Source organism: Alligator mississippiensis, chromosome 2 (genome assembly GCF_030867095.1).
Source record: "Alligator mississippiensis isolate rAllMis1 chromosome 2, rAllMis1, whole genome shotgun sequence".
In the NCBI taxonomy this organism is placed as follows: Eukaryota; Metazoa; Chordata; order Crocodylia; family Alligatoridae; genus Alligator; species Alligator mississippiensis.
Window position 1 is genome coordinate 62358277 of NC_081825.1, and position 72089 is coordinate 62430365.

The window sequence follows — 72089 nt, forward strand, 5'->3', positions numbered from 1 at the left end:
TTTAATGCTCGAGAACAGAGGTGGTCAGCCTGCAGCAGGCGTGCCACAAGTAGAGAGGGCAGCTTCTGTATATGGCATGTGACAGACAAGGGAAGAGACAGGCAACACCATGGCAGAGACAGCAGAGAACAGAAAGCAGGGCAGAAGATTAGGACGTGAGAACAGGGCAAGAAATAGAAAGCAGAGTAGAAGATTGGGCAGGGGAAGGGGATTGGGCTGGCATTTGGGGAGGGTACAGGGCTAACTTGTGGCATGCCAGCTACAAAGGTTGGGTTCCATTCCTCTACAGCAGTAATGAAGCACGCTGTTAGTGCCAATACTTATTTTAATATATAGGACTTTGCGATTATGGAATCTCAATCCTCCACTTCAGAATTAGAATGTTTTTTCCCCATGTTATTACTTAAACTTTTGACAAATCCACAACAGAATTAAAAACTATGCATTAATATTTTTTAAAAGTCTCTATTTTTAAAAACAGTATTTTCACATTTCTCACGTAAGCTCTTTAATTAATTATCAAGAGAACTAATGTGATTACAATATATTTCCTGAAACAAATCACTAGTTAAGTTGCCAACTCAAGAAACTGTATAGTGTCTCACCATGACTATGGGAATCAATCACAAGGATCTGCAAAATTGTTAAAATTACTAAATGTTTTGCTATGTAATGTATTAAGCTAGTTTTTGAGAAAAAAAATGTTAATATTTTTTAACAAAGTATTTACAAATACTGTAGTGCTCTTATGAACTATAGAAAGGGAACTTCTCAATGTAAATTATTTGGCATGATACTTCCTGAAAATATGAAAGGCTCTTTTTTATGAACTGCTGTGATTCATTTTACAGCAAATGTAAGTTCTGAATTTTTGTTTTCTTGAACACAATGTATCATCCATATTTTGAAAATCAAAGTAGGTCTAACAAAGGAGTGTTCAGTAAGGTCCTGTGAGAGAGAGTGCAGTTTACATCATGTCAGTTTCTTTATTGTAATAGATCTACAGCAAAGGAATAACCGTTAGATTATACCAGCAGTTGCAGCACTCAAGGGGTTAACCATAATGACATATCAATCACTTTCAAGGTAAGCTATAACTGTAGCTAACAAAATAGCAAGAATCAACCTTTCTAGGAGTGCTTAAAATTTGGAAGAATGCAAGTACACAGAGATGACAATATTTCCAGCTAATTTTACAGACTTGAAAATATAGTGCTTTTTCCAACTTTTTGCATCAATAAAGGCAGCATATGAACATACATATATAGGGAAAGAAAAAAGACCAGAGCAAGTCTAATTTCTTTTATTGCTTGTTGCTATACAGTTTTTATTCTTTTTTAGGAGCATCATGACAGTCTAGCTTCTTGGAATCCAAGAAACATGATTGCAAATGACAAGCACTAGAACAACAGCCGTAGTCAAAGAATAAGAAGCATTATGTAGCCTCCAGACTGAATAACTTACTTTTGCTTTCAAGAGAAAGGCATGCAGTCTAACCTCCTCACTGGGTGTGTTTACACATGCATTTGGTCTAGGATCAGTTTACTTGCAAGTAAAGTACTTGCAACTAAATGCTTCCAAGTAGGAAAGAACACATGCAGGGAAGCAGGAGCAGATTTTCTGTTAAAAGCAGCAAACTGCTCCTGTTTCCTGGGGCCCTGCAATAGGCTCCTGCCACCAGGTGGAGTTCTAGGCTTCTTCAAGTGCTGGCAGGGAGCACTGGGCCAGAAGAGAGTTGTCTCTTGGTCAGGGCTGAGACATTACAACCTGCCCCTGGGGGCTGCCTGCTACCAGGCTGGATACAATATCCCCCTGCCCCTGTAGCAGTGAGCTACTGCCCCTGGCTCCCCAATCAGGAGCAGGAGACTCAGAATGAGCTTCAGGGGAGGGGCAGGTCCCAGCCCCCTGTCCCAATCCACCAGTGGGGCAGCTAACAGCTTGCTCACTGCTAGTTACCACACTGACAGGTGGGGCAGAAGGCTAAGACCTACCCCACCCCTGCAGCTCTTTCCAAACCCTGTGGCTTGATCACCAACTGGAACACAGAGATAGGACTTACCCCTGATAGGACAGTTCCCAGCCCCTGTTCTGACATTGCAGGGCAGAGACTGGAGAGCCTGTTCCCAGCTCAGCTTCCCAGCCTGTTCCTTGCCAAGCTGTGTGCTCCTGGAGTTGGGTGAGGAACAGACTTCCCAGCCCCCTCCATCAGGGAGCTCCCAGCACCAGCTTTGCAACAGTGGAGCCAGTGCTGGAAGATCCTTATCTCCCGGTGCCAGCTCGGCAGTCATTGGGCCCCTATCTCCTGGTGCCAGCTTTGTGGTTGTGGGGCTGGCACTGGGAGATCCTTATCTCTCAGCCCAAGCTCTGCAGTCATGGGGCCAGTGCTGGGAGATAAGGGTCTCCCAGCCCAAGTCTCACAGCCACAGAGGTCAGGCTGGGAGATAAGGATATCCCAGCCCCGACTCTATGACTGCGGAGCTGGTGCTGGGAGATAAGGGTCTTCTAGCGCCCCACTCCCCAATCATGATGGTGAAGTTGGGGCTGGAAGATAAAGATGCAGTCTTTTGTCCCCTGGCGGCTGATTGACTGGGAGCAGATTTGCTCTGGGTCAGGCATCTACATGAGCATTATTGCACCATTACTAATCAAAAGTAAATTTGCTACTTGAATTTGCAGGTAGTAACTTTACTCTCAGTTTGCAAGGTTTACTGTGCATTAAGCATGTGCACATTTAGACACACATGCTTACTGTGCAATCAATTATGCCAGTGAGCCATAAAGTGTCTCATGTAGATGCACCCATTTATTACTACAGTAGATTCAACTTGCAACAAATTCAGTTATAAATTATTTGGGTATAAATAACTGCATAATCATATTATTTGGAATTATAAATATGTAGACAGACTAACACAGGCAGAGAGTACTGGGAGATAATCATTAAAAAGGAATAATGTTCTCTAATATACAGCCATGAGCATTTTTGTTTTAATCTGGTTTATTCCTTAAGGGCTCATGAACTAAGCTGTTAAACTAACCTAGTTTAATTGATTTTGGGCAACCCTGGATAAATCTATTTCTCAGTTCACATATTTACAAAATACAGACATATAGGACATACCTATCTAACTTACAGGGCTGAAGGAGATGTAATTGTTGAGTGTGAAGAGATTCTCAAATTAAAATATGCTATTACAATACTAAGTGTTACACAAATCCAAGAAGCAGATGAACCTTAACTAAGAAATTGACAGGAGAAGTGCTTCTAGTCACTTTTAAGGAATGACTATGAAATATATAACACAAAACAATTAAAAGATTTATTTATTTTTATCAGTTACAAAGGATTGGAATTCTTGTGTCTGCCTTCTCTAAATTTCTAGATGTCACTTGGACATCTGGCAGTCTATTGCTATAACTGCATCAGGACTTTTGAACTGAGAAATAGTCAAGGATGTCTTGTATACAAAATTTTCATAGAAAAAATGTTTATTTTAATTAACTTTACATTTTCTGGACAGGATAGCTGAAACACTGTTTTAAACTGTCATACTGAAACAGGTATTATCATCCAACCAATTTTTAATAAAAAAAATACAGATTTCACATTTTAATATTTCCAGTTTGAAACCAAGTTTCTGTAAAGTTTCACAGAGAAACCAGTCACTGTTGAGTTTTCATTGCACTTCATGATGGAAATAATGTTGATGTGTTAATTCCTGTAAAAGAGGTTAATTTTGAATCACTCTATTAGCTTCAATGATACTCATAAACAGATGATTATGGTTATTTAACTCCCAGTAGTATATTCACTAGGCAAGTACAAACAAGGCCCTATTCAAAAACAGTAAAATAGGAGAAACATGAGTCATAATCATAAAACCGCTTCTAAACCAAAATATCCAAACTATTCAAGTAGGAAGCAGCATTAGTAACTTCTAGCTGCAGTAAGCTTCAGCACTAACATATGAGGGCCACTCCTAGAGAGAGAGGAGGAAAAAATGTTTCCCCCTTTGAACATCTAGTTAGAAAAGATCCTGTAAATCCAAACTTTCCATTCTCACTTATAGGTAAGAAGCACCAGATTGATTATTGAAAAATATCTATCAAGTAAGACTTTTTAACACCAATTATTATTTTAAAACTGTCCCATAATATTTTTAGAAACAAACATGCTAAAAACCTTCCCACCCAGAAGGGATGCTTATTAAATGCTTATTTTTTTAGATGGTAAAAAATATTAACAGTTCTCATTTCTCCTCCTCTACTAATTAAAAACCCCAGAAGAAAAATATTTGGTAGGAAATGTCAATTAAACTAAACACTAGTGCTGATCCAAACCTGATAAATGTACCAGATAACATCAGAACTGACTTTCTGTTCAGTTTATTTATATTCCATTTCAGTTCCTCATGCTCCCAGTGCAGTAGGATGAATTGCACAATACAAAGTATTCTTGCTGCTTTCCCTTGTTGTTCAAAGGCTGTCACACATATCACTTCTCACGTCTCAGCACTTTACTTTCCTCTCACACTTCCTGTGACATAACAAGCACTATTGGTGAAAAACAATTGTCCTGGCTGAATACCATCAAAGCAGCCATTTCCTTACTTCAAGGCAACTATAACATAATCTGTACACAGTCTGCATAGTAGCATAACTAAAGTGGGGGGTGACCAGGACACCAGCTCTGGCACTGAAGTTACTTGATTAAAATCTAAAGATGCAGACCCAAAGGATCTGTCACATTTTAAATATGCTAAAATGCAAAGCCATATACAAGGCAAAAATTAATTATTTTCATTTTTCCTTTTGAAACAGTGGAGGGAGAGCAGTAAGTATATTCCCTAACCTTGACCTTATTAATATTAAACATAAAGCTGTTAAAATTCTCCTTCTCACAAAACCAAGCTGTTGGTAGGAAAAGATATTGTCTTATAATAATCCCATAGTGCTACATACTAGCTGTGTACTGTTGGACTATAACATGCCCTATGCACTCCTCTCCCACTTTTCAACATACTCCTAAATCAGAAGTTACCATGGCAGGAGACACCCCAGCCTCTTATCCTTTTTTTCAGCAGAGAATCAAAAGCAGAGAATTCAAGCAAAGAATCCAACCAGTTGCATAATTCTAACCCAAGAGATCGCATTCAGCCATGGCCCCAACTGCACCAGCTTTACATCAAGTATTAATTTAGCCTAGTAAAACTTAGGACTGAAAGTGGGTTTCAGAACTGGTCCTTGATGAAAGCATAGCCTTCATAGTTTCATAGAAGGTAGGGTCGGAAAGAAACTAAGCAGATCATCAAGTCTGACCCCCTGCCATGGGCAGGAAAGAATGCTGGGGTCAAACAACCCCAGCTAGGTGATTGTCTAGCCTCCTTTTGAAGACCCCCAGGGTAGGGGCAAGCACTACTTCCCTTGGAAGTTGGTTCCAGCTCCTAGCCACCCTGACTGTGAAGTAGTGCCTCCTGATGTCTAGCCTGAATCTACTCTCCGTCAATTTATGGCTGTTATTTGTTGTTACTCCCAGTTGTGCTCCGGGGAGCAGGGACTCTCCCATTGCCTGCTGGTCCCCCTTGGCAAGTTTATAGGCAGCCACCAGATCCCCCCTCAGCCTTCTTTTGTGGAGGCTGAACAGGTTCAGGTCCTGTAGCCTCTCCTCATAGGGCCGACCCTGCTGCCCCTTGATCATGGGAGTGGCCCTCCTCTGGACCCTCTCGATGCTATCCACATCCCTCCTGAAGTGCAGCACCCAGAACTGGACACAGTACTCCAACTGTGGCCTGACCAGTGTTGCATAGAGAGGGAGGATCACCTCCCTGGCCCTGCTCATGATGCATCTATGGATGCATGACAAGGTGCAGTTAGCCTTACTGACTGTGTCCCCACATTGGCAGCCCATGTTCATCTTGGAACCAAGATCCTTTTTTGCCGCCATGCTGACAGGGAGGGAGTTCCCCAGCCTGTAGGTATGCTGCTGGTTCTTCCTCCCCAGGTGCAATACCTTGCACTTGTCTGTGTTGAAACCGATCCTATTCTCATCTGCTCACCTCTGTAACCTGTCCAGATCTAGTTGTAGCCTGTCCCTCTCTTCTAGTGTGCTCACTTCTCTTCACATCTTAGTGTCATCTGTGAACTTGAACAAGGTGTTTTCACCTTGTACAAGTAATCCTGGTGTTAAACAACTACTCGACTGTGCCCAATTCTGAATAGAAGTATAAAACATGGCAGCGGGAGTAGATGGAGGAAGAAGAGGGTACAAAGAGCTCTGCCCACTCTACATCCCTGTTGAGATTGGATATGCTTGTGGTTCGAGCTGGTTGGGGATTCTTCAAAAGAAAAAAGAAAAAAACCCTATAAAATTAGTCATAACAGGGTGTGTCTACATGTGCGTCTGACTGTGCCATGTCATTTAGTACTTATTAAAGCCATTACTGCACATTCCTGGCAGTGCATGGGTTGTTTCTGACCTTATTGTGCAGTAGCAACAAGCTACTGCACATTAGCTCATTGCTACTGTGCAGTAGTGTCAGTGTCATAGTTTGTGCCTGCCGATGCTACTTGCCATAGTTCATCACTACAGTGACGTAGCATCTCATGTAGAAACTTTTTGTGGAAATGGGTAACATTTTAGTTCTCACTGGAGAAGTTTCAGAGCCAAGATGTAATTTCTGGTCAAAATCAAGAGCAAGAATAAGAGAGAGTGGTCCTATAATAAACAATTTCCTAATGGATTGTAAGACATCTTCTTCTTTGTTCCAATGAATAGGTATTTATTTGTGCAAAGTGAAACTGCTTCCCAAGTCCATATGAAGAAAGTAACACCCTCTAATAGCCAATAGCACACTGATTAGGCCACTCACCTGAGATATAGGACACAGTTGACTTCATTAATCAGGAAGAACCGGAACTTAACTGGATTTCTTGCATCCCTGGCAATTGCCTATATCATTGTGCTACTGGCTTTGTGACTGTGGAACAGAGCCTCTCTCATTTGTTCCAAATGTACTTTGACAAGTCCTTTGTCCTGATGCAGAGATATCCTTGTGATTCCTTGAGTACAAATAGTTTTCAGGCTTGCACACCTTCCTCAGAGAGGTTGGGAGTGAGGTAGAGGAGAGCTGTACCTCTGTCCATACAAGTCCAAAATGATGGAGGAACACATTTGTATCCTTACATGTGACACGGTGTAGTAGCGCTACCACTTCCTTCCTTTTCCTGGAACCATTTTACCTGCTTTAGACACAGCACCCACAAACACTCTCATCAGGGTGGTGCATAACAATAATCCTCTCCTACAGGCTGCAGGTTGGTTCTTAAATGAGCCGTGAAAGAGCAGCAGTCTAGCCACCACTGATTTCCTATGTGAATTTTATATGTGAAAAAAATCTAATATCTAAAAATAATAAGGCACATTTAAATTCAACAAAAATGAATGACATATTTTAGTATCTTAAAAAAACAATACCTAAAAGGAATAAATCCAGCAGACAGAAACAAAGCTATTGTGATAAAAAAAAATACCATGACATACACAACTGAAATATGGTACAGCTTTGTAAAAGAAGCTAATTGTAAATGCTACCAAACAAAACTTCACATGGGTGACTTTTTCAGAAATACTATTTTAATTTAAAATGAAGATGTTAACTTAAGCCTAAATATTGTTAATACTCAAGAACTGCAAACTGGAACACCCATTTGGTGTTCGATCGCCTGCAGCATAACAGTCCAGATCCTATGTCTTTTTCTTAACAACATAGCTATTGTTTTCCTATTCCTACTTATTAACCACTTTCAGTTTTGTTAAACAAAAATGAGTAAAACAAAAAGGAGGCTCCCAATTGCCTAAATTCAGGCAAACTTTTATTATAAAGTTGAAATATTGAATGTGGCTTGTACAAAAATCTTTTTTTCCCCCAGTGGAAAGTCATCAATTTTTCAGTTAAAAAAAAAAAAATCATTTAATTTTGTGTGTCAGCTTCTGGGAATATCGAGAAGATACATTCCCATTCTCCTCTATGGGTTAGGCTTTGTGGCGGGATTAGGGCTCCTGAGAGGCATTCTGGCAGCTCAGGGGGATAAAGAATGCCGAACCAAGCCTCAATCAAAATCCAAATGGAATTTTTTGGTGAATTTTCCCTTCTGCACAATATTTTGCTTTATCACCTTTTCTTCTTAACTGCAGGTAAGATTCAACTTCAGAATATTGCCTACAATATGGAAATTCAAAGTTTTAGCCAGCTTTAACTCATTATTATATTTTCTCTAGTGTAAAGTTAAAACTAGGCCATGAATTTAAGGAAGTAGGGTTGCTTTATAAATGGTCCAAGGGCAACCCGTTTCAAAAGGACCTGAGGGTTTATCTACAGAAGCTCACAAGTGGTGCTGAGAAGAAAGTCTTATTTGTTTACTTCTGGTCTGCAAGTGCCAAACCTCTGAAATGCAGCAACGCAGCTGTTTTAGCATAAGCCTGGAGCAGCTCTAAGGCTCTCTGCATACTGGCACATGGTCAGGGCTACTTGAAAGCAGCTATTGCTTCATTTCAGGGTTTACTTCTCAGTGGCACTCTTTGCTCAGGGATGAAGATGAGAGATAGAATAAGGAAGTTATGGATGCAGAGGGATAGGTACCACAAATACCACAGAATAGAAATACTAGTCATGAAAGGATGGAAGGATGGCCTTCTTATTAGGCTGCCTTTATGATCCCTGTTTTCTTATATCATGCCTTTGGAGGAGTTCTTCTGAAAGTTTCCTTTGCTTTGCCATTGGAACAGATACTTGAGAGAGAGAGAGAGAAAGTGGAAAATGCTGATGTTGCTTGTAGTATGAGCTTACAGAGGAACTGCACCTTTCCTCAGCTTCCTTCTGTTTGGATGGGCCAGAGGAGAGTCATGAGTAAAAAGGGTTGATTATGCACCCTTGAAGCCAAAGAGAAATGGATTAGATACTGATTCAGGATTTCATTATACCTGTAAAGCAGCAGGTATTTTGACTTCATGAAGTCTCCAATGACATGTTAGCTTATTCCAGTACTGATTTTCATGGGATGGCTATTGAAAATAGATTATTTAACTAAAGTATGAATATCTTTGCTGGAGGGGAAACACGGGGTAGCTAAAAGGACAGAAAATGTATAAAGGGAAATGGCAAAAATCCTGCTTCAGTAGATGGCAGCACCCTATGACTGGCATCACCTGAGAATATTTATGGTCGCTCTTTAGCTTAAAGGCAAATGCTAAAGTGGCTTGTAGACATATTGATCCTTGAAAAACAGATGGATGCATTAGGTGTGGAGATAATTACTCATCTTCAAGAATGCAATTTAAATACAGAAGCCTTCAGGGTCACACAGCTCTCATTTGTCAAATGCAGAAGATATGGTGAATAAGGGAAAAACAAAGTGGGCTGGATTGGTGTTTAGAGGAGAGATATTAATAGATATTCCTCTACAAACAAGATTTATGTTAACTAATGATAATATGTTTTATCTGTTGTCAGTAGATGGGATGAGTAAATTTTCTGTGTCCTTCATTCTATACTCAGTGCAACATCTGAATAGAGAAAGCAGCAGCATTATAGATTTGCAAGTTAGTTTACATTGGTTAGCATCATTTGCCATTCAAATGTATGTTAAAACTTTCTTAAGTGTACTTCCCACACCAAGGTTTCAAGTAGGTTTAAAAGAAAACAGCACTATTTGCCTAAGGCTAACTCTCATTTCTCACCATAGTGTGTTTTGATGACAACAGCATTTTAATAATCACCATTTCTACTTTTTTCTCCTGGGGTGCTCTCTTGCTATTTCCATTAGCTATTAACCCTGCTACCGTAAGAGCCCAGAGTAAAAAGTATTTGTTTTAAGAGTAGTACAATAATAACTGGTAAAAATGTGCCATTGTCTTCCCTGCTTTCAATTTTAGTGCAACAATGCAAAAAGGCACTGGAAACCATGCAGAATAGTCAGAGCCTTTGCTACCTAGGACACAACAATGATTATCCACAAGTGTGGGTGTGAGTAATTTTCTGACAGGTGAAAGAAAAAAGGCCTGTTGGAAGGTGATGTCTGCACCTATTTACTTTAACTCCAGATGAAAAATAAAGTGTGCATCCAGAAAAGGAAAAACAATAGTGTGGAACAACAAAAGGCATGTATAACATAATCTCTTGCTTAATCGTGTAGTTCTGATCCATGCTGTTTTCCTTCCCTCCTTTGCTACTTGTTGGGTGTCATATAGTGTAAATAGAATTTTGTGAACCATTCATTTTTTGGCAGAAGCAGAAAAGTAAAAAATATTGTCCCAGCCTGAAGCATTTTAAAAAGTCGCGCCACCCACCTTCCCACCACCACCTTTTTATATATAATCTATAATAAGGCAATTTTGAAACAAAAATTATTTAAAATTACAACAATATTTCAAGGCCATTTTGAACAGCTGTCCAAACAATAACAGCCTAACCAAACAAGTAAAGAACTAACTTATGAAAAACTAATAAATAACACAAAACATTTAGAAACAGCACACATATCAGAATGGATCTGAACATCCAACTCCAGATCAGCTGCACACAGAGGTGTAATGCGGCTGGGGGCCCAGGGCAGCTGCCACACAAGGTCCGGGGGGAAGTCCAGTGCCACTGTGCTGCCCGTGTGATCATGTGGTTGTGGTAGCAACTGTTTTTTTCCATTCTCCTTCCCAGGCCTCAAGTCAGCACCTGGAGCAGCTGTCCTGGCATCCAGCCCTTGTTACACCACTGGCTGTGCAAAACAGCATATGAAATGACTTTCACAGGTGTGAGTGAGAGGATTTGCCCCTACACATGCTATTATGCCTCATTCACTCTTGTGATAATATAACATCAAGGTATGGATCTTGTGTTTTGTGTCATATAGCAGGATTCCACGTTGCAGACACAGGTTATTACTTCAAGTGCGATAAAAATGACTTTGGATTCTCCTCCATTGCCACAATACTTATGTATAAATGGATAGATAAATATTTTTTCTTTTTTATTATAATGGAAAAGGCAAACTGTTCTTGTCAGACTTTTGGCATTTATTAGAGAAACTTCTTAACTTTTCTATTGATTTTTTTTTTTTTGAGGCCATAACTTTTTACTATCCTGAGTTATCTATATATCCCCAACCCTCATTATATCTCTGCTTTATCCTCAATAGCAGTATTCCTCACATAAAAAGTATTATCTATATTAATTTTTAAAACATATCCAGATACAAATCCCCCTTAGTCCTTCAGTGATGTTGATTCTTTATAGCATGCATTTGTGTTTTCCTGTATTGATTTAAGTAAATCCATGTTTTTGATTTCCTGGAACATCTAATGAACAAGATGCAAAAAATAGATTCTACTGTTAGGATTCTATACAAGATTAGTTAGCCCAAGTGCATTCCTTGATGGAGAAGGACAAGTACTGACTCCCAACTATGAGTGTTTTAAAATATTTACTTTATTTATTCAGATATTGCATGCCCAGAACACTTTTTACAACACCGATCATTTTTCACTTACCAAATCAAATACTTGCTCCCATTAACTTAGAAAAGGATCCAACCGAAAGGCAGCAAGATAATGTTCATTGTAATAGAGTCTTCTCTTTCTAACATCAGCTGTTACAGTGCCTCAGTTTCCCTCAGAGAGGCTAGTTCAATCTAGGGGTGGATCCAAGAAGGGTGCACTGGTGCAGTTGCATCTCCCCTTTATTTCCTTATCCACTGAAAATTTAAAACCAATTGTCTAGAAGTGATAACAGCATTTTTATCCAGGGAGAAGTGAGGGAGTTAATTGACTTCATGGCTCATTAAAATCTACCTGATTCCTTCTAAGATCTTAATTCCACAGGTGTTAATGACCCTCTCTCCTTTTTAATGGTCTTGATGTTCCACTAGTCAACTTATCCTTTCTTCTGCAATTCTAGCTGCTCTTGGTAATACAGCTCTTATTTCACAGCCTTGCAGACTGTAGTAGGTTCGTGGTCATGGGGGTGATGGAGGTGGCTTTGACACCCCCTGGTGGCTGTGTGGCCCCTGTCTGGCTCAGGCTTGACTGTAGTCCTTCCTTGATCTCAGTGAGCCAGAGCCTGTGTCAGTCACCACTGGGACGTTCCTGGGTCCGCTTAGTCACCGTCCTGCCCCCTCAGTCACCGTCCTGCCCCCTCAGGCTGTCTGTACCTCTGCTAGGTACCTGTAGCCTTAAGGGCAAATTAGATGGCTCTGTTCTTTTTCTACACCATGTCCCAAGCCTTATGGGAGTCATCAACCCTCATTTCACACTCTTCATCCATGTCTGGACCCTTAGACCTCCTGATCTCTTACTCAGTCTTTCCCTGAGCTCTCAAATGCCTGATCCCTTCTCCAGGCTCTTAGACCTCTGGTGCTATACACAGCTCCTCTCTGGGCCCACAGACCTTCTCAGTACAGTTCTCAGCCCCCACTCCTGGGTTTGGGGACTCTCTAGTCTGGTTCAGTTCCCTCAGGGCCTGTTGACCCTCTGGTCTGGGTCTCTACAATGGGCTTTGAGCCTGCCCTAGCAGGGCACAAGGCTAAACCCTGGTGCAAGTAAATCAAAGCATCTGCATCCTCTAGCAGGCACGCAAAACTTCTCTGGACTTAACCTAAAACCAAGACTACCTACCTAAAAATAGGTGCCCCTCTCTGCCCAGGTACCTTCCCGTGTCTCCTGGTCTGAAGAGGTTCTCATTCAGCTCCCAACAGTTCAGAAGTCCTGCTACTCTGGTGTCAGGAGTTCCCCCTTTCATAGCTGCCAGGGTGAGATCCCATAGCTGATGTAGGCTCTGTGGCTTTATAGCTCAAGCCTGAGCCCTCTTCTGGCCAGGTGAGTTTCTCACTATCCCTCTTTTGCCACCTGTAAGTAGCCTTTCTGACTGCTTGCTCCTTTAAATGAGCAGGCACACTCCAGTGCCTCACTATACAGACTGTTTTCAACTCATTCCAATAAAGTTATATTTGCTTTTGTTATCAATCAAACTGAATAATACAGCCCTAGGCCCCTAGCATATTAGTAAAGCTTCTAGTTTGTTTTTTTCCAGCAAAAAATGTGTTAAGTGTGATGATGTACCTCCCCATGTGCTCCCCTCTTTTCAAAATCCTAGATCTTCCCATGGCTTACTCATGTAGTACCAAGCCAAGAAGTCTTATTTAAGAGCAAATAAAGTAGAAATGAACTCCTTCAGCCCCCTACCAGGCTATGCCTTTCCCTTCTCTTGATTCATGGACCCTCCCAAGACCACAGTTTTTGCTTCTCTTGAAACAGAACTCCTGCAGTCATTTGCTGTCCCCAAGCAACATAGTTCGAAAGTCCTCAGCCTTTTCTAAGTCACATCTTTCATCCTTGTTGATGCATGCATTAGGCCTGAAGTCTGCCCACTATATTTTAGTCACCCTGGATTTTTCCTTTCCTTTTCCAGGAAACTTTACCTGTACGCTTTTCCTAGGGCCTTCACAGGGATCCTCTTCATCCATTTTCTAAGTAACATAGGTGCAACACTTAAAATGAGCTTTTGCTGGGTCTTTATTATAAAGCGAAGAAGAAATTTGATTTAAATACCCCAGGCATAAAGTTTCCTGAATTGTGCATCCCATCTGTACATCTGAACTACATTCCCCAGATTCATAGATTATAGAGTTGGAAGGGACCCAATGGATCGTGTCCGACCCCCTGCCCCTGGCAGGAAATAGGACTGAGGTCAAACGACCCCAGCCAAGTGATTCTCAAGCCACCTCTTGAAGACCTCCAAGTTAGGTGATAGGATCACCTCTCTTGGAAGCCCATTCCAGACTCTGGTCACCCTTACTGTAAAAAATTTCTTTCTAATATCTAACCTAAGTCTACTCTCCACTAGTTTGCACCCATTATTCCTAGGTACTCCTTGGGGTGCTCTGGTAAACAGTGCATCCCCAATTCCCTGCTGTCCTCCCCTGATAAATTTATAGGTGGCTACAAGGTCACCCCTCAGCCATCTTTTGTATAGGTTGAAGAGATCCAGATCTCTCAACCTCTCCTTGTAGGGTCTTTCACGGAGACCAATAATCATGCAAGTGGCCCTCCTCTGAACCCTCTCCAGATCCTCCGTGTCCCTCTTGAAGTGAACTCCAGAGTTCCCTGTAGTTAGTACTGAGCCCCACAATTGAAACAAACTTCATTTACAGGCCATTAGAAGAGTCAGTGATACTTCAACATCCATATTAGTATTATTATGGAGGGAATTCAGGGATACACTGGTAGATGATTCAGAGATATATAGGTAGGGGTCTACTGAACCCAGAAGGCAGCTGGCTGATTTTAGAGGCAGATCCAGGAGCTGGATGCTATTTTTGCAGGCTGAGCACAGTGAGCCCCACCATGCCTCTGATTGGCCAAGGGGCCCCGGCAGTCATGCCCCTCTCAGCAGATTGCCACATGGCACAAAACCATGGCTTAATTACCTTGATTAATTTTTGGGAAGCCAGTAAGCATGAATTAATTCTTCCTGCCTTCTCCCCCTCCACCCGCCAAGTCCCCTTTGCTTCCCCTGCCCCTCCACCCCCTCCTGTCATGCTTCAAGACTGCAGGACTCTGCTTGCCAATAAGTTTGTTTTAATTTTTTCCAGCAAACTTGCCAAAAAGTGTGGAGCCCATGCTTTTTTTCCCACAGCCTATGCAAAACCATGATTTCCTTGAAAATCATGCAATTGTGATTTGAGTAACAAAATGATTGGTGAAATGCACTAAAAAAAAAAAAAATCAAGGAGAAATCCTTGGGGCTTCAGCTTTATTACTGGAAAATATAAAATGCATACAGTAAGGTTGAAGTATGGGACCAGTAAAAGACTGTATTATTTTGCTATCTACAAAAAAACCCAAAAACCCCCATAAAAAATAGACATTAAACTACATCTGTTTAAGCCACCATAGTTACCCAAGGGAGCTGTAGTTTGGTTGTCTTACTTCCATTCTCTGTTTTGGTCAGGCTCCTCCTCTGGTTTATTTCTCCCCTAATTCACTCCTGTGATTTACCAGAGGGCCGACTGTGATGCATTAGGGGTGAAAACGTCTAGTCAGGGAGGTACTCCACAGGAAACAGTGGGACCATGAGGGACTACACTATACTCTATAACTTCCATGAGGGACCTCAGCAGCTCCATTAGATATCAAACAATGTCAAACTCATTCCATATTGCTAATGCTTACACTTTTGTCATGAGTCTATTATCATGTACTTGCCTTCAAGCCTACTTCTTATAATCCTGTGATTAGGTGAGAATCTCAGCTTTCTTTTTTGTTCTCTCTTATAAAATAAATCTCTTGCTCTCAAGATTGCATGATTGGAAAAGTGACCGGAATGGAAGCTAAATCCTCAAAAGCTGTTAGAAAGCAAATGAGAAGCATGTCAGTTTTCTTCTTAAAAGATAAAAACAAAAATCAATAAACACCAATTTTTTTCAGTGTCTGATTCTTGATTTTTAAACATTTAGATTCGACAGTAATTTTAACCCAAGCCAAAAATGAAACATCTCAACTTTTGTTAAAGAAAACAAAGTATTTTAATTTGTGCTTACTTTAATATTTTATTTAGATCAGGGGTTGTCAACTGGGGGTACGCATACCCCCAGGGGTACATGTGTGTGGGCGAAGATGGAGCACTGGCATGCACCATCCTGTGCTTGCATGCAGGGGCCACCTGTCCAGCCAGACGTGGGGGCAGGGGAAGATCCCATGTGATGGCTGCTGCCACTCCACATCCAGCTGTGTGCCACCCCTCCCCCTGCTCCATGTCTGGCCACTGGTGGTATACTACCCCCTTAATATCAATGAAAAAACAAGACAAAACAGTGTTGCACTTAGAAGCCACTAAAATGGATAAAGGAATGGCCTTCCTAACAACATTATATATACACATCTTTTAAAGCTTGTACAGTATTTTGAAATTTAATTGAATCGTGTGTGAAACATGTACCTATACGAGCAGATCATTTGAACAGTCAGCACCTCAGGTCCTATCTGTATAGTAAACTTACTATACCCAAAAGCAGTGTCTTCAAGAATGTTGATCTGTTTCCAGTGCATCTGTGTCCTTGAGGTGCTGTGAAAGAACTTATTAGCATAGGTCAGGCAAATTGGCACCATTACTGAATAGTATTAATTAGGCCACCCACAATATCAGGTGGACAAGGCTATACTGTTTCTGGTATAGAATGAAATGGGGAAAATGACAGACTATCATAGTTCTTTTCTAGCTAGAGATATCTGTACCACAGAATGAGCCTTATTTCTTACCCAATAAAAGTACATCCTCCTGGTTTGAGGTGACGTGTTGTGGCCAGCTGCCCCAGAGTGAAGAAGAGAGGGGATAGACCCTCTCAATTAGTGGAATACTCACATAGATAATCTTGACTTTTTCAAAATCATACTGAAGAGAGACCGAGTCATCTGGCCTTCTGGCCTTTTGCCAAATAGATATCTATTCTCCTTTAGGAGGAGAATCTGGTGATGCAGGGCCTAGTATTCCCTCCCCTCCCCCACAGTAATTACTTTCTTTCCAGAACATAAGAAAGTCTGTTTTTTGTTTTGTTTTGTTTTTTTTCTTAGTAGTAATAGTAAAAGAAAGTAAAATAAACAGCACACAGTCAACTTCCTGTCTTCAGGAAAAGCAGGTAAAGCACCTGATCACAGAAAAGTATTTTGAATATTACTGAGTGCATCTACACAAGACATTTACTGCACAGTAGACTAATTAGCTGCATAATAAATGTCATGCATTTAGATGTGCACCCCTATTAAACTGGAGTAAAATAATTAACTCCACAGCAGGATAGTACTTGTAAATACAGGATCATTTTTTACTCCATAGCAGTACACATGTATATCCTAGCCAGCTGGCTGGGCCATGAGGGTGCTTCAGTGAGGGGGTTGCCTGCTGGCTAGTCTCACATTGAAGCACTTGTGCCCCAGCCAAACTCTCTGCATCATGTTAAGCTGGAGGGATCAGCCTTGGGCTGGTAGGCTGACCCCCCAGAACCTCCTGCCAGATTGAGCTGCTTTGACCCAGCTCAACATGTTATGTGCACCAAGGATCATTCAAACGGCATGTCTGGGAGCAATAAACTCTGAAGCTATAAGCTCTAAAATTTATCGTTTCATATTTATTGCACATGTTGTCATGATTAGTGCACTTACTTTTGAGTTTCTGGGATCATAAACACAGTTATTTGAATCGAAATGTTCCGATTCTTTCCTTGTGAAATATGTCCAATGCAAGCAGTATTAGGGAACAGGGAAAGTGGGGTGTTCCCCCCAGACTTTGGCTATGCCACATGTGCAGTGAGCTCCGAGCAAGCCAGCTGATCAGGACAAGATCTGGCTGGAGCCCCCACTTCAGCATTGTTATAGAACCAAGGAGGTGAACACTAGGACTGTGCAAAACTTCAGCAGCCATTTCATTTTGGAGGTGTTTCGGCCTGTTTTGGTAGCTGAAACACTGAATCTGAAATGAAATGGAAGGCTGTGAAACATCTCTGAAACAAAATGAAACCTTCCGAAACGTTCTGAAAATGTTTTGGATGTTTCGGAGTGCCAGGAGGCTGGGGCCAGGCAAGGGATGAGGCCAGGCAGGGCAGCCATGGTGCCTCTTCCATAGCTCCCCCCACCCAGGGAGAGGCAGGAACAGCCAGAGGAGCCATGGGAGATGCCCTCATGGCAGCCCCACCCAGCCCCATCCCCACCCGGCCTCAGCCTCCCGATACTTGGGGAAAAAAAAAAAAAAGCCCCATACTCACCAACAGCAGCAGTGGCTATCAAGGCCTCTGAGGGCTTGTGGCAGAGCCCCCCTGCACAGCAAGGGGTAGCAGGGGGCAATGATGATCACCCCCCCTGCCTGGAACCCATGTGGCAGCTGCCTCATGGCATGGGTGCAGCATGACTCAGCAGGGCACTGTGTGCTGTCTGACAGCTGAGCACTGCCAGGTTCTGGCTGACAGGTGGAGCCACCCCAGCTCCCAGTCAGTGCATGACACTCTGACAAGCTATGCTGCACCCATGCGATGTGACAGCTGCTGCACAGGTGCCAAGTCGGGGGGGGGGGCAATACCACGGCCCCCCACAGCCCAGCACTGCATGTGGGGCTCTGCCACAAGCCCCCAGAGGCCTTGATCACCACCACTGCAGCTGGTGGGTGCGGGGTTTTCATTTTTGTTTGGTTTTTTTTAGTGCCGGGAGGCTGGGGCCAGATGGGGCTGGGCAGGACAGCCATGGGGGCTTCTCCCATGGCTCCTCCAGCTGTTCCTTCCTCTCCCCAGGTGGGGAGGAGCCACAGGAGAAGCACCTGTGGCTTCCCTACCCTGCCTGGCCCCAGCTTGCGGGGTGTCTGAGTGCACTGTTGCACCCTGTCTTGACTTGTGCCTGGATGCAGGAGAACTTGTGGGGGAAAATGGTGGGAAAGCATTGGAGGATTATCAGTAATCAAGTCATTTTGCCCGTCTCCTTATTGCAAGGTGGATGACTTTCAATCAGATCGATAAGGGAACCTCTGCTTTATTTCACCCACAGGTTGGGTAAGGTAGCCTAGGCTTACTATGCCTTCAAATGTGGGTCAAAGGTTGAATTGTAGGGAAGCTGTATTTAAAACCCAGATAACTTTTCAGTGAAGAAACACTGTGAACATAGCTGTATTTCCCTATTCCATTCCATTTCCAGACCTAAATGTTTAAACAAGTTTCATAGATTATTTTTTTCTGCTTAAAAAACCCCTAGGTTCTTTTTTTTAAGGTTTGCCCAGAAAGTGTACTACTTCCACACTGTTATACGAATGTCACCCTTAAAAGCTTTCTAGTGCTTTCCATAACTAAAGCAGACTACTATGAATTTAGTGAATACTGTAACTATGAAAATGACATCACCTACTTGAAATTTATTTGGAACATTTCCAGGGGCAGCCATGTTTCTGCAGATAAATTTTCACTCACTCCTAAATATTTGTGTCCTCATGCCCACTTTTAAGACTTTAATTGTAAAATGGTTAATAACTAGAATAAGGCTTGCTAGACAAATTGTCATGTGGTCACTGTCATGTGGTTTGTTTATGCATGCTATAAATTTATCATCCTTGATAGGTTGACATTTTCTAATACTGAAGCCTTAAAAAAACAACTTGAAAAATAATTCTTAATTTGATTTGAATTACCATGTGTAAAGCAATTCTATGTTTACTTTACAAAACACAGTATTTGTTCATGTCTAACATAAATAATAGATAGTTACATAGGGAAATGAATAAATAGAATATATTTTCCTTTTCAGCTATCAAATTTTAGGCTACCATGACAAGTAAATTGGCAAGAAGATGTATTATCGGTGAAAAGTTATCTTTTGCATTTGACAAAGGTATAGATAAGCTGAAAACATATTCATAATGAGTCTCTTTCTATTTTAAAGCAAAGTCTGTCTGGATGAATAAAAATATAAAGATAATGGCGAGTCTACATGTTGGCATGAAGTCATTTCAATGATATCTGTAACCTACTAGTCATTTTGTGTTGAGTTCCCTCTCATGGTAAACGTGTTTATCAAAAACCTCTCAAAATAATATTATTTGATGAGTAACACAAGCTCCCAAACTACTGCACAACAATGTAGAACAGATACATATTTTTACTTTCATAAATAATGTCAGCTATATTCAACATTTCTTTGTTCACAACTTCATTCATTATAGTAACATCTGGCTGTCAATTTAATATCATGGAGACAAAGTTTCACTTTTTATGTATTATCATTCAAACGTCAGAGTTCACTCACCTTGCTAATCAGTTTTCTGATGTCATAGATTTCACAGACATTAGGGCTGGAAGGGACCTTGGAAGATTGTCAAGTCCAGCCCTCTGCCCAAAGGGCAGGACGTCAGCAGGGATCATAGGATCCCAGCAAGATAGACATCCAAGTGTCTCTTGAAGGCATTCAAGGTAGGTGCTTGAACTATTCCAAACCTTGAGGTCTCAGACAGCAAAGTTCTTCCTTATTTCCAATATGAAATGGTCATGGAGGAGTTTGTGACCATTCAATCTTGTCGTCTCTTGGGGCGCTCTGGTGAACAGACATTCCTCCAGATCCTGGTGAGCACCCCTGATAAACTTATAGGTGGCCACCAGATCACCCCTGAGCCTGTGCTTTTCCAGGCTGAAGAGTCCCGTGGCTCTCAGCCTCTCACTGTAAGCTCTGTTTTCCTGACCTCTGATCATGCATGTGGCTCTCTTCTGGACTCTCTCAAGCTTCTCCACATCCTTTTTGAAATGTGGAGCCCAAAACTGGATGCAGTATTCCAGCTCCAGCCTCACCAAGGCCGAGTACAATGGGAGAATGACATCCTGGGATTTTCTTGAGAAGCATCTATGGATGCAAGCCAGCATTTTGCTTGCTTTACTAGCTGCAGCATCACATTGAAGGCTTATGCTCATCTTGTGGTCAATTATGACCCCCAAATCCCTTTTGTCAGAAGTGCTAGCCAGTGTAACACTGCCAAGCCAATAAGCATGCTGCGGGTTTTTCTTCCCAAGGTGGAGAACCTTGCATTTTTTGGTGTTAAACACCATCAGGTTCTCATCCACCCATTTCCTGAGCCTGTCCCTCCTGTCCTCTGGTGTGGACTCTTTACCCTAAAGTTTGGTGTCATTGGCATCAGAAGAGGACTGACCAAATTCGCCAATGTTCATATCATTAATGAAGATGTTGAACAATATAGGCTCGAGGACAGAGCCTTGAGGGACCCCACTGGTTACAGGGCACCATGATGATTGAATTCCATCAACCACTACTCTCTGGGTCTGACCACATAGCCAATTCCCTAGCCAATGGATTGTGGAGAAGTTGAGGAAACCGTTAGCCAGTTTTGCTAAGAGGTGATCATGGGATACCAGACCGAAGGCTTTTGTAAAGTCAAGATATATGACATCAATCTCTTCCGCTTTTGTCCAGGTGATAGGTCACCTGGTCATAAAAGGAAATAAGATTGGTCAAGCAAGACCTACCTGCAACAAACCCATGCTGGCTATCCCTCAGGATTTTGCCATTGGCCAGTCTGTTGAGAATGGTCTCTTTGATCATCTTTTCTAGGACCTTCCCTGGGATAGAGTTTAGGTTGATGGACCTGTAGTTTGCTGGATCCACTTTCTTCCCCTTCTTGAAGATAGGCACCACATTGGCCTTCTTCTAATCTTCAGGCACTTCACTGGAGCAACAGGAGTTCTTGAAGATCCATGCCAGGGGCTGAGCTATGATGCTTGCCAGCTCCTTGAGTACCCTGGGGTATAAAGCTGTCAGGGCTGGCTGACTTGAAGGTATCCAGCCTCTTGAGGTGTTCCTTCACAAGGTCAGCATTGATACAGGGTAAGGAATCTCCCTCACCCAGGCCTTCCTGTCCCATAATGGGCAGGGGTCCCTTGGGACTGGTAAAAGACCGATGCAAAGTACCCATTTAGCAAGTAGGCTTTTTCATGGGCATCAGTTGTCATTTGTCCCATCTGGTTTAGCAGGGGTCCAATGTTGCCCTTGCTTTTCCTCCAGCTGCCCACATATCTAAAAAAAGGACTTTTTATTGTCCTTGATACTTGTAGCTAGTTGGAATTCCATCGCAGCCTTGTCAACTATTACAAAAAAAAAAAACCACAAAAAAAAAAATCATTGCTGTGACCTCAAAACTCTCAATTTTGAGTCATACACCCTAGAGTGAGGAGAATACATTTCCATGTTCATCATGTTCACCTTTAGGCTGTTAATCACTGTCTTTATTTGCATAATCATAACCAAAAGTCTTGTTGGAGCCAGACCTTTTCCATTTCCTTTTCCGAGGACAAAAATTAGAAAGCATTGCTTTGTCATGTGTAAAAATTTCAGTTGTGAAATTCAACTAAAATCAGAATCTATACATTTGCCTATCATGAATAAAAATGTCTTTAAAAAGAGAAGTTTTGTATTTTGCTGTGCATGGCAGCTTACTCCCTATTGATCAGCTACTCTTGCAACCTTTTCCAGAGATCACATACTTGTTTATCTTTGAAAGATTTTCTGAGATTCTATCCTAAGGTAAAGATAAAAAAAGAGTGATAGCAAGCATACACAGTCCTGGGCCTCAGCATTCAGTAGCTAAGGCACTGCTCTGCCTTTTAAATTTTCTTTACCTACAAATCTAACACTAGTAAATCCCAATCAAATTTTTCAATTTAAAAGCCAGATAAACAAAGAAATTGCTGACAACAGGAGTAAGAAGCCACATCAAAACATTATCCAATAGACGAGGCAGTCTAATCATTAGTATCACCAATTAGATTTTGGGGGTCCTTGTGGACACCCCTATTTTATGTCATGATGATACCACAGCTTCCCCATCTGATAAAATGGTTATTTTCCATTGACCAAGATTTGACATTTTAATTTACTGCTACAGTGTAAAAAGTGTGAAAAGGGAATCAGTAAATAAAGTCTACTGGACTCCATTAACTAATTTGACACTTGAAGAAGTCAGCCAAGTGTAACCAACTACAGCAGAAACAATTTAGTTGGTCTCTGCAAGTAAAGTAAGCCTTCCATGAGGGGAAAAAAAAAGTGGTAGAGAAGAATATATGATGAAATGGACACTTTGGAATTGAGATTAATGAAATAAGAAACACTTATAGCACAATTATGTTAAGAGCACATTAAAGCAAACAGTCAGCTAAATTCACTTATAACCTTCATTACCACAATGTGGAGAGATGATCTATTTACCTGACAATTTCTTATTACAGCTGGTCTGAAACACAGCACACTTCCTTTTCACCAGCTTGTACCAAACAGCACAAAATATTAGTCTGTAAATACAGGGAGAAGTAGCCAGACATTGCCAACACAATCTAGAGTACTATTTCATATTCAAGGGAGACACCTCACATGACTGTGGCTAGATAATAGATCTGCATGAAGTGTATTCAACAAAGGCTCAACCCCCAGTGCACCTGGCCTCCCCCAGGTTTTTTGCCTACAAGCTCTAAGCTTGGTTTCCTCAGTGTTAGAATATCTGGAACAAACTCATGTCATTGAGGTTAATTTAGAAAGAAATCAGCAGTGCAGTACTTTGAAAGGTATTATTCTGCTCTTTAGTTTAGTATTGGTTTACAAATAAGAGATCCGCTTAGAATTCTCATAAGCTTCAGAAACTGACCGATATCCATGAAACAAACAAAAAACCACCTCCATATATTACAGTGTCCGATATATAATGGACATTTATGCAGCACAGAATTTAAGCCACACCAAAAATGCTTTATGAATGTGGGTAATATTGCAACTTCTAGCCATTTAACAGGTAGGGAAATAAACTAAAAATGAAGTTCAATGCCCAGTATCACACATCAAATTATATACCACTCCTTGCTATACATTTAGTCTATAACATGCACTTCTACTGTGTCTTCTGCCTAGCTTCAATGCTAGCTACCTCTCTTTGCTATCCATGTGTATAGCACTAGGCATAATGGAGCTTTGATCTGACTTGGCTTTGGGCATCTCTAAACATATCTGTAAGATAACTATAATTAGCCAACAGCACTGTTGCTTTTATTCCCAGGTCCTATGAAATGTAGTTCACATGTATTTTTGAGCTATGCACAATACTTGATATTTCATCACAAACTAAAAAAGGCAACAATATAAGCAATCTGTGGAACCTACACCAGACTATTAGCCTTTATAGGGAAGGCTGTTTTTGAACATGCCCTGGCCTCCTGTTCTCTTATATGCCCCAAACCCAGCATGCAGCCACTCACAAGCTCTCTGCAGACACAGAGAACTTGAGAGCAATTATGCCAGCCCCAAGAAATGAAACACTATCAGTAGCTTATCATTAATCACTGTCACTAACACAATTACTAAATCAGCCTCAAAATTCTGGATCTGAGACTGGCAGAACAATACTATTTGAAGAACTCAATATGATGACAGCCATATATGCTTATGTATAGATTAACATTTTCTCTTAAAAGCATCAGAACATGTTTCCCTGTAATTCATTGCGTTGTAATTAGGACTACATTAAACAATTAATATATTTCATCCTTGGAAAAATGAGTGTTATGTCATTTGAAGTATATCAAAAACAGAGTGTAGGAAGGGGAAAGATGCTTTTTAAAATTTAAGAACTACTTATCAGACAGACATCAAGAAAAGAACCTTAGATTCTTATGATGTAAAGTTTAAGACACTGGTCCCGATTCCTAAAGGTCACAACTGCAAATAAAGACTTCCAGACTTCCAGCAACCATAGCATCCTGATGATAAAAGAAATAAAGCAATTTATTTAGTGATACATCTCACAACAAGCCTTTGTCCACCGGTTATCCACCTAATTTCAAACGTGGACTTGTGGGACACCATTTTCATTTGCTCCTGTAGTGGAATTACCTCTAAGGCCATGTCTACATGTGGTGTGGATGTTTGGTTCCCTGGGGACAACTAGCAGTGGTGCACCTTGCACCGCTGCTACTTGTCCCTGGGGAACACCCATGCCATGCACACTTTGGCACTCAGTAAGTTTCCCCAGGGGCAGTAGGGGAGGCTGGAGCCAGCACTGGGCTAACCCCAAAAACCTTACTTGGGGGTCCTGGACCCAGGGGTCTAAAAAAACCCTCCACACTGTTCCACTGCAGCACAGAGAACAACTGAACATGCAGTATGTGGTGCTGCAGGTGTGTTTGCAGTGCCACATGGCAGGGTAGGGGGGCCCTCCTCCCTCTCTCTCCTTGGCTGCTTACTCCCTGGGACCCTGCCAAACTTGGTTGAGGGGTGGAGTCCCCCAAGCTCACAGGGAGGCTGGGTGTTGTAGCTGGGGTGCCAGGGGGGCCCAAGGAGGGAGGGGCTCTAGTGGCAGGGGCACCTCTTTCTCTAGTGGGACCTGTGGATGTCTTCCCTGCCTGGCCCATAGAGCACTAGTGACACAAATGCCCTGGGGTGTGGCACTAGAAGCATCACAAGTACCCAGCATATAAAAATCCCCTCACTCAGGCCCCCTGAAAGGGAATCATGAGGCATCCCTCGGCCTCCAGCTGCATTCCCACCACCAGCCAGATCATGATCTGGTGGCAGAAAGAGCGTACATGGCAGAGGCTGGGGTCTTAGCACCTCAGTGGGAGGGCCGCCATCAGGGAGATAACCCTACCCAGGGTTTGGAGCAGGGGGAGAAGGGTCCAGTTGGGAATATAGGGTGGGATGGAGCCAAGGACCACCCAGGTCCCCAGCTTTTCTAGGGGCTCAAGGGGGGCATATTTGCCTTCCACCATGAGCCCCATCTCCACTGCCTTCTGTGCAGCAGCCTCTGAGGCAAGGCAAAAAAATCCCCTTGCCATAAAAGCGGGAGGCCATCATGATCTTGGGGGCCCCCCACCACCTGACCCAGGGCCTGCACCCAGGTCTAAAAGTGCAGGTTCTCCTGCTCATGTTGTTGGCACTTTGCCCCATGCCTGCAGGTAAGTGCCAGACTGGGGGCCTCACCTCCTGAGCTGGAAGGGCTGGCAGTAGAGGGTCCAGGGCCTGCAGCTGCAGGTTGCCCCACAACCACCTGAGCATAGCTGTGACTCCCTCCGTGGTGGACTGTCTTGGTGGGGCCAAAGCTAGGGTCAGGGACAGGCTGAGTGGGTGTTCTGGCTGATGTAGTGCACCTGGTTCCCTCAGGTACCAGTGGTCTTGGTCTTGGGGGTGGGGCCCTTGCCTTTCCCACCCCCAGTTGTGGAGGAGGCCAAAGAGGAGCCCTTCCCATTGCCCTTGCCTTACATCGATGATGATTGGGTGGGGGGGGCAGTTGGGAGCCCCTCTGGGAGGAGGCCTGGCGGCAGGAGATCTCCTGGCCCCACTGGCACCGTATTAGAGTCCTGCTTGATCCTGAAGAGGGGTTAGAGGCTTGCCTACACCCCAGAGGGGGTCAATTGGACTCTGCCCCCAGGGTGGGAGCTGTAGGGGCATATACCCTCTCAGGGGCCTGGCTGGAATCTGCCCCTACCGCATGGGCTACAGAAAGTTCTGTGGGGGTCTGCCCCCCAGAAGGCTCCTGTCCAGCCATTGCTTAATATAAGGGAGAGTGATACCAAACACAAAAGTGCCAGTGAATCCAATAGGGGCAGGCTGGGGCTGTGGGAGGAGGGGAGAGAGTAAGGGGGCTGAAGCTCACAGAGCTATAACCCCACAGGAAACTGGGTAGGCTATGCCCAGGGAAGGTGAGGGAGAGGGACACAAACAAGGGCTGGGGAGACTTGATCTGGCTTATTCAGCCATACAACAAACACCAGAGCAGAGGGAGTGGACTGCAGGACTTACCACACAAGGGTAAAACATACAGGGGAGGCTGCTGAGGCAGAAGTAAAGGATGGCTGGAGTAGTGGAGGAGCTCCATTCATTGAAGATCATTCCAGGATCCCCTCAGGCCTCCAGCCAAGCACTTAGCAGCAGGGCATCAGGCAGGAAATAAGGCACAGGATCAGATGAAGTATGGCAGCTGTGAGGGAGTGCAGGAGCAAACAGTCAATTAAGAAGTAATCCTGTTCAGGTGCAGTGCAGAAAAGGGCCTGCAAAGCAGTGCATCAGGGAATTCCCCTCCCCACTCCACTGTCCTGAGGGGGGAGCAGTGGCACCACAGGAGGCAGCAGCAGCAGCAGCAGCAGCAGCAGCAGCAGCAGCAGCAGCAGCAGCAGCTATCCAGGGCAGCCACCTAAAGTGTGTTTCAGGTGAAGGTGAAGGCGAAGGCAGAGGGCTGGCCTGGCCTGTTGCGGCAGCTGGGGCAAGTGAGGCTCCCTTTGCCACTGGCAGTGGGGGTGGGCGAAGGGCCCACAGACAGTGCAGGCCCCCTTCCTCAGCTGTCTCCTAGCCATGGCCTGGTGGCAGGCTGGGCAGCTGGCCACAATGGGACTGTAGTAGCTGGGGTGCGGTGCTGGGGTGTGGTACAGTGCAGTGGGGATGTGGTAGGGCTCTATCAGACCTAGAGTCTGCACTGCATATTTTCATTTTTTCATTCCTAGCATGCCTTCTGCAGCATCTCAAACTGCACCAGGCATTTGCTTGATCAACTGGATGTGGTCTATATGATTGTCCATTGCCAAGTCTTGTGCCCATGCTCAGCTCTGAGGGACATGGAGCTTCGGAAGCTGATACAGGTATATGTACTTCTTGGATGATGTAAAATTTTTAGTTTCTGAAGCTTTGTTTTCAGTGGTTCTTGGAGAAAGATGTTCAGACACCAGGACAAGAAATATATGGGGACTACTATGACACCAAATAAATAAAGAGTAACTTGACAATACTACACATACTTAAGTAATTCATAGAAGTAGGGTTGGAAGGGACCTTGTAGATCATCAAGTCCGACCCCCTGCCCTGGGCAGGAGAGAAAAACTGGGGTCGTTTGAGCCTGGTTTTTCTCTCCTGCCCAGGGCAGGGGTCGGACTTGATGATCTACAAAGTTCCTTCCAACCCTACTCCTATGAATGATTTAAAATCAGTTCATATATGCCAGGTAGTCAGGACATGAAAGTAATTGCTACTTAGTTTTAAAAGAAACCTGGAAGACTCTTGCATTTAATATAGCTCATTATGAACTTAGTTTTATAATATTTAAGTGGATAAGTAGCAGATGTCTATTAAAGACAATACTGAGATTGCCAGAGCATATTCCAAAGGACTAAAGTCTTTCCTGCTTTTGGATTCTAGAGTTCTATTGTTATTTCATGCTTTACAGTTACTAGCCTTGTCGACGCATAGGGGGTGAATGCGGGTGCACGTGCATCCCTTGAGATTGGTGTTGCACCCCCTGACAGATGCACCACTGACACTGCTGGCAATGCCTGTGGGCAATCGCCACTCACCACGCCCCCTCCTCTTGCTGCTGACACCACCGCTGGTGTCTGCAGGTGGTCGCCGACCACTGGTCAGCACTCATCACCCCCTGCCCCGCTGCCATCACTGCCATTGCCACTTGTGGGAGTTCCATGCTCCCCACCACCACGCCCCTGCCACCACCTGTGGGTGGTCACCATGTCCCCCCAGCCTCCAGGGGCACATGTCGTTCATGGCTACTAGTGTAACTCAGGTAGTACGTGGTTGGTACCCGTTCTGCAATGGAAGGGATGTTTGGAGGTGTGTGTGTGTGTGCGCCATGAAAGCATAGCTGGTTAGCCTAGGCCAATTCACTGTACTCCCCTGCAGAGCAGAGCAGATAATGTGGTCACCCAGTAAGATTTAACTATTTACAGAACTTTATTTACAGGACCAATAAACTTAGTAAACATATGTTACTAAAGCAGTAAATCTTATTACTGATATACACGGGCAGAAACAAAGTGGATATGACAGACAAAGGTGCTTTATTGCCATAAACCTTGACTCCCAGTGATCTTATTAGGGTATAGCCCCTACATTCCCAGGCCCTGCAGGCACCAGATTAAGTAGTGGTTTACTAAATAGGACACAACGATAAATAAACAATGGTTAGCGCATGCATAAACAAGGTTACAACACAAACCCCCACATATGCATAGCAACCACTTGAATCCAAAGCAAAAATCACCAGGCTCTCCACAACATTTTAGCAGTGGACCAGTTAACAGAGAAAACAAAGCAATACATAAACATCTTATGATACAATATCAAATTAAATAAATTCACAGTGAAAATAAAACCTATGGCTTAGCCTGCATATATATGGACTCAGAGCAACCTTAAATGTTTACATGAACCTTAACAGTTACATCTGTCACCAACAATGCACAATAATCATGATGCAAAGAGAAGTAATACAATGGGGAAACAGGTAACCCCTAAAGGACAATATTAACCACTGCTAGTCCCAGTGACTAGGTAGACATTTGAGGCACGAAACCTCCCCTAGATACTGAGGCCCCTCCTCCCCTGTGGAGACCTTGGCCTGCCCCCTTTGTGGGGACCCCAAATCCCCCCTACCTGGGCACTCATGGCTCCTTAGCCCTCCAGTGGGCCTTGGCTCATCTCTGTCTTCTTTGAGGGTGGGGCTGGCCAAAGCTCCTCCCTTGTTGGGGCTGTGGCTTCATTCAGTTGCTGTTCACAGTGGAAAGACCCAAGCTGCCTCGTGCAGCTACCAGGGCCTGCCCACTCTCCCGGATCCTCTGTGCACCCTCCAGTGCCCTGGGGCCTCTGCCACTGGTGGAAACGTGGGCCTGTGCTGTCTCGTGCAGCAGCTGGGTTTTCTTCGGCTCTTTCCAAGCCCTGTGCACCAATCCATGCACCATGGGACTTCTGCCGCTTGCAGGGTCAGGGACCCACACTGCCTCGTGCAGCTGTGAAGCCCCTTCAGCTCTTCCTTGGCTCCATGCACCAATCCATGGGACCTCTGCTGCTCACAGGATCGGGGACCTGAGCTGCCTTGTGCAGTCCCAGGGTCCCTTCAGCTCTCCATCCCTGTGCACCAACCTGTGCCTCATGCAGGGTTGGGGACCCACATTGCCTTGTGCAGCTGCCGAGGTCCTGTCTGCTCCCTGACTCTCTGTACATTGATCAGTGCATTGGGAGCTCCTGCTGCTCACAGGGTCAGGGACCCAAGCTTCCTCATGCTGTCCTGGAATCCCTTCAACTCTCCCAGCCTCATGCACCACTCTATGCACCTAGGGGCCCCTGCCTCTGTCAGGGATGGGAACCCATGCTGCCTCATGGAGCTGTGGGTGTCCCTTCATTCTTCAGCCCTGTGCACTGAGGGGCTCCTGCCTTGTACCAAGGGGCTGCTGCCTTGTGCAGGGTTTGTGGACCCATGCTGCCTTGTGCAGCTGCCAAGGTCCCATCCACTCTCTGGACCCTCTCCAGCCCTGTGCACTGACCCGTGTAGTGAGGGTTCCTGCCTCATGCAGGGTTGGGGACCCGCACTGCCTCATGCAGCTGCTGAGGTCCTATCGGCTTCCCAAACCTGTGTGTGCCAATCTGTGCACTGACACAGCCACTCACTCCACAGCAAGACTGGGATGTAGCCACTTCCTGCTCCTGCTCAGCAGAAGCATCTTCTGGGTACTTCTGGGGCAACTGCACTGCCTGTGCTGGTCGGTTCCACCAGCTATTCTGCAGCCCTCTTTGTTGTCCCTCATTGAAGGTGCCCACGTGCTCAGCACATGGGCTTTTATTCTTTCTGGAGGCTTTGCCCCCAGATTGGGAATGGACCAATGGAAAGTCTGAAGGGTTAGTTCCCTCTTAGGTCCTTGCCAGGTCAGAGCAGGGCAAGCTTCTCTTTCTTCCTCTTCTGATTGGCAGGGAAGAGTATTCTCCCATCAATCAGCCTGATCCATCTGGCTCAAACTGGCAAGCTGGGCTGCCACCGGCAAGCCTGCCACACTAGTATGATGTATAATTCAATGCTTGAACAAAAACTTGATCTAGGGTCTTTTCCTCTGAGTGCCCTAATAAGACCTTTTCAGATTTTTAACATTTCCTCAGTTTCTCAAATCTAAACCAAAGAGAGGGGAAAAAGGCAGTGTTTAAGCACAGTTAATGACAAGTACAGTTTTAAAGATCTAGGCAAAAGTTTGGACTTCCTATAAGTAGACATAACTGTTAATGGGTTTCTATCTGAGATGAATTTCATCCATGAACTATATAGTGGTATTTGTTACACTAAGTTCTAATTCTTCTAGTTAGACTATAATTTTAATATATCTCAAGAGATGACATTATTGGGTCTTTCAGACTGGATAATTGGAAATCCATTTGAAAACCTTTCACAGTGTGCTCCCCACAATGGTATTTATTTTAGAGAGATGGACATTTACTGTATGAAATGTTTTGCAAAATTTTACATTAATTCGACTCCTAAATCTATACTATCGATAAGCTGTCTTTGTAACTGTAATTAACTTCTAGTGAGCATGCATGAAATAAACACTTTTGAATTCAAAGTTATTGGTTTTACTTGTTGGAGGGAAAACTGCAGTGATATTTATGATGGCCCTATATGGCTGTTTAAAAAAATGAAACTATTTTATATTCCACTAGAGGTTTCTTTTAACAAGTTGAAAAAACATTCATTTAAAAAAAGCCTGATATTTCATTCACCCTTAGTTTTTATGAAGCTGTACGTGAGTGATTTGAATTTATCTGGAATGTATCACTATGGAGGTGGAAAGGGAATGGGTGGTGGAAGGAAGAAAAATTAATATGATATTAGTAGGCTGGTGAACTAACTGGCCAACCAGCCAAGAGTTTGTATGTTTACTGAAGGGAAGGAGGAAATAGAGGAAGCCAAGTAATCTGGGGGAGAAGAGATTCCTTTTAAACACAGCATTCTTCAAACTGCGAATGTCTACAGAAGATGTTTACTGTCAAGGTAACTAATTAGCTACACAGTAAATGTCTTGCCATCTACACATGCAGAGCAATTCGATTGGAGTAAGCTAATAAACTCTGCAGCAGAGTAGTACTTGTAAATACAAGTGCTATCCTGCTGGGGTGTTTTTCACTTTGCAGCACTATACACGTAGACATTAACACAGCTGCCTGGGGCATGAGGGTGCTTCAGTGCAAGGGCTTTCTGCCAGTTAGCCCCACACTGAAGCACCCTTGTGCCGCAGCCAGACCCTCTGTTGCATGTTGCTGACCCCCTTGGGCCTCTTGCCAACTGGGGCTGCTGTGACCCAGCTCAATGTGTGGCAGTCCTGGGAGCAGTAAGCTCCAGAGTTTATTGTTTTGCATTAATTGAATATGTAGACTTGCCAACTATATATTTACTGAAGCAACTACTGAGCTGGAATCAACTAGTTGACAGGATCCTGAGCAACAGGAAAGGAAAGGAAAAATTGTGACATGGAAGGCAACCCTACTTCTATAGATGTGATGGGTTCTTTAACTCTGCAGAAAAAAGAAAAGGCATCTGGTTTCAAAGGTCACATCTGAGAAGGAATCTAAAACAAATTGCAAATATTTTACGTTGGTTGTCCAGCTATGAAAAGCTGTTTCTGTTTGTTTGATCTTAGAACCGTTCTCTTTTCTGGTGTGGGGAATAATAATAATAATAAATGGTATTTCTGGCTCTGGGTTACAACTGGAGATGCTGGGAGTTCAGTTTCCAGGACAGCCAGGCACTCAGGCAACTTTCACTGGAGCCCAAAACTGGGGTGTGTGTCTTTAGTAGTAAAGGTAATTTTTATTTGATAGATAAAAGCATGGGGATGTGCTATAATGGCTGCCAAAATAGCTGCTGCTTCTCTGTGACCCACCAATTAGAAGGGGAAGAGTCCAGTAATACCCACCTCACAGCTACTAAGAAATGAGCAGGAGCTATTGACTGAGTACTCTAGGTTGTGCTTGAAGTAGCAATTAAGCTGGCTCAAGGCAAGTGAATTGCTGCATACAGTAGTCCTGCTGTAGTCCTGCAGTCTTGATGAGGCTTGTGACTTGCAAACAGTACTTTATTATTTACAGGAATTTACATAAAGAACTATTAATAATAAAAAAGTAACTGTCTTGCTACTGTCCTTGGCAGGATTTGGGGCCTAAACTTGTTGCTATTCTGTCATGCCTAATTACTTCTGCTTCATCCAAATTGTCTCTTGGGATGCCACACTTTTTGGACACTCTCTGTTTCCAGAAAGACTTACTCTATGAGTCTAGAAAAAATATTTTTTCTACATTCTGTCTTCCAGAAATAAGGTGGATGTTTTATTTGCAGAATGTAATATGCAAGAATACATGGTACCTTATTTTATTAGATTTTTCTTAAGACTGCCAATCCACTTTATAGACTACATGAGTATCTATATTGAGGAATCATTTCAGCTGTTAGCAAATATATATAGCAAGAGAAGCAAATTTCATTGACTTAGCAAACATACTTATGCTTAGTGTTCTTACCTCCTTCCGAGCAACTAAGCAATCTGGACCACCTTTGGTAGGTACCTAGTAGGGCTGTGTGAAATGGCTGTGTTTTGATTTGGTTTTCGATTCAGCCATTTCAGAGGACAGTGATTCGTTTCAGTGTTTTGGATCACTGCCCTGTTTTGTTTCGACTGAATCTCCTCTGAATCTGTTTTGAATGGGCTGCAAGGGAAGCTTCACACAGCCCTACCCAGCCAGGTGGGGTTTAGGGCTGGGGGCTGCAGGGCCCCAGTGGGGAGCAGGATGGGGCCATGGGTGTCTTGTCTGGGGGAGAGCCGCTGCCCTGTGTGGAGGCAAGGAGACCCCTGCACAGATCTCTGATCCCTGTCACACCAGGTCACGGAGCAGAGAAGCAGTGCAGAGTGGCGAGCAAGCTTGCTGGTCCCTGCCACGTGTCCTGGCTCTGAAGGGAGCAGAGATCCAGGGCAGTGTGGGGTGGGCAGCAGCAGTGAGGACATCCCACTGCAGAACTCTGCTCCCTGTGGAGCCAGGTCACGCTGCAGGGATTGCCTAGCCCCCAGTTCACTTCTCCAGCCGCCAGTTCAATTGCCCAGCTCCCTGTTTGATACTCCAGCTCCTGGTTTGATTTCCCAGCTCTCTGATCATTCCTCCAGCTCTTCCCAGGGGTTGTGGGCCCCTGGATCTGCCTGCTGGGTTTGAGCAGGCTGCTGCTGCAGGCAGGGCCAGTGGCAGCACCGCAGTCTTCCTGGCACTTGGTGTGGGCTGCACTAAGCAGCTGCTGCTGGCCCCAGCCTGCAGTGGCAGCCTGCTGAAACCCCATGCACAGATGGGGGGGGGGGGGCTGTGCCCCCCAGGAAGAGCTGGGGAAATTATCAGAGAGCTGGGGGAAGCAATCAGCAAGCTGAGGAATTGAACTGGGAGCTAGATGTTAGTATCAGAGCAGTTCCTTTCTCCTCTTTCTTCTTAGTTTTTATTTCCCTGCAAGCCCAGCTCTGAAACTCCAAAATTCTCCAAACATTTCCAAAACGTTTTGGAGCCTTCTGATTAATTTTGGAGCTGTTTTGGAGCCTTCCGTTTTAATTTGGATTTGGTGTTTTGGGTGTCGAAACAGCTTGAAACACCTTTGAAATGAAACGGCTGCTGAAATTTTGCACAGCCCTAGTACCTAAGTCCTCCACACTCCTACACTCGGGGTGCATCTACAGATGTTTACTACTCAGTAGACTAATTATCTGCTTGGTAAATGTTTTGGCATTTACACTTGTGTCCCTATTAGGCTGGAATGAACTAATTTACTCCACAGCAGGATAGTACTTGTATTTACTATCAAGTACTGCCAGTAGCAGCTTTGCCCCTTGTCCTGTAAATACAAGTATTATCCTGCTGTGGAATAAAAAATTCCACAGCAGGACACATGTAAATGCTGCCCCAACTGATTGGGGCATGAGGATGCTTCAGTGCTAGCGTCATACTGGAGCACCTTCATGCCCCAGCCAGCCCCTCCACAGCAATTTGAGCCAGGGGGAGCAGCCCCAGACTGGCAGGCTGACCACCCCTGGTTCCCTGCCAGCTGTGGCTGCCCTGATTCAGTTCAATATGCTGGGGTCTCAGACACATGTTCAAATGGCAATAAACTCCAGAGTTTATTGTTTTGCATTAATTGTACTTGTAGAAATGCCCTCTATGTAGGTGCCTAGTCCTGCCAATATGTATCACTTTATTTAAGAAATGTTTCTATGTGAAAGTGGAGGCAACTTGGAGGTAGATTAGGATATGATCCTTAATTTGCTGTAGGGGCAAGGTTGCTGAGCAGTTGAAAATTCTCTACCTGGAATTCAGTTTAGAGGTACAAGTTCAAGCTTTTAGAATTAGAAGACAGATCAGGTCTTATGGTGAAAGCTGTAATTATTTGACTCAATATTAAATAGGTACCTGGTCCTGCTTTAACCACACTGTTTCAATGTGCCAGTTGACTCAGTACAAATATTTAATTTTTTCCCCCCTGATAGTTATGCTTCCCCAACACAATGGACTACCTAATCTCTTCTCTCCATATCATGTAATCTTTTCATGTAATAGTTTAGAAAGGTTTCAGGGAAACTTGCCATTGCGCTCATGAAAATAAGTGAATAGCACCTTTATCTTTAGCTAAAAGTAAGACAGTAATATCAGATCCTAAATAAGTTCTCTTTATATACTTCTGCCAACATGCCACAATCTGATGAGCTGCACATATATTCTCCTCTTAGAGCTCTCCAGGGTACCATTGGTCAATGATTTGGAATTACTGTATGCTTTTATCCTGGGGGAAAATGACTTATTTTCACTAATAATCTTTGGCTGTATCTTAAAAAAAAGTCTGAGTTTGAAAAAATAAGTTTACTTATTTTCCTCTGAGTTTTACTTCTGGTATGCACTCTAAAATAGTCATGACCTATTACTACAATATATTAACTCACATTCTGCAAGGCCTTGGATATCATCAAAAGGCAGTATGAGTAATAACTCTTCACAGTATAATTTTATGATGTTTTAGCCCAAAATATATCATTTGCTATTTAACAAACCTAGTAAACAGTTTTCTTTCCATTTTGAAAACTCTCATTTTCTGGTCACATTGCTGAACATCCATTAACAGTAATAATAGCTATGACAGAAAGACTTTAGCTTGTTCCTGTAGAATTATTTTTCCAAATATGCTTTCTTTTATAAAAGGTTATAATTGACTTTGGAGTATTCTTTCAGCTAGCAATTAATGCCTAGCCAGGTCATTAACAACTGAGCCAGGATATCAATAAAATATAAAGTAAACAGGAACACCCTTGAGGAAATTACTGCTTAATCACATATTATGTTACAATATATTCCTCTCATGTTTAAATACTATAATAATCTGATCATAGGTTGAAGTAAATTAGAAAAAAAGTAAATATATATATTTTGCATTGTCTTTTTATCTCTTGTCCTGATGGAAACAAGTTCATGAAACTCATTACATTAAAAGACTGTTTTATAATCCACAGCATGGTCAACCAGACATTAGTACAGTCTGCAAGAGCTATAAAAATGTATCAGAGTCCTATAAAATGTGGTTGAATTCTACCATTTAAATTGAATTACATTACTATGAAAATTACCAATACTCACAAAGTAGATTTTAATGTGTATTTTAGTAACAGCTATCATTTCAGCAGTTTAAAGCCACAATGCTTTTACATCTTTTATGTGATGAAACAGTATACTGCATTAACATCATACAACACTGCTTATATAGGTTTATCAGAAATAAAATCATTATGATATTGTAGATAAAGGTTTCATGTACTAATCTAAAGTAAGTAAGTAAAGCATTTTATGGGCTATTCATGGAACTTCTGTTTAGCTGAAATGTTTAGTGGCAAGTACTTTGAAAACTGATCTCATTTTGACTCTCTGATGATCTCAGTTTAGAACGACATTAGGTGCCATTGAAATTCACAATGTAAAAGGCTTCTGTGACTTACCATACTCCTGTGACCAGTTGTTTCCCCACTAATCTTTCATGTATCTGAGTGGGAAAATACAATGCACAAAGTACTCAAGCTAAGGATCTTCAAGACACACTGGTTTTTTCCATCTCTTAGGGTGATAGTGTAAACTTAAAAAAATGGTAAGGTAATCATTTGCCCATATAAAAAATGTAAATTGAAGTTATGCAAAATATTTTAACATCTTGCGGTTTGCTTAATGCATATGAATTACCTACTTTTTTGATCTCCAGAATATTTTTTTATATTTATCTAAGATTGAAGGGGGGAAGGGGGAGGGATATGGGTTGTGAATATGTCACATTTGATAAGCTGTAGAAGTCATCATCATGACCAGATCCTACGTACATGGAAGAGATCCAGTGCAGTGATGCAGCTGGTGATATTGGGCCACAGAGTTCAATCCCCACCATTCTCAGTGGTCCAAAGAGGTCACTATGATCCATCTCATACACTATAGCCACAAATAACCAAAATTCCTAAACTAGCTTTGCAAGCTGTACATGGGGTACACATTCTACAGACAGAAGTGTTTTTGCAGACCAAGGGGGTCAGGGATCAGTGATGTTTGCACAATGTGCTCTCTCCCCCATAGAAGTCTAGCTTCAGGGAGCCACCTGTTCTGGAAATGTCATGTGACCCCTTTGCCTACAGTTCTAGTTAGGAAGTTAAATCAAAACCACCAACCCCCTAATGGGCCCCAGCCCCCTAACCATTTTTGCTGCCCTTTACTGGACTCTTTCCAATTTGTCCACATCATTTCCTTAGTGAGAGGCCCCAAACTGGACACAGTACTCCAGGGATAAGTATAGACAGTCAAAAAGCCTGAGGCTAAATTGATTCAGCCTTTGCAGGTTTCTCAGTCTAGCTGCTGAGAAACAACTACACACACATTTACTTCTGATCCAGGAAAAACAGCCACATGCCTGCAGTGGCTCAGGCCAGAAGCCAGAGGGTGCTAAAGCATGCCTGTAGCCAGCATGGATTGTGGGTTTTCTTCCTCTTCCTGCTGCCCCTACAGTCTCTGGAATTTGCTGTCCAGAATCACATCACCAGGACTCTGGGATCTCTAGTCCACAGTCACAGCCAACAGTAAGTTTCAGTAAGTTTAGCAGCAGGGCAGCTCTGTACTCAGGGGAAGGTGGGTTTAACACCCCTCCATGGCCCTAGACCCTAGCCTGGGTTTGCCTTAGGGAGCGGGGGGTAGGAGTCCCTGCCTCCCTCTCCCCACGACCCTTCTCTGCTAGAGCAGACAGCATGGCCCAGCACAGGGATGGAAATCATGCTGGGATGCTGGGGGGCTGTGATTTAATTTAAACCAGGAAAGGGGCTGGGACAGAAGTTTCATAAACCGGTTTGACCCAAATCAGTTAAGTCTAATACTACCTTCAACCAAGTTTATCTTAAACCAGTTTCAGCTATTTTGAAACTGGATTATCTGCACTGAGCTTCTATTCTGTTACAGGTTTGAACCAGTTTCTGATGATTTAAACTGATTTATGTGTAACTTCTGTCCTTAGCCACTGGACACAGACAGAATTGCAGACTTAACTGATTTGGCTCAAACTAGTTTATGCAATGTATGTCCCAGACCCTTTGCTGCTTTAAAATAAACCAGACACCCCCAGCATACTCTCTGGGCTGGGCGGGGCTCTCTGCTCCCCTGTAGGGCTGGCCCCTCCTCTCTACTCCCTGGCTGGAGCTTGGCACAGACTTGCAGGCACAGAGCGTCTACCTGACTTCTTCCTGCTAAGCAAGGATTATTCCCCCCTCCCCTCTGCCTTATGCAGACACCTCAGCATTAGCTAGAAGACTACCTGGCTACAGTCTATGCTGTGGGAGAGGACAGAGGCAGATAGGCTTTTTGGAGCTAATCAACAGGTAACTTAATGTCATTCCTTGGAAGAGCTGTCTAAGAAGAGCTCCATTAGTTAGTCATTTTCTTAATGAGCTGATAAACACTGAGTTAGGAGTGATAAATATAGTCTGCTGGGTAGGTGGAGGGGGAGGGGTAGACTAATCAGAGGGTCCTGGCCACACCCTCCACCTCGGCTCTGCTCTGTGGAAGCAAAGGGAGGACTGTTCTAGTGCCCCCCGGCTTATAGCCTGAACCACTGCAGGCATGTCTCTGCATTTCTGGGATTTCTGTCTGGGTTAGAAACTGATTTAGTCTAGCCAGGTTAGGCTAACCTACAAAGATTGAATCAATTCAGGCTCAGGCTTTTTGGATGTCTGTCCCTAGCCAGTGACTTCACAGCTCATTATAACCTACCTTATTTCTACTAATCTCTCTTCATTTCACAGGTGTTGATGACTTTGCCCCTTTTTAAGAGTGTTGATCTTCCACAAATCACACCGTCCTTCCTTCTGCAATTTTCTTGTCTCTTAGGTACTCCTTGTAATGTCTCACTTGTCTTATTTCACAGCTCTTCAGGCTGTTTCAGCTGTAGCCACTTTTTCTTCAGACTTTGCAGAAGAATGATCTACATTAGAAACCTTGTCCATCTCAACCATCCACTTGATTTAATAAAAGATATAATCCTCAAAAAGTCTTGCCTCTCAAAATAAGAAAAAAACCCACAATTCTATTTGTAAAGGAGTTAGGGATAGAGGGGTTTACAGAATTGGAATGGAATTACAGAGCCACACTGAGGTTACAGAACAGGGCATTAGCATTAACCTGTTGTATGGTGCACAGTCTGGTACATCATTTATTTGGGAAACTCAATCTCAAACCCTGCTCTGCCTAATTTGGTTTAGGACTTGAATCTGTGTTGTCAGCATATAATCTCCCATCTATCTGGACTTTGTAAATTATAAGATGAATCAGAAAAAAATTATTTATGAGAAGTTCTGCTCAAGATACTTTTATAATCATTTAAAAGTCCTTTTCTTCATCCTTCTAAATAAGTACCAAGTTCAATATCAGAACAATAAATCCTTTCCACCTTACTGCCCTGGAGGCAAAAATTTCTCAAGAGAGCTTCCCAAAGATCTGTTACATCCACAGATTTTGGTTTTCATTCTAAACTCAAAAGCCCACTGACATAGGAGCAAAAGTTTTAGAATTTTTTTGCAACATATCTATCAAATAAATCCCTCACTTTACACCTCCAGAGATTTTTTCTTTTTATGTGAAAAGGCCCCGCAAAATTCAGGAATAAAAAATGTCAGAACAAGCATGAGTAGCACTGTTTAATAGATAGATATTAAGGTGAGTCACCTTTGGATAGTAATTTTAAATCCTGCCAGTTTAAATCTCATTTTATGATATAGAAGTTAGAACAAAACAGGGAAATTGCTTTCCAGTAATTCAGACTGTCAGTCTTAATATCACCTTCCTCCCCATCCCACTAGCAAAATATCACAATTTATGCTAATATGACTCCATTTAACATTAAGCAGGAGATAAGAGACCCAGAGTGTGTGTACACAGTTGTCAAAGGTGTGACTTGAGCTTAGACAAGCATACCCAAACTAACTTTAAACTAGCAAAGCTTGAGTATTGTTAGCATCACAGCCATGGCAGAATGGGGTTCAGGCCTGTTATAAAATTCACTAGGGACCCCAAATGAATACTTGGGTACTTAGCCCATGTGGTCCATGCTATGATGAAATTTGTACTCAAGCTAGCTAGTTTAAAGCTTGTTTGAGGGTGTACTTTAGATGAAGTCATTCCTTTGATTGCTGTATACATTTGTCTTCAGTAAACCAAATCATATAGTGCATGAGATCATTCTCATTGTCCCCAGATGAATTATCGCTAAATAGTTTTTTTTTCCTTTCGCTTCTATTTACTACCCTAAAAGAAAGAAACCACCGATTACATTTAGCCAATTGGCAGTTGGAAGAAGAATCAGTTACTTTATATGGAAAGTTGATTTCTATTTGTACTAAAGGTCATCTAATTCAGAGCCTGCATATTCAGTATTGACAGGGTCCCAAATGCACATTAAAGCAGCAGCAACTTTGCGTCTTATGTCTGCACCCTTTCTGCTAAAGAAAAGGATGTTCCTCTAAGAAAATGCTTAGAACAGTGTGATGCTGTAGCCAGTAGGACAAATAATACTCTGGCATGCACCAATTGATGCATCTCCAGCAAAGCGAAGGAGGTGATTCTTCCACTCTATTCAGCACCAGTGAGACACAGCTGGAGTACTGCATCCAGTTCTAGGTACCATGCTTTAACAAGGATGTGGACAAGCTTGAGAGAGTCCAAACAAGAGCCACCTGTATGATCAGAGTCTTAAAAGGCAAGACATATGAAGAAAGGCTGAAGGATCTGGGACTCTTCAACCCAAGGAAAAGAAGTCTGAGAGGGGACTTTGTACCAGGTTACCACTACACTAGGGGAGTACATCAAGGACTTAGTGAGTAACTATTCACCAGGGCACCTGAGGGGAAAACCAGAAGCAATGGCCACAAACTCCTGGAAGATCAATTCAGGCTCAACATTAGGAAAAACTTCTTCACAGTCAGAATGTCCAGACAGTGGAATAAACTTCCTCCAGAGGTGGTGAAATCACCTACCCTGGAAATCTTCAAGAGGAGACTGGACAGTCACCTTGCTGGGGGTTACCTGACCCCAGTTGTCTTTCCTGCTTGCTGCAGGGGGCTGGACCTGATGATCTTCTAGGGTCCCTTCCAGCCTTACAATCTATGAATCTATGAAAACGTTTATAGATTCTTCTGGAGATATTGGGTGAGAAGAGTCCCCAATACAACAAGGGCACAGAGAGATGTGACAATTTTTGCTAGACCTGGCCACAGAAAGTGGCCTATAGCCATTGACCAAACACAAGTTAATGGCTGCAGACAGCTTTAAAAATGGCCAGTCAAGTCAAAATCTGAACCCTCAATGCATGAGGGATCAGATGAAGATGTTTCAAAACAGAGCATCTTCTGTAAATTGTGTCTGTACTGCCTGCCAGCCTGGAGCTGTTTTCAGAATGAGAACAGGGAAAAGGAGCAGAGGGAGTTCATTTTGGGCCTTTTTCACACCCTACCAGAGGGTAGGGTAGGTGTATTGGAGCCCCCCCCTCCCCCCGAGGATCTTATCATCATAATAAAGTGAACTCTAGATACAGGTTTCATGACTTCATGAATACATATTTTGCTGCCCTCCCACAGGGCGATGGGCCCCCAGGCAAGGGCTATAGCCCCCCAACAGGGGATTCAGCCCCTACACAAGGGGTTCGGCCCCCACGGAAGGGATTCAGTTCCCCAACAGAGGATTCAGCCCCCACACAAGGGATAGATCCCCCAAAAAGGGATTCAGCCCCCCAACAGGGGTTCATCCCCCACACAAAGGGTTCAGTCCCCCCAAAGGGGTTCAACCCCCGAACAGGTGTTTCTTCCCCCACACAAAGGGTTCAGCCCCTGAACAGGAGGTTTGTCTCCCACACAAGGGGTAAAGCCCCCCAATGGGGGTCAAAAGGCCCCTTCAGGGGCTACCATCCCCCCTGCAAGGCCCACATTCCCCAGCCCCCTAATTGCTGCCCCACATGGCCCCACATCCCCCGCCAGCTGTTGCATCCCTCCCGATAGCTGTCTCGCCCAGCCCCACCCCCCACCTTGCACCCCCAGGCCCCCAAGGCTACCCCCAGAATCCCAGGCACCATCACTTAAAAAAAAAAAAAAACCCAGAAAAAGAACAGAAAAAAATGGGAAAAAAGCCTCTGCTTACCTCCTGGCAGAGCCCCCTGGGCAGTACAGGACAGCAGAGGGGAAGGAGGGCCCGGGCTGCGGCCACTGGGGCTGTCACACTGCCCAGCAGTGTGTAGGCGGGGCCCCAGGCAGCCAGACGGCAGCTCCAACTGCTTGTAGGTGCCTTTTTTTTTTTTTTAAGTATGGGGTGGTGGGGCAGGCATGGGAGGGATTTGGGGGGATGGGGCCCACCATGGCAGGGGTTGAGGGGCTGGCAGGGCCTGGTGGGGGGAGGGGCCGTCCCCAGCAGGGGTCAGGGGGCTCAGGGGTGCTGGCAGGGGTAGGAATGAGCCCCGACAGGGGTCGTGGGGCTCGGGGGGGGGGCTGGCAGGGTTCAGGGCCAGTCTCAGCAGTGGTCGGGGGGCTGGTGGGGGCTGGGGGAGTGGGGCATGTCCCCTTGGCCCTCCTCTAGCCCCCCCCAATCCCTTACTCACTGGCACCAGAGCCCTGGTGCTGAAACATGTGGCCTAGCTGGCTGCGTGTTTCAGCACCAGGGTGAGGGGCAAACCATAGAGATGCTCTGGCAGCCAGAGCATCTCTATGGAGAACCCAGGTTCCAGTTGCCTCAGGGCACAGTCAGGGACCATGCCAGGGCTGCTTTTTTATATTTGTCTTTTTTTAGACCCCTGGATATCCAGGGGTTTAATTTTCTCCCCACGCTGCAAACAATTTTTTGTTCCCGCACTTGCCTGTTGCCCCGTCTCAAAGGGGTTTGAGGCAGGGCAAGAGGCATGTGTGCGATCGTGTGGACGTGCCCAAAGAGGCTAGCTCTAGCTCTTCCCTGATAATCTTAGTTTACATACATACATTCAAATAATCTAGAAAAATTCTTTCAGAAGGTGAACAAACCTGAGAGAATTTACCTATGCCTTTACTGTTATATACATCTTAATAGGCATTAAAAATCCTGTAAGGATCCATAGTTCTAGTACTAATCATAAAAATATTTCCAGAATAGAATATTAACTAAGATTGACTTCTGCCATGAAACTTAGTTTATTCATTTATTCCTCCTAAACTTATGAACACTAGCTAATAAAACTATACATTCAGAAAGACCTTGCTAGCAATTAGTTTATAACAAAACAACAAAAACCCATGAGTGTTCAGTGAGAGGCACCACTACCATCACTCCATATGGAATCCAACTTGAGGAAACCATGTTTTTCTGTTCCCTAGTGCAGATTTAGTGTTTTAAATAAATAAATAAAAACAAATTAGGAAGGATTATTGTTGTTCTAGAATCTCACTATACCATGTTTCTTGTGTATCGTGTCTCATTTGGTATCGCTAACATTATCTATTGTATTTTTTATCTGTATCTAAATATAGGAGAGATGATTAACCAAGAGTTAGTGTAGTTCAGTACATAGAACAGTTTTCATTCCCAGGTCTTCTTACTGGTTACCTTGATCAACTCACTTACTGTCTCAAGTTTCCTCTAACATTTAACTGTTTAAAATGAAATTTCTTGAGGGCAGAGGCTCTCTCAATCTGTGCCTGTACAGCACTTATTACAAGGCAGGCTCTGATCTTATAGTTTCATAGTTGGTAGGGTTGGAAGGGACCTGAGCAGATCATCAAGTCCGACCCCCTGCCATGGCAGGAAAGAGTACTGGGGTCAAACGACCCTGGCGAGGTGTTCATCCAGCCTCCTCTTAAAGACCCCCAGGGTAGGAGCCAGCACCAACTTCTCTTGGAAGTTGGTTCCAGATCCTAGCCACCCTGACAATGAAGTAGCGCCTCCTGATATCTAGCCTAAATCTACTCTCTGCCAGCTTGTGACCCTTATTTCTTGTAACTCCTGGTAGTGCTTGGGGGAACAGGGACTCCCCCAATGCCTTCTGGTCCCCCCCCCAATGCCTTCTGGTCCCCCCTGACTAGTTTGTAAATGGCCCTAGATCCCCCCTCAGCCTTCTCTTGTGGAGGCTGAACAGGTTCAGGTCCCTTAACTTCTTCTCATAGGGCCTGCCCTGCTGACTCCTGATCATGTGAGTGACCCTCCTCTGTACCCTCTCCATGTTGTCCACATCCCTCCTGAACTGCAGTGCCCAGAACTGGATGCAGTACTCCAACTGCAGCCTGACCAGTGTCACATGAAGGGGGAGGATCACCTCCTTGGACCTGCTTGAGATGCATCTGTGGATGCATGACAAGGTATGGTTGGCCTTCCTGATCGTTTCCGCACACTGTTGGTCCACGTTCATTTTGGCATCAACAATGACTTCAAAAGCCTTTTCTGCCTCTGCACTGATGAGAAGGGAATTCGCCAGCCTGTAGGTCTGCTGCTGGTTATTCCTCTCCAGGTGCAGTACCTTGCACTTTTCAGTTTTGAAATTCATCCTGTTCTCATCCACCCACCCCTGTAACTGTCTAGGCTCAATTGCAGTCTGTTCCTCCCTTCTAGCATTCCCAATTCTCCCCACATCTTAATGTCGGCTGTGAATTTGAAGAGCGTGCTTTTTACACCCCTGTCCAAGTCGCTGATGAAGATGTTGAACAGTGTGGGTCCAAGGACCGAGCCCTGAAGAACCCCACTGCCCACATCCCTCCAGGTTGAAAATGACCCATCCACCACCCGTTTCAGTTGGGGCATCTAGATCCAACCATCAGATTGATAATAAGAAAGGAAGGTACTTACTTGGTCTATAGAATAACAGATTTCTTGTTTTTTTTTTAACTTTTGTCCAGAGCAGAAAACTAGTATTTGTTATAGATTAGCCTATTTTAGGGTCTAATTAGATATGTGCAGGGGAGATGCATTTGAGCTATATTTGGAGATGGGAGTAAAATAGTGTACCTCCTGTAGAAAAGGAGAAAGACTCCTTTTTTTAAAATTCCCTTTCACTCCAGTTCATGATGGAAAGGATTATATCTGAAAGAGGAATGGCTTCCAAAATTTTGCCAACTGGATTTAAAAGAGAGAGAGATAGACACTGTCAGCTATTTCCTGGAAACTGGATTCCCTTAGGCCGTATGTGGCTAATATAAGGCATTAATGATAGCAGAAGCTGGTACAGTGGGGTGCTGGACATATGAGGCACAAGTATCAGGAACTGAAATCATAGACTCAAGTGGTTTTGATACCTAAGCATGTGCAACTCCACTGGCTGCACAGCTGTGCTCACTTATTTCAGGGATGGATTTAGCCCAAACTGCCTCAGTGCATTCTGAAGTTGGGGAAACTATATACCAGGTTTATTTTATTTTTCTCTTGATAAATTGTGGTTTGTGCCTTTTACCTCCACTTGTCCCGAGTCATCATTTCACAAGCTTTCCCAGTTGGAAGTGACACATTATAAAGAAAAAAAATACCAACACCTTCATGGAATAATAATAAACCAAATCTCCAATTCAATTACAGTTCATGCTTTATGAGCAATCTACCTTTGTACACTGCTTCAGTTCCAAGCTGCTCTGATACTTCAGCAAAAAAATATCAAATTGGCAAATATATTTTCCTGTGTTTTGCTAGGTAGGATTGTAAGTGTTTTTAACCTACAAACTTGAGAATGCTTTCCTGTCTTCTTACCATATACTGATGTGTTTGACATCACCTCTATCCTCCTCATTTTCCATACAACTTTTTATTTATAATAAAACTTTGCCAAATATCTTGTGTCTCCATGCAGCTCTGTTTGCACTCATCCTATCATAGATCCTATGAAACCTTTTTTTTATAACCCTGGGTACAAAATGGAATATTTTTTTTACCTTGTAAGAGACTTTCAGTCTGAGTGACACCTTATTCTAGTCCCTGACCTGCAGCAAGAAAGCCTTTGTTATAGTGTTCAGAAGTCTGACATTTAATCCTTTCATTGCATAGCTTCTTTGACAAGCTGCTAAATGTGCACCACTATGGCTGGGCCAAATCAAACTAGTGTGTCCATAACAACACTAAGTACTGGAGCAGTAGGTCAGACACAGTTCTGGTTTTTAACCATTAAATGACAGTGCTGAAACATTAGCTATTCAAAAATATACATTACTGGGACTCAGGAAGCTAACCCTGACTTAAAATGACATAATTATCAATATTCTGCTTTTGGAAGCTTGCCTGCAAAACCTAGGCCAGCAAATTGTACCACATGTAAGCACTAGAGTGTAGTCATGAACCAGTAATATATTAATCTATGCTTATGTGTTTGACACATACATCTCTCCATTTTTATAGGACTGTAAATAACATATTCATAATTTTAGTAAGGATTTTGAATAATTGTTGGTATGAAATTGCCTTTTATTTGTATGTAATACAGATATTATTCAGGCATAATGTTATTTATATTTACATGAATGCTGCATGCCCCTGGAGCCTGGGGGGGCACAGCAAGTTCCTGCAGGTGGCAGTGCCGCTGTCAGCATTCGGAGCATGGTGGTAGCAAGCAGACAGCTCTTGCAGGCAGCTGTGGCACTGTCAGTGGCAGGGGGTTGTGGTGTGGTGAGCACTGACCATTGGTCGGCGACCACCAATAGACGCTACCACTAGCACTGGCGGTGGCCAGAGGCAATCATGGACTGCCTGCAGATGCCACCAGTGGTGTCGGTGGTGGGCAGGGGGTGGCAAGCAGCGACCACCCCAGATGTAACCAGCAGTGTTGGTGGTGCCTTTTCACAGGGGTTGCACTGCCAAGTTCAAGGGGTGCACATTCATCCATATGCACCCCCTATGCTTCGCCAATGTACATGTACAAATTCCACTATATGCAAAGTGTATTATGTTGCAGTTAATTTAAATAAAAATATATCATGACTTTGCGGATGTCAAATTTTTGTTTATACAAGCCCTGAATCTGCACTGTGAGCTGAAAAGGTGGATCACACTGCCCAAATACAACCCAAAGGTGGACAGAGCCCAATACAGTCAGAACACAGCACAACCCTCATATCCAGAGACAAATTCAAGATAACTGTGCTAGAAATTGTACATTCCTAGATATAGACATGTTCCCTGTCTCATGGACTGGTGCCTCCTTATACTGAGAGAGCACAGTGGCCAATCGCCAACCGAGGGAGGGTGGTCCCCCAGTGGCTGATTGCCACCACTGGCAAAACCCAAGGTGCTGGTGGCAAAGCTGGCAGTGCCACCGGCGCTTCTCTCAACACCCCCACAATCTCAGGGGGGAGGGAGCACTGTCCATCGCATCCCATTCCCAGGCCAGCTAGGGCCAATCTCAGGGTGGGCATGTGCTCCGCCATGCCCTCCTACATGTTGTCTATACCCTGCCTGAAGACCTCATGTCACAGTTACTGGGTGCTTTGTTTCTTTACCTCAGTTAGCCCCTCTTGAATGCAACTTACTTAGGAAAAGTCTGTCTCATTTTATCTCTCTCCTAATGGAAAGACTGGATCCTTGGATAGAAATCTCTCTGCTTTCCAGCAGTGTAAATGTCATGAACTCATTTGGGTCTACCAAAGTTCCATTTGGGAATCCAGCCCTGTTAATCTGAAGTCAGGTAGAATGTGGAGCAAGGTGATACCTTAGAGACCAAGTGGTTCAGAAATGAAATGGGTGAAGCAGGTGTTTCCTACAAAAGCTCACTCCTCTCTGAATGGGTTAGTCTCTATGGGTGCCCATACACAAGCCAGGATGCCGCTTCAACACTCTGTAATCACAACGCATTGGAGCAGTCTTGATTAATTGAGTCTGCTAGAGCATGCTAATTACTGTATTCCAGCCAGCCTTCATGTCTTATGTATCAGTATCCCTGCACTTCAAAATGGCAGTGGGGATGCTTTATCTAAAGCTTATTCAAGTGCCCCCACTGCCATTTTGAAGTGTGGGGACACTGATGCATGAGACACTCCAGGCACTTAAATCAGAGCAGCTTTTGAGCCACTCTAATTAAAGTGCTCCACCCCTGGAGCTCGTGTAAAAGTGCCCTAAGGCACCACCCTACCCTGCCATTTGGGAGTCTCTAACAGTTTAACTTTGCAGACACAGAAACATTTTCTGTGCAATTTTACTCAGGAAAAGTGTAAATCCAGTGAAGGTTTCATGCCTATTTACCTTAAATCTTTGCAAATATTAGTATATTTTGCCTTGTCAACTTGCCTCTATGTGGAACTGTACCTTCAAGAGGGAATGGTTTAAGCATAAGATACTAATTGTTTTGTTAAGCAGTGCTGCTCAATTACTCTCAGTTAGACCTTGGATACTGAGTAGTCTTTGTCACACTTTTTAGCTCAGAGGGATTAATACACACTACTTAGTACCAGAAGTAAAATGAAAAAAAACAAACAAACAAAACCCCAAATAAGAAGAATGGAGCAGTTACAAACCCCTGGAAACTTAATGCCAAGACATGTGGAGGGCTACAGTACATCATTCTGTATCTAAAATAATGGAATGGCAGCAAAAGAAAGTAAAATATAAAACTAGCTTCATTTCTAACAATAGTGATTCTACAGCATTTCATGTTTTAACTATTTCAAAATTAACTTTGGCAGAAGAATGTAACTGATTCATCCACTGTATATGGCATTGATGAGGCTTCATCTGATGTACTGTGTCCAGTTTTGGGCTCCACAATCAGAGAAAGATATGGGCATGTTGAAAAAAGAGTACAGCAGGGAACAACAAAAATTATTAGAGGCCTTGCAAGCATAACTTAGGAAGAAAGGCTGAAAGAGCTAGAGTTATTTAGTTAGGGGAAGAAAAGACTTGAAAAAGGTCTTCAAATACCTGAAGGGCAACTATAAAGAGGCTGGAGACAGCCTCTTTTCTCTAGCTGCATGGGAAAGGACTAGGAACAATGGCCTTAAACTGCAGCAAGGGAAATTTCTAACTATCAGGGTAGCCAAGCATTGGAGTAGGCTAACCAGAGAAGTTGTGGAATCTGAATCCCTGGAAATTTTCAAGAGAAGTTTAGATAGACCCTTGGCTGGGATGGTTTAGTCAGGGATGATCCTGCCTTGAGCAGGGGACTGGACTAGATGATCTCATGAGGTCCCTTCCAGCCCTACTTTCCTATGATTCTATAAATTTTATTACAGCTATTTGAGGAATAGTGTGTGCATCTACATGTGCTCTCTATGGCACAGATGCTACTGTGCTGTCATTTAGTGCTTGCTTTAGGAAGTACTAAATAACAATGCAGTAGCAGGCATTACTTCATTGTCCTGGTGGCACAGTTATTTTTAACAGCTATGTTGCTATAGTGACATGAGGTAACTCCTTACTACAGTGATGTAATGTTAGCATCAATGTTTGTGCCCACTGATGCTATGTCACCATAACAATGAGCTACATCACTGTAATGCAACATAGCATCTCATGTAGAATGCCCTGTGTGTTACACATTAAAAATGAAAGGTGCAAATGTTTTACTAAGAAAACTAAATGAAAGTGAAAACAGGAATTTGTGTTCTGGACTTCAGAACAAATAGTAAATTTTACATTATAGATGACTATATCCCTGATGGATAACAGATCAATATTGTGATTTGGAATGAAACTTTCAGGCTAGGGACAGACATTACACATAAACCAGTTTAAGTAACCAGAAACTTGTTTAAACCTGTAACAGAATAGACATTCAGTGCACATAAACCAGTTTGAAAATGTCTGAAACCAGTTTGAGATAAACTTGGTTGAATGTAGTATCATACTTAACTGATTTGGGTCAAACTAGTTTATGCAATGTCTGTCCCAGACCCCTTCCTGGTTTAAGATAAACCATACTCCCCCAGAATCCCAGCATGCTCTCTGGACTGGGAGGGGCTCTCTACTTCACAGCAGAATTAGCCCCTCCCCTCTGCTCTCTGGCTGGAGCTCGGCAGAGATTTGCAGGCACAGAGGGGTCTGCTGGCTTCCCCGTGCTCCCCTCCCCGCCACCACTCATTAATTAAGCAGAGACCCCTTCCTCCTCTCTCCCACAGCACAGACAGTAGCCAGCATATGGTATGATAGTTAATGCTTTGTAAAGTAGATTGGGCAGTTTCCAATTAGGGCTTTTTGAAGCTAATCCACAGGTTGGCTGTTAATGTCCCTGCATTCCTTCTTTTGGAAAAAGCTGTTTAAAATGAGCTTGAACTAATGAGCAGGGCTTTGTTTTCTGATGGGGTGCTAAATGCAGAGAACACAGCTGATAAATGCTCTGTTATCAAGGGGGGAGGGGGATCCCACCCTAATCACAGTGTCCTCCTGGAGCCTGGCAATGCCCCCTCCTCAGCTCAGCCCTGAGGAAGGGAAGGGAGGGCTGCTCTAGCACCCCCTGGCTTCTAGCCTGAACCACAGCAGGCATGTGTCAGCATTTTTTCAGTCCAGAGGGGATATTTGTGCACTTACGAAGTGATTTAGCCTATCCAGTTTAGACTAATCTGCAAAGATTGAATCAATTCAGGCTAAGGCTTTTTGAATGTCTGTCCCTAACCTCAGGGAGAAAGACAGCTAAATAACCCCAAATAATGGACAAAGCAATTTACATTTGTAACATCCACATGCACACTTGTGGTTGTGTATGGTAAGATGCGTGGTTTTGGCTGTGTATTGTGGTGTGTGTGTGTGTGTGTGTGTGTGTTTGTGTGTGTTTATGTGGGCAAGATGGTCCCTGTTGTCCTGGCCATGTGCTCAGCACACGGCAAGCTGGGACCTGTATCTGGGTAAAATATGTAAAACCCTTTGACCTCATTTGTCAGAGGGAGAAGAAGATCCTCCAGGCAGACTGAATAAGAGAGATGCTGGAGCATGGCACTCATTAACTGGACAAAGCTTTGGTGATGTCACACCAAGTATATAAGAACAACTCAGTTAAGGTTTCTCTCTCTCTTTCTCCTGGGGTTGCTGAGAGCTGCACCACTGAACTGGGAGCCAGAAAAACTACTCCTCCCACTTCACAGGAGAGGCAAGCAAAAGCTATGCGATGGAAAAGCCTCATGTACAGGAAGAGAAAGTCTGTCTTGGAGTTTAGGACTATTTTCTTCCTCTTTCTCCTTTTGTTTTCTCAAGTGGGGGTGTTGATCCCTGGAGCAAATTGATCAGAAATGGAGTCCTGGCAATTTTGATGGAAGTTTTGGCCATACAGGCCTCCAGTGGGATAATAAAATTGAGGGTATTAATGCCTGGAGCAAACTGACCACGAACTGGTCCTGGCAGTTATTGGCCACATGGGCCTGGCCTCCTCTGTTTTGTAATTGTAGTGTCTCAGCATAGTGGTACAGCTGAGATTGAATCTCCAGGCTGCAGTCATAGGGCTTGGGCCCTTTTTGCTGTTTGGATGGCAGATTTGCACCAGGATGAAGTCTGGCATGGTTTCAGCCACAGTGAAACCTGGCACTACTTGTTGTTTAGTAGTAAACAGTGCAGTATAGGCCTGGCCCTTCTTTTGTCCATTTTTCAGTTTATGTCCCAATCAAGTGGTTTGGCTGGGTACTAGTTGTAGTTCAGGCCCAAACCAAGATAGGCCTGAACTTTCCTTCAAGGTATTTCATAGTTTTCTGCACAGCACAGCTGAGATTGGGATTGGGAATTTTGGGGTGAGGTATGCTGACAAAAGCCACAGTTAACCCTTCCAAGCCACCATGTGGAAATGAAGACCGGCACTCCACCACCTCTCCAGGAGCAACAGAGCCCCTTGAAATGCAGAAGTACATACACTCTCGAGCAGCTCCCTGTGGTGCAGTGAACCAAAGGAGCAGCTCATAGGACTCTCTGGTGTGGACCACCCTTTCTAGCCCATCGCTGAAGGGTAGGTATAGGGGTGCAGACCCCTAGAGCTACCTTTGGGGAGGCCCAAGTCCCAGACTGTCTGGGCATGTGTGAAACCTCTCCAAGAGCATACCACCTGTAGACTTTGCTTTGTAGTTAATAGTATTTTGAAGTTACATTTAGTGTTTTCTTTTGTTTTTGTTGTTTTTATTTTTTGTAACCTATTTGGTTTTTCTCGTGTTTACACTGCTTGCAAGGATGGGGTTTTGTTTATATGGGACACCACAGCAAATTTAGTGCTCCCAGATTTCTGGGTGCGGGCTCGAGCCACTGAAGTATCCCAAAATGTCAACCTAGCCCTTTTTGCTGCTGACTGGTGACTGGCAGAAGGGTTACCCATTTATTAAGAAAATGGAGTCACCCAATTCAGACTGAAGCTTGTGAATGGTGTACAATTCTCTGACATTGTGAATAGCACAAAAAAACCTCAAATACTATAAGATATCCAGGTTGTAGCCAGATCTTTGAAAACTCTTGGCGCTCTGGTGTAGTGCCCGAAGACTGGAAGAAGGCCAACGTGGTGCCTATCTTCAAGAAAGGGAGGAAAGTGGATCCGGCTAACTATAGGCCCATCAGCCTGACTTCTATCCCGGGGAAGATCTTAGAAAAGTTTATTAAGGAGGCCATCCTTAATGGACTGGCCGACGCCAACATCTTAAGGGATAGCCAGCACAGGTTTGTTGCGGGTAGGTCTTGCTTGACCAATCTCATTTCCTTCTACGACCAGGTGACCTATCACCTGGAAAAGGGAGATGAGATTGATGTCATATATCTTGACTTCAAAAAAGCCTTCGATCTGGTGTCCCATGATCGTCTCTTGGAGAAACTGGCCAATTGTCGCCTTGGGTCCCCCACGATCCACTGGCTGGAAAATTGGCTCCGGGGTCGGACCCAGAGGGTAGTAATTGATGGAAGTCACTCATCGTGGTGTCCTGTGACCAGTGGGGTCCCCCAGGGCTCTGTCCTTGGACCCATACTGTTCAACATCTTCATTAATGATGTGGACACTGGAGTCAGAAGTGGACTGGCCAAGTTCGCCAATGACACCAAACTTTGGGGCAAAGCATCCACACCAGAAGACAGGCGGATGATCCAGGCTGACCTGGACAGGCTCAGCAAGTGGGCGGATGAGAATCTGATGGTGTTCAACACCGATAAATGCAAGGTTCTCCACCTTGGGAAAAAAAACCCGCAGCATCCTTATAGGCTCAGCAGTGCTATGTTGGTTAGCACTATGGAAGAAAGAGACTTGGGGGTCATCATTGACCACAAGATGAACATGAGCCTGCAATGCGATGCTGCGGCTAGTAAAGCGACCAAAACGCTGGCTTGCATCCATAGATGCTTCTCAAGCAAATCCCGGGACGTCATTCTCCCCCTGTACTCGGCCTTAGTGAGGCCACAGCTGGAGTACTGCATCCAGTTTTGGGCTCCACAATTCAAAAAGGATGTGGAGAAGCTTGAGAGAGTCCAGAGAAGAGCCATGCGCATGATCAGAGGTCAGGGAAGCAGACCCTACGATGACAGGCTGGGAGCCCTGGGGCTCTTTAGCCTGGAAAAGCGCAGGCTTAGGGGTGATCTGATGGCCACCTACAAGTTTATCAGGGGTGACCACCAGTATCTGGGGGAACGTTTGTTCACCAGAGCGCCCCAAGGGATGACGAGGACGAATGGTCACAAACTACTACAAGATCGTTTCAGGATGGACATAAGGAAGAATTTCTTTACTGTCCGAGCCCCCAAGGTCTGGAACAGCCTGCCACCGGAGGTTGTTCAAGTGCCTTCATTGAACACCTTCAAGATGAAACTGGATGCTTATCTTGCTGGGATCCTATGACCCCAGCTGACGTCCTGCCCTTTGGGCGGGGGGCTAGACTCGATGATCTTCCAAGGTCCCTTCCAGCCCTAATGCCTATGAAACTATGAAACTATGAATTACTCTAGAGGAAAAGGCAATCAGGACTCATAGTAGAGATGGGATCTTTTATTAGACCAACAAGTTTTTTGCAAACCTGATGAAGGGTGTGCTCAAAAGCTTGCAATTAAAGATTTTTTTTTGGCAAAAATCTTGGTCTAATAAAAGATATCATCTCTACTACGAGTCCTGATTGCAAAATACTATAAGAAAGGGAGATCAAGGTAGAAAGGCATGTAGAGGTCAAAGATCCATAAAACAGCACATGGACTGGCACAAGCTGTAGCAAACACAGAATAAGACAACGGCCAATATGTGAAAAAGATTTGAAAAAACAGCTGTGGGTTAAAAAACTTTTCAAGAGGTTTCAAGTGCAGGCAGAATGTGCACAGCATGGATGAAGAGGATAACAATAGTAACACTAGGTTAGAGGATTCATAGAAACAGAGGTTGAATAGACTCAACCAGAAAGGAAATGGGATGCATAAGTTTGTCCCACACTTCTGTACAACACCAGAAACAGTGCTAGTCTTACTCAAAGGAAAATGATGTTCAGTAAAAGGAAGCTTCATTAAACCCTGGGCTTACAGTGCTATGCAAGTTCCTATTAAGTCATTGACATAAAAAAAGATGCGCATCTTCTTGCTTATGTACAGACCAAAAAGAATTAAATAAATATGTGGACAAGGGAACTTTGTTCGCTATCTAAAATGGGAGTCATTCTGGAAGACATGGCACAAACCGTGGCAAACAACACAAAATAACACAACGATTTTTTCTGTGTGACGCATCGGCAGTGTTTTTGACAGGTCCCCTTAGAAAACTATAGCACAGGGTTATGGTCACTTTGATTGCTATCTGGATTGTGTTTTGGCAGCTAAGGTATTTCAGAGGAAAACACACATTTTTAATGATAAGAGAAGGTACTGAAGTCAGCGTAGAAGAAGTTTTGACCCATGTTCTCTGTAACTTAAGAACCAGAATTGCTGAGGTGAATTAAAAAAAAAACAAAACAAAACACATACAAAGGAGAAAAATTAACATATATGCCCATCTCAACAGAAAAGGAAAGGATATAAAGATTCTTTGGATATTAAGTTAAGTATTTGTACCTAACTAGTACTTTATCTGGCTCCTCGAAAATGCAACCTGAGCAGGCTACTGTGAGATGTCGAATAGATGTCAGATGCAAATCATAACAAAGAATTGAATTAACTACTAGAGAAGAACTCAATCTTGCAGTACTATGACAATAGGTGTAAAACTGCTGTTTTCAAAGTTTAAACTCTGCCCTAAATAATAGTATGGTCAAACTTGGGAAGAATGGCCTATATATCAGGGCTGCTGACAAAACCAAAACATCAGTATAGTTAAATACAAAGGAAGGCGTTGACTCTTCCATATTTTTACACCTCTGAAGAATGAAGATTATTTGGTATATGTATAGTTTAAAGGCAGTTATTCTTATAAATGTCAGACTAAAAGGACAGTCTACTAACATTTTAAAACTACAGACTTATAAAATCACTCTGTTAACAATAATGACAAAAAAAGTCCACACATCTCCTTATAATGGGCCAGTGGTCCTACCTGATGAAAAGATCTGTCATCTAAGTTGCTAAAGGCCCAGAAATGTTGGTTGTGCTCAGGTCAACTTGTCCAACTGAAGAGTCAAATTGCTGTGAAAAATCACTAAAAATGCTCCACAGTAAGAAACTGCAGAGTGCCTGGGGACACAGTAGAAAGGTTGCATTGGTTTGCATTGAGGTCCAGCAGCACTGCTCTACTGACTGCTGACTCTTTCTGAAGAATTTAGGTTTTCATTAAAAATAATTGCAGCCGTAAGGGTTAGAACCTATAAAGCTAGTCTTTCAAATAGGATCCTACAAATGTCTTTTTGTGTCTCAAGACACAGTTCTTATACAGTAAAATTTGAGGGAGGTGGGAATGCCCTACTCATTTCAGCCAGATTCTGGTTGAAGACTGATGATGACAGTTTAAGTTTAATGATGACCCGGTTAACTATTTCAGTGCTTTCCATTTTAGCAACTATTGGTTATGGGTATAGATGGAGTAAAAGTAAAGCTCAGCTATTCCTACCCTATAAACACTAATTTGAAGGGGACAGTTGACTAGTGGTACATGGGAATAAATAAAAATAACAAGACACTTGCTCAGAAATGGCAGACTCGCTGCCATCAGGTAGTAGGAGGTGAGACCTGTAAGATGATAGTTCATTGCCTGCTGGCTGGGTGATTTAAAGAAAGCAGTGTAAGACTTTGATAATGTAGTTGATTAGTTTGTCCATTGTCCACATTCAAGGCCTGGACTAGAATTAGTTGTCTGAAATTCAATCCAGAATAGACTAAAGTAACATAAACTGATGCTTTAGGGAAACTAACAGAAAAAAATACAGCATAGATGACATAAACCTTCTCCCCTGAGGAAGCTTGTATGTCTTTTGCTGTTTAGATGTGCAGTATTAAGAGATTGTTTAGACATCAGCGGGATCAATGTTTCTTTGCTTTCTGCTTCGGTCTAGGAGGTTGTGACCCTTTCTTTTCGCTTTGCATATCACTACAGTGATTTATTTCTTTGTTACCTACAGATGTGATTGCACCGGTGCACTCTACTTTGGGACCACTGTAGAAACAGGATAGTTTGCCAGGTTAGGGTTCTTACCCCTGTCTCCCCCATGCCTCCCCATGAAGATGCAGTGTAACTGGCAGTGTGCAGAGCCACAACAAGACTATAAGGAACTACTGAAGTTTTTCAAGTGTTTGCTGCAGCTTCTAGTTCAGAGAGCTGCTTCTGTGATCAGTTGTGGGGGATCACTGATGAGCTCCAGCTGAATGGAGAAATGACACCCTTGATATAACAGCTGCAGCAAACAGCTCATCCTTAATTCAGCAACCCCTGCAAATTATGTGAGTTGTGAATCACCTGAGTTTGAAAGATCTAAGGAGCTACTTTAAAAAGCAGCAACCCACTCAGAAACTGTGACTGATGCTGAGTTCCACTATTCATTGTGTGCAGCTTTGACCCTCTTACCACCTTTTTCCATCCAATCTAATGGCTCTTATTTAGCAGCACTTTCCTTGAGGACTATATTCCACTGGCATGCTGCAGTCTGCATTCTTAGGCTGTGTCCAGACCTGTCTGCAGCACCACACACTGCACATACAGGCTGTTCCCAGCAGTGCTACCTTGCAGCATGGGGATTTTTTTTACCCTAGGAGATCCTGAGGTAAAAAACAAACAAAAAACACGTGACAAAAAAAATGCGGAGCAGTGCACATACCAGCAGTGCACGCCGCCCCAAACGGAAGCTTCACCAGCCAGAGCCATGCTCCAGCCGCCAGCCACACTCCCAGCTGCAGGAGCACCATGGCTGCGGCTCCCCAGGGTCCCTAGGACCCCAGTACGACTGCTGGGGCCAGCACAGTTGCTGGCCCCAGCCTCCTCTACTGCACTTGGGGTAACCTGCCATGAGCCACAGGGTGTGTGACACAGGCGTTCCCTGAGAACCTTGTGCCACTACAAACATCTGTGCTCGTGTGGACGCAGCCTTAGGTTGTTTCTGGGAGCAAATTAAAATATGTGAAACCTGGACAGGTATCCATAATTTGGACAACTACTTCAGACACTGGCCCTTCTTTCAACAGTTACAATGGTGTTTGAGATCAACCAATATCTTTGATGCAGACTCAGAATGACCAGATATTTTCAGTGAAGAAATCTTCAGTTTTGCTACTTGTTCCATTTACTTACTATTATTGCCTTTGTTAATTAAAATATAGGTCCACTGACTGTCTGTGAATGTTGCAAAGCTTATTTCTAGTACAAAGGTGATTGATACTAAGGACAGAGTCTGCTTTACATTGATCAGCTGGGATGTATATTATATTGGTGAAATTTGTAATTTTAGTTATAACCAAGTGCTAAGGATAATATCTAGCTGTCTATCTGTGTGTGTATTTACCTCAAGCTAAATATAAATGGATTTTAAATAATGAAAATACTTTTCCATATGGCCTAGTTTTATCTGCTACTAATTTCAGTTCAATTACACTGATCTTACTCCCACTCAGTGCTACCTAGTAAATCGCTAATGCCTATGTTTTCGCAGAAATCTCCCATCCAGACACTGGCCAAGGCGGACATTCTTTAATTCATGAGAGCAGATTAAATCATAGTTCACGGTAATACAGTTGCCACAATTTAAAGCTTTATAAATTTAAATAATTTCACTGCAGAGATAATCCTGATTTTTATAGTTGGCTGTGGCCAATATAGGATATTTAAGATAGGATAATGTGACACTCTCTTTCATTTTTCTTTGCAGCAAAATCTTAACAGAAACTGTGTCCTAATAAGTATTAATGAAGTCATACAAGGTTAGCTTAGTAAGAAAGGCTGGTAATAAGTACAGAATAGGTTTTATTGGTTAATGAAACTTTTCTGCAAAATACATTGTTGTATTCATGGGCAAATGGTAACATTGAAAGGTATATCCTTAAAGGTATAATTTTGATTAATACATTTTGTGTAATGTACAAAAGTCAAACAATGTGTTGGCCCCATTCACTGCAATTTGTTCACCTTGTAAGATACCCTTAAAAGAACAGAGCTGCATTCAAACGTTTATGCTTGCTGTGCTGATACACTATTCCAGACAAAAAAAGAAGTCAGACAATACAGTAATTCTCAGTAAAAAACCTTCAACTAACATTTATATCTGAGATTTTTACTCCATTACAGCTCAAAAGAGTTTAAGTAAAATAGAAGCCACAGTAAAGATAACTCCATTTTACTCTTATTCAAAAAGGGTTTGCTTATTTCTTCCCTGTAAAAGGCACAATTTTTCAAAAGAGAAATTCAGGCAGTCGTCAACAAGCAGCATAGAAATAATAAGACAAGCCCAGTCTGGAAACTAGAGTTCTCAAGGGCAACAGATAAATTTAAACACAACAAGGGTCCAATGTCAAATAAGCAAGGGAAATTGGATGTTCTAGGTGACCTCTATAAAGCATGTTAATTACAATTTACATTTGAGCAGCATCAGTAGTTTCAAGCTGTTTTTTGTAAGCTGCAAATAGTTTCAATGTTTTTTCTGCCATGTTTGAGGGTAATGAAGAGGGCACTAACCTGGCAATCACAACAGATAAGACTAGTGGCCCCGATTCTTTTGTTTCGGGCATTGCAATGTAAGTCAGTGATACTGCCAAAGTAACTTCTTTAAACAAACTGGTGTTAAATCCTGTTTGCTATTTCTCTAAGAGTCCTACCCAAATTAACTACCTTTTCTATCCTGACAATTTTAAAATACTAATATATATACCCTGGTTATATTATAACTCGACTATTGCAACTTTCTCCTCTCTGACACCTCCTGAAACGAAAAAAACTAAACCAAACTGACCAAACAAACAACACCCTGCAGAAGAAAAAAAACCATACAATACCCAAAATCTTTAGGTGCCTTCTCCAACACACTTTAATTTTATTGCTCAGCAGGCTTGCCGTCATGTGTATTCAGTATTCCCACCAACATCGTCAAATCAGCTTTAGTTAAAATGCCCCTGACTCCATTTTGAAGCACGGGATGCTGAATACACAAGACACTGTGGGCGTTTTAATTAGAGTGGTTCTCAAGAGTCACTCTAATTAAAATGCGTCCCCCTGACCCTGAAGCATGTGTATAGAGGTCCTTTTTACCTACTGAGAAAACCCCATCTCTCTCCTCTTCTACTTCTCTCACTTTATTTCACCCTAATTTGAATCTGAAGAAGATTGTGTTCTTCATGTAACTCTAGTTTTATTTTTTGTGCTTTCTTTCTCAATATTGAGAAGACTAAAGTGCTTTATCCGTCTTCCTTGGGCCATGAATGTGACCACCTCCCCAAATTACCACCAAGAGAAAGACCCGGGAGGTAGTTGAGCATTTCCTCTATCTCAGTAGCCACCTCTCTCAGAGACTGAACAGTGATGAGGAGATCCAGCACAGGATCTGGCATACAAGTACCACTTTTGGTAAACTGCTTCTCCGTGGAAAGACACCAAGATCCAGGTCTACATCCCCACCCTTCTCTATGAATGTGAAAGGGTGACCTACCATCATCATCTCAAGAGCTTGGAGAGGTATTATCCATGATGCCTCTGGAGAACCAAATGGGAAGATCACTGCACAAATGGCAGCATCCTTGTTGAAACCAGTGTTACCAGCATTGAGTCAGTGATCCTCAAGCATCAACCAACATCACTAAATGAGACATTGTGTGAGGGTGCCTGACTCGAGTCTCAAAACAAGTGCTGTACTCCCAGCTTAGTAGTAGCCTGAGATTTTATGGTGGCCACAGGAAATGCTACAAGGACACATTGAAAGCATACCTAAAGAATATGGATGCTGACATCAAGAGTTCAGGGAGCTGGCTGCCAGCCAACTCCAATGGTGCTTCAACCTCAACCAAGTGGCAGCCTGTTTCAAGGAAAAGTATATTGTCTTCAAAGCAGAGAAAAGAGAACAGAGGAAGGAAAAGGAGAGGAAACCCAGCCTGCAGCCTACTCTCTCCTGTGGAAAGACCTGCAACTTCTGTGGATGGATCTGTGGCTCAAGGGTTACCAGTAAACATGTGGGGAGGCTGCTCCAACACACTGTAATTACAGCATATCAGAGCAGACTTGATTAATTTAATCTTATGGAGTGTGCTAATTAGTGTGCTCCAGCAGCATCTGCAGCTCATGTATCAGCATCCCCACCCTTCAAAATGGCCACAGGAGTACTTTAAATTTCATTCAATGAGCTTTAGTTAAAGCATTCCCACCACCATTTTGAAGCGCAGGGATGCTGATACACAAAACGCTGTGGGTTTCAGAGTACTGTAATAAAAGTGCCCCCTTGCCCCCCTCAGCCCTGGAGCACATGTAAAAGCACCCAAGGACTGGACTCTTAATTTACTTCAAGGCTAATCAGTGAGCTGTAGTAGAGATAACCCTTGAATCAAAGCAGTGCTGATGCAGATTAATCCTCTATTTTACCCAGCCATTTTAACTCTGCCTTTCTACCTTTTTCCCTGATCATCCTTATGCACCCCCTCCCTTTCCATCATAGCTCTGTATTCTTATCTCTTTGCACAGTCCTTTTCATCAAATACCTACTAAAAGCTAATTTTTCCCAAATTACAATCTTTTAGGTAACTAACTTCCTATAGATTATAAGATCTTGAGGACCAAGGATTCCCTTGTGTCTTGAACAATGCCAAAAAAGGATAATTGCTTAATACTGGTATCATCATGTGTTCTATAAATCTGCAATAGGTCATTTTCTTTTTAAAATAGAAAAATAAAAATTTCAGGGGATTTCAAACCTAGTAACTGATGGTAAGCTTATTGGCTTTGAGTTATTAATCTGAATCCAGTTTTGAGTCAATAACAGGCACTCCTGGATGGATGCATGGTGGCTTATATTACATTATGCTGTTTGTGGGGACATCTGAGAACAACAATTTGCAACAAACCAGCTTCATAAAAAATCTATTATTTATTTGATAAGCAGTGGACAATATGCACAGCACTATAAAAGATGGTCAACAAATGGATCATCTGCCCACAAAGATTTAACAAAGTTCTAAACAAGAATTCTATTATGAATATTTCTTGCACCATTTGCAAAGGGAAGTTGTTAGCTGCATTAGTCTGAAGTCAGCAGAAAGCAGAATAGAGTTGCACTTTATAGACTAACTAAACCAAAGATGCACTACACATTTACCATAATATCTGAAGGTATCTGCAGAAAGAACTAGAGTTGGAGCCTAGAGACCAAGCTATTTTCACCCTACCTAAAGAGATTTGAATCAGAATGATGACAGAATGTTGAAAAAGCTTGTACTATTGCTGCCACTGTCAAATATCAATTTTCTTGTGTTACCTAGTCTGTTAGTCTTTACAGATAATAGATTCACTCTAGAAATTAATGGAAGAAAGTAAATCTATCATACAACCCTTCCCCCCAAATAAATATTTTTTATTAGGACTCTAAATCTATGTTTATTGGCTTAGTGTAGCTATTCTGTGAAATGTCATTTTTGCACATACTGACAGCATTAGGACGTTCAGTTCTGTTGTATGCTATAATATTAAAGAGAGTGAACTATGCTTTCCAAAGATGAAAAGCCTCTCTGTCACTACATAAATAACTGCCCATCACAACTATCTTGCCTCCATCTGATTAAATTCTATTCTCTGAGGATCAAAGACTTCTAATATCCCATTTAAAAAAATGCAGAGATTTTTATTAAACTAAACTAAAAAAAAACAACTTTAAAGCAATTGTTACTGAACTGCTTGGAACTATTTTATTTATCTAAACAGGATTTATGAACACGGTCTGCAAGCAATGAAATAGAAAAGTCATGATTGACTCTGTATAGCCCTTTTCAGTGGCCACACATGTAGCTTACAAGGTTTGCAAGTCTGAACTACGAGTTAAACTCAATACACAGCATAGTCACAGACAAGTCAGATGACTAAGCAGAGATTTTTAAAAGTTCAGTTAGCTTTGCAGGCAAACTCTGAGAGCTCTGCACCATCCAAGGGTGAGAAGCATGAGAAGTAGAACATGCCTCTGCACATGTTTTCTAGAGGGCGAGCTAGGGAGAAGACAATACAGCTGGACTCCCCTATATTGCTCATTAACAGTAAACAACTTGGAGTTCTTCCAGCCCCAGTACTGAAGCTGCTCTATGTTTTCATCGCTCCAATTCCCCTGGTTTCTTCTCACTGAGATAGTGATGGAGCCTGTTCCATCTTTGCTTCCTAGCTTAACTCTATTTTGACCATTCCAGCCAGTCAAACTGCAAAATTTCACACACATTGGATGCATCTGCATGTGCAGTTAATTCAAAGAAATAAACTGTAGCTCAATTCATGCTGGAGTCAGCTGCTCCCAGGTGCAGCATTTGTATGTGAACCTGGGATGAGTCCCAGGCTGGTAGGGACCCCCAGGGGGATCAGCCCTGGGCTCTGGGTGGCTGTGGAAGGGCTGGTTTGGGCATAAGGGTGCTACAGTGTGGGGCTAGGCAGCAGGCATCCCTCACACTTTAGCACCCTCATACACCAGCCAGCCTCAGTCACAATCTACACGTATGTATTGGCAGAGTAAATTACTCCACCATAGGATAGTTCTATCCCTGACCATACTGCCCTTTGGCAGAGTTAATTTACTGCATCCTAATACTGACACACGTGTAGGCTCTGACACTTTACTGAGGAGCTTGTTAGTTAACTCCACGGTAAAGTGCACATGTGTTTCCCAGGTCACTTTCAGGCACCTAGCCTCACCAGGAGAACAGTAATAATATAGGTAAAGCTATGTTTTTGCACTGACTATTAGAGTTTGAAGTCACAGGAAATCAATCCCAGGGGAATATCAGAGAAATATTAAGTCATTTGAATATGACTTTTGTAGGGGAAAATAAATGTGGCTACCATATGCTACATTTATATTGCAGCTTTCTTAAGACTGGATTATGGTGGCCGTTAGAAAATATACAGGAGTCTCTCAACCCATCTTTACAATTCAGTAACCTGTGGACTATAAAATGAGAACTACTTGATCTCAAAGCAATACCTCACAATGTTGGAAGTGAGTAACAGCACTTGAAACTGATAGTTGAAATTCATGAGGCAGAATGTATTTGCTTAAATTAGAATCCACCTAAGACACTTGAGCTTATGCCAAAAAGTACCATGGGATTTTTAATGACTACAACGTGCTGAAAGTTCTTAGAAAAAACATCTAACAAAACAGCACCTCCTCTAACAGGCTGCTAGTGTGTTGATGCCATACGAATTTAGAAAGTGTTTTCTCTACTGAATAATCAACACAACTTCTGGAAGTATCTGGGGTTCCAAGGTACCCCAACTGCTGGCTGTATCTGGCCTTGCTTTATCTGTGAGAATTGAAAGTTAATGCAGCCTGAAAGGTTACTTAGTATTTCATAAATAAAAAAATCCCACTCCCAACTACAGCAAATCTAATCAAAATATTCACATTATTTTTAAGGTGTACCATTTCACAAGTAAGAGAAAAATACATCAGATTATGGCATATATTGATACTGTATAACTTGCCCAGTATAATAGTTTGCTAGATTTATGTATTTGAAAAAAATCAGTACATAATAACTTGTGGTGATTTTTTTTTTTCTAATAGGTAAGCAGCACTTCCTATCTGCAGATGCCAGATCAAAAATATTTTAATGCAAATATATAGGCAGGGCTTTTCACACTACAAACAGTTCTCTGGGCATGCTGCTCTTTTCATTTGTATATAAGCCTTGCAGCCTTGAAAATAACATTTCATTCCCCTACTGATTTTACCCTTGAATACTTATGAAAGATAGATCCTTCTCCTTTATTTTTTATTCAGTCAGAATGGCCATTTCATTTACTTTCTTCTCTTTGAACCAGAACCAGCAATCATTCTTTCTTTCTTAGTGTTAATATAAATCTGGCAGAAATAAGAACTATCCTGAACTCAGCTTGAAGGCATTTAAAAAAAAAAAAAGACAGAAATATTCACATTTCCCTTTTGCTCAGCAGGTCACTGTATCTCTACTGATATTGCACATGGGATTAAAAATTAAACATGGGATCTCACATATCTAGATGTGCCTGTGGCTGTTTTGCACTTTTTTCCAAATCTCATTGTTTTGGGGGTGAAATACATTCTGCCACATTTCTAAATCACAAATGCTCCTGATCAACCCAAAAGACCCTCAGACAGAATCCACCAGGTAGAAAAGTCAGACATTATATGAAACCTACAGAATGAAGTATGCATAACTGAAATCATAAACCACCCCCCAAGTTATACTGAAAGAACTTGTGTTCCACTCATGAGAAGAACTAGCTAAATAAATAAGTGAGGATCTACAGCAAAGAGGATCTTCAGTTAAAAAATGAGTCATATTACTCCCATAGCCTGGACTTTTTTTCTCAGTCTTTTGGCTTTATTTCTTCCACAGAAATGGGACAGCATGTCAGTTGGCCCATCAATGTCTCCTCCCTAATCCACGATCTCTTGCAGGAGCCTAATTTCACAGGTTTCAAATTTATAGTTATACTCCTCTCAAGGACTCATGAGAACCAGGATGCTTCTTACAACTGTCTCCTTCTGACCCAAGAGATTCTCATTAGAACCTCCCCGATCCTTGCAACTCTCTTCTCCATCTGAACCACTGGTGGCTTTGCTTGTCTCTTGCTGTCAGGCTGGTAATTCCTTCTAGGGAGAATCCATTCACCTTTCTGTTAAACTGAAGGAAGCTCTAGGAACTAGAATCCCATTTTTTCCAAATATTCCTCTGTTTCTTCTTACAGGTTTTGCTATCGTTCAGAAATCTGTTCCCGTTAATATTCTGTCACTTGGAACAGTTTCCTGGTAAGTTCCACCCTCTAAACTAAACATATTGTTAAAAAGTTACTGTGCAAATTATTTATTTTTTTCTTTTGTAAGAATTACCGGCTTTAATTTATTCAGCATAAGACTTCTTTAAATCAAAGCTACCTAAGGCTTGCAGGAAAATTTCTACACAAAGATAGGACTGCATGGTATAATTAAGAATCCTTCCATTTGCAAAATGTCACTTTTAAATGTACAGTTGATGAATGTACAGTTGTTTTTGCTGTAACTCTATAAATCTGTGGTTCCTTTCAGATGCTATCCCATTTACCAGAATTTGAGAAGTCTTCTGTTTGTTTGCCATGTTTCTGTATATCCTCTATGATGCTCTTACAACTGCAGAATTTTAGAGCTTTCACCAGCTTTCATATTTTTATTCCTTTTTAGCCCAACACCTTGAACTGTCAAGAATTAGCTATCTTTTGAGATCCAGCAAGTTCCCATAGGATTGCTCATTGAAGAGTAGAAAGCTGAGCTTAGAGATGACCTTTAAGCCTCTTCTTCAGTCTCCTGCTTGTAAACAGATTCTAAGTACACAGTTTGATGCCAGACAAAAGACTTTGTTGTAGATCCATTTTGTGGTTTTTCCCCCCATATGCTACCTTCTTTGCTAAAGGAGGTGGGGGGAAAGTCTTTTGCAGCAATAGATGATAAAAAAAGATTTTGATTTCTGGATGTGAATTAAATGCTTTTGGAAATAATTCTAGGACTGATAACTATAAACTATGAGAAAAGGTGGGTACATGCAGGTTACTGGTGCTATTATTATTTTGAATTGATTTTGATTTTATTAACTTTTTTATCTGAAATTATTTTGAATGTGTACCCTCAGTATCAGAGACATACCTGAATATGCTGTGCATTGAGTTTAACTGGTGGTCTAGACTTGCAAACCTTTTTAGCTACATGTGTGGCCACTGAAAAGGGCCATACAGAGTCAATCATGCAAAAAGAAAAGTTCAAAAGAGAGGTCAGGCCTACCTCACTGGGCCTGAACTGGGCAGCAAAAGTTGGCCAAGCCTATACTGCTTTGAGGCCTGAACATATAGCTGGGGTTCAGCCATGGAGCTAGGCTGAAACACCATATCTGTAGAAACAGTAGAAAAAAAAGGCTTAGGCCTATGGATGTCATCTGGACATCTGGTCTCAGCTGTACCCCATGCTGAGATGATACAATTACAAGTCTGAGGGGGCCAGTTACTGGCTACAGGAGCCTGGCCCCCTCAACTGTAAGGTTGTCAAGGCTGTAGTTCCCCAGTTTTACCATGAGCACATCATGGGAGACCAAGTCAAAGGCTTTTTTGAAGTCCAAGCAGATGATAGCAACCTCTTCTCCTTTGTCCAGGTGACGCATCACCTGGTCATACAAGGAAATGAGGTTGGTCAGGCAAGACCTACCCAAAAGAAAGCCATGTTGGTTATCTCTCAGAATGTTGCTTTCCATTAGCCTGTTGTTAATGGTTTGTTTGATGATTTTTCCCATGATCTTTCCAGGGATTGAGGTCAAACTGATTGGCCTGTAGTTCCCTGGATCATCCTTCCTCCCTTTCTTGAAGATAGGTGCCACATTGGCCCTCTTTCAATCTTCAAGAAATTCTCCCAAGCACCACAGTTTCTCAAATATCCTTGCCATTGGCCATGCTATGATGTCAGCCAGTTCCTTTAGCACTCTTGGGTGCGTTTCATCTGGGCCAGCTGATTTGTGGATGTCCAGCTTCTCAAGGTGTTCCCTCATTAGATCTTTGCTAATGATGGGCGAATGTTCACCCTTACCCTGTTAATCCTGCATCTTTCTAGGCAGGGTGATCCCCCTGGGCTGGTGGAAGACCGATGCAAAGTAATCATTAAGGAGATTAGCTTTTTCGAAGGTGTTGGTTGTCAGCTACCCCCTTTAGTTTAGCAAGGGTCCAATGTTGCCCTTGTTTTTCTTCCAACTTCCCATGTATCTGAAGAAGGACTTTTTATTGTCCTTGATTCCTGTAGCCAGTTTGAGTTTAGTTTCAGCCTTGGCTTTCCTTGTTTGCTCCCTATAGGTGCAGGCCAGTGCTGGATACTCCTCCTTTGTGGTGTTACCTGATTTCCATCCCTTATAGCTTCACTTCTCGGATACAAGAGATCCATGAGTTCCCTATTTAGCCAAGGGAGTTGCCCAGCCCTTTTGCTACCTTTCCTATGGTCTGGAATGACTTCCCTTGTGCCTCAAAGATCATGTGCTTTAGGAGTGACCACTCATTGTGGACTAATTGTGAATCTATCAGGCCATGGCCACTCAGGGCCTTAGCAACCAGCCTCCCAAGTTTGTGAAAGTCTACTTTCCTAAAATTGAGGATTTCTGCATTGCTGACTGATTTGTCAGCTTTGTGATGGATAGAGAAAGTGATGAACAAAGTGATGAACTCACTGCTTCAGCACACTGTTTGTGCATGCACACAGTCCTGGGGCACTGGCAGGACTGTGTGGGGTCCCCACATAGTGCATCATGAAACTTTTGCCAAGTGCCTTTTTGAAACAACCCCCCCCCCAAAAAAAAAAACAAAACAAAACAAAACAAAAAAGCTTCTCTCGGTGCTAGACAATCTTTCCCCCTCACCAATCTAGGGTGTCCCATGGGCTCTGCTAGCATCCAAAGTCACTTCACCCAGCAGCCAAAATTTTTCTTTTGGTCTTTGATTTAAGCAAATGTAGGCACCCTTCCTTCAGGGCACTGATGGGGCAAGCACACACCACTGGGGCACTGGCACAACTTTGGGGGTTTGTGCAGGAATCCATCAAGTTCACAGCAGGAGACAAGACCCTCAACCCCCAACCATGGGTTCAGGGCAGGGGCAAGAACAAGCACACACCACTGAGGCACTGGCAGGAATTTTGGGGGGGGTCCCAGTAAGACCCCCACCCCATTTATAGGCATGCATGCCTTAAGTAATGTAGGGTGTCCTGCCCTGCCTATCTCAAAGGAATAATGGCTGATGATCAGTGACCATTCATTAAAGTCCTTTGAGGTAATACATGCTGTGATCCAAAGCTACAACCCCCAAGAACACCCACACTCATGATCCCAATTAAGGGGCTCCTCCCTGGTTCTCCCACCCACCCAGCCTGAGATTGCATGCAAAGTTGCAAAGGTAAATCCCCCCCACCCCCACCTTCACAAACAAATTCATCTTCCCGAGTAACCCCAGGGAGGTCATGGAAGAATTTAGGGTGATGGGCTTCCCAAACTGTGTGGGAGCACTGGACAGCACACACATTCCCATCCTAAAACTGTCCCAGAACAAATAGTAATTCATCAACAGGAAGGGATTTCCTTCAGTTGTTCTCCAAGATGTAGTGGATCACTGAGGAAGATATACAAACATTTACACAGGATGGGCAGGAAGTGCCCACAATGCATGTCTCTTTCAAAACTCACCACCCCCTGGGATGATGGAGAAGAGCCAATATGCCTCAGGACTGGAGAAGGTTGTCATCCGGGGTGTTTCAGTGCTACTGCTGATAATTGCTGATTCAGCTTACTCACTCCTATCCTGGCTTATGAAGCTCTGCAGGGGTCAAGTGACTGACACACACAAACAGACATTCACTTACCAGCTAAGCAAGTGCTGAATGAACATAGAGCGTGCCTTTGCCTTCTTGAAAGCCCATTGGAGGTCACTCAATAACAGGATGGAAGTAGACCAGGAGAACATCATCTCTTTCATAGTGGCAGCCTGTGTGCTGTGGGGGAGGTTTTCAGTGAGTCTTGGGCCCAAGACATAATGGAAGTGAGAGAAGCTGCAAGATGTACATGAAGACCAGCAGGGCAAGGGGAGGGGGTGAGGCTTAGACATTCAGGCAAACAACAGAAGGAGAGCTGTGATCAGAAATTGCCTGACAGCACTCATCATGGCTGCTTAGGCAAGGGAATGTGCTCTGTAACTGTATAACTGGATGGTTTTTTAATTTGATTTTGTATTTCATATTAGTTTGTTATTTAATAAAGTCTTTCTTAGAAAATGTTTTGAAAACCTGTGTTGATAATTGTCTGAAGAAGAAAAGACCTTTAACAGAAAACCGTGGGGGCAGGTAGATGGCTGCAGGCACTGAAAAAAAAAATCTGGTTGGTCTCTCTAGGCAGCCCAAGTGCGAAGGCAAAGGCTCTTAAGTAAAATCTGTAAAATACAAAGAAAGCAAGATTTTTTAAAAAGGCGGGGGGGGGGAGGGGGCAGATGGGGCTAATGCTGTAATATGAGGTGTGCCTAAATACCCTATCACAGTAACTGGAGATGCAGGAAACTGGAACTGACATGCAAACAGGGTACTTGATAAGACAATGCCTCAGACTGAGCTGCAAATTATTTGCTGACTGACAAAAAAATTGTGGTTATGCATGGTTCTCATGAGTGGGCACTGCAGGGAGAGTTTTTCAAAAAAAGAGCACCCCCATCTTCATGCTCCGAGGTGTCCCTAGGATGCACCCCAGCTTTCTATAGCCAGGGTGATAGCTGCAAACAGGTTTTGCCCAGTGGGCAAAAATTACTTTTGGTCTGGGAGAGTGGGGGTACAGTGGAAACCCCAAGACTCCACTCAGTTATGGGAGGGGGGGAAATGCTGGGGGAAGGTGTGTGTGGAGTATGGGTAGGTTGGTGATTGATGGCCACTAAAGAAGAGATAAGCTATGTTTGCATGGTTTCTAATTGCATTGCCTGAGGCAGAATTGCAAGCAGTTTTTTAAAATAATTAATGATGCAGCATGGAAAAACAGGTTTAGAAAGAGGAAAAGCCCCTTACTAGTGTTCCCCAAAATTAACTATGGAAATAGATTTTTCAGGGAGAGCACCCAAAAATGCTTTGGTGTGTGACAGGGGCCTTCCTGGGGCTAGACCTCAAGTTAGCCTGCCCACCTGCCTAGGGCAGTCTGCCCTGACTCAGCTGCCACGACTTGAAAGTTATCATGATATATTAAGTCAGAGACTGCCCATTCACTACCCTGATGCCAGGGGGCACTATCCATAGCTCCAAACCTTCCCTATACCATGGCCCATGCCTTGCAGATGGCATCCAGATTGGTATTGCTTCCTAGACTGAGGCCGGAGCAAACTCAGTTTTTTGTTGGCCTCTTTCATACACACTCACTCATGATGCCTCCCTCTCACAGTGGCCTCTTGCACTCTGCCCCCCTCTCACAGAAGCCTCTAGCATCATCCATTACTGGTCCCTTGCTCCCCTTGAGCGACCCCTTTGGGCCTTCAGGCTTCTCTACTCACTCTCCAGCACTACCATGCAGCAACTTCAGATACCGCAAGTTCACCTACTCTACATGTCATACCCTTGTGCCAACACTGGGCTGCTTCTGCCCCTAGTTCCTCACCGGGTAACTAGTTTCATGCTTTCACACTTGAGGTTGACCCATGTATTGCCCTTCAAGCCACCCTCACAGCCCTACTCAGTAAACCCTGGTGCAGCCCTTCAAGCTGCTCTCTGCAGCCCTACTTTGCACCCACTAGCATAGTCCTTCAGTTGCCCTACTACACCTTACTCTACATGGGACCACACGACAAACCAACTCCTCTGGGGCCCCTGCTGGGCTCAGATGCCACTTCATTAACATGTCTGGCCCATGCTGTTCCCACTACTTTCAGTATTACCCACCAGATGGTGGGGGGCAGGGTTAAGGCACCCCTTCTCACCTTTCACCATGGAGATAACTGGCCTGGCATTTCTTGTGGGCTGTTCAGCCACAAACAGCCCCACCAGGTCACCCTTTTCATAGATTCATAGATGCTAGGGTCGGAAGGGACCTCAATAGATCATCGAGTCCAACCCCCTGCATAAGCAGGAAAGAGTGCTGGGTCTAGATGACCCCAGCTAGATGCCTATCTAACCTCCTCTTGAAGACCCCCAGGGTAGGGGAGAGCACCACCTCCCTTGGGAGCCCATTTCAGACTTCGGCCACTCTAATGGTGAAGAAGTTCTTCCAAATGTCTAGTCTAAATCTGCTCCCTGCTAGCTTGTGGCCATTATTTCTTGTAACCCCCGGGGGTGCCTTAGTGAATAAAACCTCACTAATTCCGTTCTGTGACCCCGTGATGAACTTATAGGCAGCTACAAGGTCGCCTCTCAACCTTCTCTTGTGGAGGCTGAAGAGGTCCAGGTGCTCCAGTCTCTCCTCATAGGGCTTGGCCTGCAAGCCCTTAACCATACGAGTGGCCCTTCTCTGGACCCTCTCCAGGTTATGCACATCCCTCTTGAAGTGCGGCGCCCAAAATTGCACGCAGTATTCCAACTGCGGTCTGACCAGTGCCCGATAGAGGGGAAGTATCACCTCCTTGGATCCGTTTGTCATGCATCTGCTGATGCATGATAAAGTGCCATTAGCTTTTCTGATGACTTCGTCACACTGCCGACTCATGTTCATCTTGGAGTCCACTAGGACTCCAAGATCCCTTTCCACTTCCGTTCCACCAAGCAGGTCATTCCCTAGGCAGTAGGTATGCTGGACATTTTTCCTCCCTAGGTGCAGTACTTTGCATTTCTCCTTGTTGAATTGCATTCTGTTGTTTTCTGCCCATTTGTCCAACCGGTCCAGATCTGCTCATAGTTGTTCCCTGCCCTCCGATGTGTCTACTTCTCCCCACAGTTTTGTGTCATCCACAAAAATGGACAGAGTACACTTCACTCCCTCGTCCAAGTTGCTGATGAAGACATTGAAGAGTATCGGTCCTAGGACCGAACCCTGCGGGACTCCACTGTTCACACCCTTCCAGGTCGATACCGACCCATCCACTACGACTCTCTGGGTGTGCCCCTCTAGCCAATTTGCCACCCACCGGACTGTGTAGTCATCCAAGTCACAGCCTCTTAACTTGTTCACCAGTATGGTGTGGGATACCGTATCAAAGGCCTTCCTGAAGTCT

The 72089-nt window shown here is 43.3% G+C and overlaps 1 long non-coding RNA gene across 1 annotated transcript; it reads left to right on the forward strand.

The window, feature by feature from the left end:
• The first annotated feature begins 26515 nt into the window (after nt 1-26515).
• LOC132248323 (uncharacterized) lies at nt 26516-38941 on the forward strand. The gene is made up of 3 exons (XR_009459496.1): nt 26516-26763; nt 27055-27189; nt 38832-38941. It is a non-coding gene; the product is annotated as an uncharacterized LOC132248323 (long non-coding RNA).
• The last annotated feature ends 33148 nt before the right edge of the window (nt 38942-72089 follow it).